This window comes from Centruroides vittatus, unplaced genomic scaffold, assembly GCF_030686945.1.
Source record: "Centruroides vittatus isolate TY-2023 unplaced genomic scaffold, ASM3068694v2 contig_425, whole genome shotgun sequence".
Taxonomy (NCBI): Eukaryota; Metazoa; Arthropoda; class Arachnida; order Scorpiones; family Buthidae; genus Centruroides; species Centruroides vittatus.
In genome coordinates, this window is record NW_027122231.1 from 1307560 (window position 1) to 1370404 (window position 62845).

The 62845-nt window shown below is 29.0% G+C and overlaps 3 protein-coding genes and 1 long non-coding RNA gene across 6 annotated transcripts; 2 read left to right on the plus strand and 2 right to left on the minus strand.

Moving 5' to 3' along the window:
• Nucleotides 1–629: 629 nt before the first annotated feature.
• On the plus strand, nucleotides 630–26059 carry LOC136976814 (probable ATP-dependent RNA helicase DDX10). The gene is made up of 19 exons (XM_067272197.1): nucleotides 630–783; nucleotides 4658–4718; nucleotides 5340–5470; nucleotides 5546–5704; nucleotides 6400–6520; nucleotides 14448–14562; nucleotides 14647–14743; nucleotides 15425–15529; nucleotides 15599–15761; nucleotides 15838–15922; nucleotides 16014–16112; nucleotides 17604–17691; nucleotides 17763–17851; nucleotides 17936–18221; nucleotides 19230–19343; nucleotides 19420–19578; nucleotides 19658–19720; nucleotides 22722–22882; nucleotides 25693–26059. The coding sequence occupies exons 1-19, from the start codon at nucleotides 706–708 to the stop codon at nucleotides 25880–25882; spliced, it is 2364 nt and encodes a 787-aa protein (XP_067128298.1). The 5' UTR covers nucleotides 630–705; the 3' UTR covers nucleotides 25883–26059.
• Nucleotides 26060–29067: 3008 nt separating this feature from the next.
• Nucleotides 29068–39482, plus strand: Bin1 (histone deacetylase complex subunit SAP18). The gene is made up of 3 exons (XM_067272225.1): nucleotides 29068–29177; nucleotides 37114–37220; nucleotides 39113–39482. The coding sequence occupies exons 1-3, from the start codon at nucleotides 29100–29102 to the stop codon at nucleotides 39393–39395; spliced, it is 468 nt and encodes a 155-aa protein (XP_067128326.1). The 5' UTR covers nucleotides 29068–29099; the 3' UTR covers nucleotides 39396–39482.
• A 2094-nt stretch (nucleotides 39483–41576) lies between these two features.
• Nucleotides 41577–54074, minus strand: LOC136976811 (sine oculis-binding protein homolog A-like). 3 transcript variants are annotated; one of them, XM_067272191.1, is made up of 5 exons: nucleotides 53805–54074; nucleotides 45220–45359; nucleotides 44772–45030; nucleotides 44204–44284; nucleotides 41577–42963 (listed from the first exon to the last, which is right to left on the minus strand). In XM_067272191.1, the coding sequence occupies exons 3-5, from the start codon at nucleotides 45010–45012 to the stop codon at nucleotides 41810–41812; spliced, it is 1476 nt and encodes a 491-aa protein (XP_067128292.1). In that variant the 5' UTR covers nucleotides 45013–45030; nucleotides 45220–45359; nucleotides 53805–54074; the 3' UTR covers nucleotides 41577–41809. The 3 variants fall into 3 exon arrangements, with proteins under 3 accessions (XP_067128292.1, XP_067128293.1, XP_067128291.1); XM_067272192.1 differs by lacking the exon at nucleotides 53805–54074 and adding an exon at nucleotides 49693–53141; XM_067272190.1 differs by lacking the exon at nucleotides 45220–45359 and having other exon boundaries at nucleotides 53805–54073.
• Nucleotides 54075–57129: 3055 nt separating this feature from the next.
• On the minus strand, nucleotides 57130–58566 carry LOC136976837 (uncharacterized). The gene is made up of 4 exons (XR_010880990.1): nucleotides 58510–58566; nucleotides 58030–58175; nucleotides 57532–57709; nucleotides 57130–57458 (listed from the first exon to the last, which is right to left on the minus strand). It is a non-coding gene; the product is annotated as an uncharacterized lncRNA (long non-coding RNA).
• Nucleotides 58567–62845: the final 4279 nt, after the last annotated feature.

Genomic DNA, 62845 nt, shown 5'->3' on the forward strand with positions numbered 1-62845 from the left:
CCATAGCTTTGATAAGGATTATATAATTGATGCACTGAACCTTTGCCATAGTAGAGATTTTTTTAAATTGATAAATTTAAATTTGAAGTTCAAGTTGTTGCGCCTCGTTTATTTTGGTTATTTCATTAAAATTTTGGCAAAACATCGTACGGTTCTTTTTAGTTTTTTGGAATTATGAAATAAAAGCAGTGAAATTCAAACATTTCACTGTCACAGTAATTTACTGGAGATGACCGATGGCCGAAGCAGGAGATTCCGGATTCGAGTCCAAGGCGGCTTAGAAAATTTTAGGATAGGTTGACCCGGGAGGTTGAGCTATACTTACTATCTGATTGTTTCCATTGTGGACCTGGTCAAACCCACAATGGGCTTGATGAAAAGGCCCTATTAGGTCCCAAAGGACGGAAAGAGTAAAAATAAAAAAGCCATATGGCGATCGATAGAAACAAAGATATTTAATAGATAAATATAATGATAAGAAAATGAAATATTATTGGCTTAAAAATTTTAATTATTAATCTATATAAATTAATTTAATAAAAGTAATAAATCTCTTGTGAAGTTTATTAAATTATAAATAATTAGAATAATATTTTATTTATTCACAGATGGCAGTTTAGTTGTTTAATGGCGGACGTGTGTTGACGACGGTTCAGATAATTTCCATGTGAAATAGGAAGAATTTAAGAAGGAAAGAAAAGTAAAATGTTTCAGAATCGCAGACCAAAGAAAAAGCAAATAGAAACAAAAGAGATTGAGAAACTTATCCAAGCTTACGACGAGGTGAGATTGTTACCACGTGTTTTGAAAGTGATTTATCCTTATGATGTTATGGTAAGATGTGAATTCTGAATGAGAGATTTGCCACCCCCCATAGTTACAGACTCCCTCTATAAGGTCCCATCCGTCTCATTCAGAGGGATGTAATTGTACCCAAAGGGTCAGGTACTTCAAGAAGAATTACATATAAACATGTCTAAAAATAAACCGAACTTTTGCTCTACGAAGAAAAAACTACAAGAAATATTTTTATAAGATCCCTCCGCAGCAGTACAATGTTCAGAACGAGTAATTAGCATTTCAAAGGACTTTTTCAGCTCCTGTTTTGGTACTTGGTTAGGTATTGTGGTTGCAGCATCCTCAGTCTCGGGAATGTCCTTGTTACAAGTCCTTTTTGTTGAGATTTTAAGTTTTGGGAACAGAAAATAGTCACAGGGAGACAGATTGGGAAAATAAGGTGGATGGTCTAGAGTTACAATACCATTTTGAGCCAAAAATTGATGATTGGCGGTGCTCTTGTGCAAGGGTGTGTTGTTGTGCAGCAGTGTCCGGCTTTCTTGAACACGATACTATGGCCGTATGCATAAAATTCTGTTCCAGAGACATTCCAAAATACCCAAATAATATTCTTTGGTAACATTCTGGCCATTTGGGACAAATTCTTTGTGCACAATTCCTTTGGAGACAAAAACAGATGGACATGGTCTTGACCTGCAATTTTTGGAAACAAAGTTTTTTTTGATATGTGTTTGTGTGATGACTTCCACATGGAACTTTGACATCTCATCAGTGACAATATTTTTGAGAAAATTTGGATTTTGGCGAGTCATTTTGATGATGGCCTGAGCATGATGAATGCATGCCTGTTTTTGTTCCTCAGTGAGTGAGTGTGGAATTAAGCAGGAGCAGACTTTACATTTGTTCAAATGATTATATAAAATTATGTGGACAGAGTCTTTTGATACTCCCAACTCCTCTGACAATGTTCTACAGGTCACATTCGGATCCTCTCCTAATATTTGTCGCACTTTATCAATGTTACTGTCCATAGTTGACGTCTTCGGATGACCACTTTTTAGATCATGTTCAACTGACTCCCAGCCATTTTTGAATTGATTAAACCAGTCATAACTTGTGTTTGGCTTAGGCAATCATTCCCATATACTTGTTTCAGTAAAAGTTTTTTTAGTTTTATGCAGAACTTAACGTTGGCACGTTGCTCCATTGCAATTTTTTGATGAGGGTCACAAAATAACCCTTATATTTTACTTCATATAAAGGATTGTTATGAACTGATTCAAATCTAATTGCACATGATTGAAAATACAACATGCAAAATTTTGAATTAGATCGTCTCACCATCTAGTTATATTTATAGAGCAAAAGTTTGGTTTTCTTTTTAGATGACCTGTGTAGATGTATTTATATACAAATTATCTAAAATTAACTTCTACCAATGGTTCTTTTACATAAGATGTGTTCTGTGTCTCTCCATTAAGTTGGCAACAGACATAATATTTGGTTGTAATATAACACTGTGCATTTGTAGCATGGACAAACTGAACATCATCATTCTCGAAATGCTTCACTCTGTTGTTGATTTGTGGTGAATCCCTTTCATAGTTACATTACTATAGTGTAGACAGACTTCTGAGCCATGGAACTCGTGACTAGCAAGTTTGCCATTTTCCTTGTGAATGAAAGTAATTAGAATATGGAGTGCTCGTTTTGAATACCCAGTTTCCTTATGTTGAGATGAAAAGCAAACAGCTGTAATATAACTTTTGTGTGAGCGATTCCTTACAACCAAATGTACAAGTCTGTTGCTGGCTTTAGAGACTGTATTGACTACAAATTCAGTGGATGGTGGATTGGGCATAGGCTAGATCTGACATACATTCCTCAAAATTTAATTTACTAGCATTTGATGATTTGCTTCGGACATTCAAAAGAGAAAATTTCTGAATTTTGTTTTGTTATAATAAAGCAAAGTTGAGACATTTAAAGATGTATAAACAACTACTGGGGATTGATTTTATAACTTCCAAGTGTTCCAATCAACAATTTGGTGATGGCTGGATAGCTGAGCAATCAAGGTGGCAGCCTACTGCTCTGGGGAACCCAGAATCAAATTCAGACGAGTCAAAAAATCTCCAGTAAATTTTTTGGGGGTCCAATCAGATATGTCACACTCAGCCACCCTGGCCAAACCATAATGAACTTGCTAAAAAAGACCCTCTTAGAGCCCACAGGGCAATAAGAGTTAAAAAAAAAAAATGGACAACATGGTACAACATATCCATAAATAGAAAGAATTTAATATTTGTGCAGAGAATGGGAATAGTGCATAAATTTAGATGACTTCAAATCTAACACATGATGTACTGATTGACTACAAAAACTGTAGTCGATCTGTATCCATAATCTTGGGGAAAGAGATAATTATTTCGATATACAAAATTTTATTTTATTTTTTAATGTGCAGCTTGGGTTTATTAATGTTCCCTCTTTGTCTTAAAACAAAAGTTTTCCATTGGTAATATTAAATGTGATCCCTACAAACAAAAAATTAAAAAAAAAAATCTTTTCAGTTTTCTACACTCAGGATCTATATTAAAGGTTTTATATTTTATATACCTGCAATTATACAATTATACAAGTTCTCTAGAAGCAACTTTTTATTTTGCATAGTTACATCTCTATCAATATATTAATTTAAAAAACGATTAAAACTTAATATAATCCAAAAAACTAATTATTAAGACTTGCGAATTCTTTCAAGCCTGTGCTTATCTTCAGACAAGTTAATTTGAATGTTAAGAACAATGATTGCAAGTTTTTAATGGAATATTTTTTCTGTTGAAGAATTTTGCAATTAATACTTTTATGGATTTCAATTTTAAATTATTTTATAATTAATAATTGATGAAATTCAATATAATTTTTTAAATTTGTATTAGGGAATTTTAATATTAAACTCAATATCAAACAAATGTTAAGTAAAAATAATAATATAATTGAGAATAAAATACATAAAAAGTACAATTAAGTGTTCAGTAATAGTTTAAAGCTTAATCACTAGTTTTTATGAACACACAAGAGCAATTCTTTTGCTATAAAAGTATAAGGATAAAATTAGAACAAATTTTATATTGTAACATTGACATTGTTTTATAAGAGAAATATTGAAATTTGTAATCGACCTGCTTCAAGTTAGAATTTTTGAAGAAATGGAATGCCACAGGCTTAGATGTTTAAAATTGTAAGACGCAGAAGAACTCATGAGAAAATCCTAAATTAAAACCAAAGATTAACCAATAGGATCCTAGCATAGATGATGTAAAGTGATTTTATAATGATGCATAAAATAGGGTCTGCCATGCTTGTGAAAGCCTCTTCTCTTCCTTAAAGTGCTGATACACTGCCCCTGCAAGTCTGCATTAAAAATCTCAAGCATATCCAGTACACTGAGTTGGTTCGTGTTTGCCACTGTTCTAATCAATGTAGCTTGTAAATTAGGTCTAATTTTATCATCATTCGCTTATATTGAGATGGTGGTAGTTTGCCTCTATCTATATCAGATTTGTGCTCCATTATATGCTCTCTTGGTAGAATCTATATACGAGTAGATTAATTCTCTCTGGAACTATTCATCTCTTAGAGGTATCTTATAAACACCTGATTCTTTGCTGGAGTCAGTTGGATTCTTCTGATTTCTAAGAATACAAATAATAATATTGATACATCCTTCAATTATTTATATGTATAAATAAATAGAGGAATGTATCAATAGTAAGTTTACCAATATGTTAAGCAGCTTCACTTATAAAAGTCTATTAAATTTCTTATCATTAAAGAAATTATTTTGATTTTTCAGATTGGAAAGAAAACAATTCAGAGTTTCAGAGATTTTCCTCTATCTCAAAAAACACAAAAAGGTAATTTTATAATTTATTAAAATGTTAAATTCATTTCAAATATAAAATAAAAATTTTTCATACATCCTAAGATAAGAATGGTGAACCTTTTTGAGTCCATATGCCATATAGTTATAATATTTATCTTTAAAAATGTTTATGCATGCCAAAATTTTAATTCGAATAATTTTGATATTTATAGAAATGAAATGAATATGCTTTAATTAAAATAAATATAGAGAGGTGATTGAAATAAAAGGTGCTTGGGTGACAAACCAAAACGATAATTGAAAACCACAGGTGATATGCCGAAAACATATCCACGTTACATGCCAGATGATTTCTTCTGATGTGCCATTTTGGGCACGCCATCCCTGTCCTAGGGTAAAATAAAAAATATAATGTGCACATTTAAAATATTAGTGACACACATCCATCAACATGCAACATTGATAATAAAAGCAAAGATGTTAATACTTGTAGCTTTAGAAATAATCACAATTTCTAAAGTTGTTGTGTTCTCTTAACAATTATCAGTTTATCATTCATAGTAGATTGTCAATTGTTCGGACACTTTTATTATATTATAAATGTCTAATTATTATACTGTACATAAATTTGAATTTATTATTTATTAAACAGGGTTGAGAGATGCCAAGTATGAAAAACCAACTGACATTCAAAGAGAATGTATTGGATTAGCTTTGAAGGGAAGAGATATATTAGGAGCCGCAAAAACCGGTTCAGGAAAAACATTGGCATTTTTAATACCGGTAAGTCATTTAAAATGTAGTAGTAAAGGTGGAATTCTACTTTAAAATTCTAACTGAAAATTAATTAAATTTTAGATTTTAGAGTGTCTTTACTTGGAAAGATGGACCACTTACGATGGCTTAGGTGCATTGGTAATCACACCTACGAGGGAATTGGCATATCAGATTTTTGAAGTTTTGCGTAAAATAGGAGCTTACCATGACTTTTCAGCTGGTCTGATTATTGGTGGAAAAGTAAGTTTTACAGTTTATAAAATGTAATTCTTTATCTGTAGTTGATGCTTTTTAATATTGTCATACTAGATTTATTAGTAGGAGTGAATCTAAATAATTTTCAAGAAAGCTATTAAAAAATTGAAAATTTATTATTCAAACAATTAAAAGTTTTTATACTGGCTTTAAAAAATAGGGGAAAAATTACATTTTAGTAGAAACTAAAATGTAAAACTAAAATTAAATTCTAATTCAGTAAATTCTAAAGAAAGAAATTAATCTTCTAAGTTATGATCATACTGAAAGCTTCTTGGATGCATGTTTAATTCTGACATTAATATTTATATTGATTATTTTTATTATGAAAATCATTATATACAGCAAAACAATTTAAACAGTTCTTAACATTTTTCTGTTAATTGTAAATGGTTAAGTATTTAGACTATCATTTAGGGCTATTTGAGAATGTGCAAAAATGTACATGGTAAGTGCTGATATACAATACAATCCTTGCATAAAACAAGACCATACTGTATATACATCTCATCATTGCATAATTTTAATTTTAGATAAATGTTTATTAATCTAAAATGTGTTACATATGTTTGTTATAAAATTTTTATTACTACTTTTCTATAGACATAACAACAGTAATTAAAAACTTGTATAAAAATAAATTCAGGAATATCTTAAATAATAATTTATATATTCACAAGGATTTGAAATTTGAACGGAAACGTATGGACAAATGTAATATAATTATCTGCACACCTGGAAGATTGCTTCAGCATATGGATGAGAATCCTCTATTTGACTGTACACATTTAAAAATGTTAGGTAAGTTAATGTTATTTCATTAATTTCATTTAATTTCTTTTGTTTAAATCTATTTATATATGTTTATTTAAATAGTTACATCTAATTTTACATATTTATTAAAGATAATAAATTTCAAAATACTTTTTAATAATTAAATGCAAAAACAAGTTTACATCTTTAAATTTCCAATAAAAAAATATGATTCAGTTGCATTATATTTCATGAAAGTACCCAGATTAATTTCATCTTAACATTTTTTTTTTTTCAATCAATCAAGTTTATTAGCATAGTAGGCATTAGCCTGTTACAAGGGGGGTTAAATATACATTTTTTAGGATAACATAATCTACAATTTTAGGTATCCTTTAACATTGTATACCTTTTCAATTTATTAATTAGCCATAAGGTCTTAATTAACTATTAACACATTGCCTTAATAACCTATTGACAATATTATACAGCCCATAAATGTCATTACTATTGACTTTATCTAGTTTTCTACACATATCAATTTCCGTCTTTTGGTTTAACTTTGATCCTTGATAATATTTAAATCTTGTTCTTCCTTCTCGTTACATCCGTAGATTAAGTGTAGTTTTGATAATTTTTTTCCACACTTGGAGCAGGTACATTGATTATATTCTATGTATTTATTTATAATAACTAGACCTTTTTGATTAAGTCTTAACTGAATGAAAAACTTTTTAACATTAAATGGGAGATTTGAAAGCATATAGTTGTTGATATAAGGGTAGTTAAGGATTATATTATAGTGTGAGTTATTTCTTCTTTTTCTTATATCTTCATTATCCTTGGCTTATTGAATGTTCCATGGCTTTATATAGTAATTGACTGATTTGTTGGTCATTATTTTTGAGATACTCAAATACTAGTTCTATCGAAAATCCGTAAGCATTGAAAATCTTCGATAATTGAGTTATCCAATTCCATTGAATGTTTATATTTCTAGATCTATTGTATAATAAGTACATTAGTTTAGATGACAAATCTTCTGCATTAATTATTTTTTGAAGCCAATTAATATATCTTTTTACCAGAATAGTATTAAGTTTGAATCTCTTAAATTTCAAGCGCAGTGCACTACCTGGTGTATTGTATTCTAATTGAAACGTTTTTCTAATGAATATTTGGATTTTTTCAAAATCATAGAAATTGTTTAGACTCCAGATTGGAGCGGCATAGCACAATGCGTTTATTACTATTGCATCGAAGAGCTGAAAATGAGTTTTGATATATCCTATTTTTGCCTTACAGCATAGAGCTATTAAATTACTCATTAGATTTCTGGACTTTGCAGTAATATATTTGTAATGCCTACTAAATGATAAGTTAAATGTAAAGAATATACCCAGAAATTTTTTCTCATTAACAATTTTAATTTTTTTATTCTTGATATAAAAGGATTTAGCTCTTTTCGTAAGATTATTTCCATTTCTGAAAACCATGATTTCTGATTTATCAGGATTTATTTTGACTTTTAAAGTATCTAAATATTCAACTAGCTGGAGAATCTTCCTTTTTAGTGCCACAGCGGTAGGAGCCAGTACTATGATATCGTCTGCATATGACACTGAGTGTATACATGTATTGTCAATATATATCCCATCTTCTTTCCTTGAGAAACAGTTATTTAAATCAAATAGATAGAAATTAAACAGAATTGGAGATAAGGGATCACCTTGCAATAAGCCTGTACTAGTCGTAAACAGATTCCAGCATATATTATTTTGCTTGACAATGACATTATAATTGCCATATAGTTGACCAATTATCTTAGTTAAGTAATTGCTTACATTATAGTTATTTAATTTGTCCTGTAGCAACTTTATACTAACAGAATCATAAGGTTTTGATAAATCCAAAAAAATTGCAAAAATCTTCTCTCTCTTCTTTAATAGTTGTATTTGGATTATTGCTAGCAAAACAAATAGAACTTTCTGAGTGCCACCATTTTCTGTATAAGCATATTGTGTCGGATTCTTGTAATTGTTCACCTCTATCCATTGTTTAAATTTCTCTGCCAGTATTGCTGTAAATATTTTCCTGAAACTGGATAATAATGCAATCGGTCTATAATTTGCTGGATCATCTTTGCTGCCATGTTTGAAAATCATAGTAAAAATTACTTCCTTCCAGTTACTTGGAATTATACCACTTAAATATATATTATTAAATATTCTAGTTAAATATTGAATCAGTTTGGGAGGTAACAATTTAATAAAGGAATCCGGAATACCATCTGAACCTGGAGCCGATTTGATTTTCAATGCCTTAACTTGTTTCTGCACTTCATCTACACTTATTATTTCGTCCTGATTAATTTGGTAAGCTATTTTATCTTCCTTGTGAATATTCTTTTGATTATGTAAGTATTCCTGAGAAAATTTTTGGAAATATTTTATCCATTCAATATAATCAATCTTTTTTTGATTGAAAGAGCCAGATTTAGTATTACGAAAGTTGTTAATAACTTTCCAAAAGGTTCTCGTGTCTCTTGATTCTATTAGCTTTTTGTTAATATTGGTCAAGTAAAGTTTCTTTTTTGCCTTAATTAAGTTTGTATATATTTTTTTGCTTTTCACATAGTTTGATAATGCTTCAGGAGTATTATATTTCCTAAAAATTTTAAGATCTTTTTGCTTTTTAAGTTTGTGGTGAATTCAAGAGTTGTCAAACCATTGATTTTTAGATTTTAATTTGGAGGCATGATTACATCGCATGACACAACATTCTACTATTTTAGAAACTAATCTTTGGTAATTGACAATTGGTTTATTTTTTCCTCCAGCCTTAGTAATTCAGCTGTTATAAAATCAACTCTTTTTTAACCATTTTTGCTTATCAATCCTGGATTCACATTTTTTGTTGAATTCTGATGTATAATCTTTTTTAATAATGTTACTTCTTATATCCTTTTTAGTTAATAATGTGAGTTTTACTGGAAAATGATCTGATGTGTCTTCATCAAGAACTGTTAAAGTCTGACAATGTTCGATTAACTTCTCGGAACATATAATGAAATCTACGATTGACTTTCTATTTTGTGATATGGTATGTGTATTCTGCTGGAACATCACCTCTCATTCTACCAATAAGTATAATAAGCTGGTTTTCGTAAACAAATTCTACTAGAGTTTTACCTTCACTGTTTAAGATTTTATCTTTAGACTGTCTGTTGTTGTTTGTATTTTCATAATTTAAATATAACTTTGTGTCCAACATCTCTCCAATTCGAGAATTGAAGTCTCCTCCAAGCAACCAGAATTGTATCAAAAAAGCCCATCTATCAATACAGTGTTGTATTTTCATGAATATCAATTTCTTATTAACTGATGGAGGGAGATATATTTCAATAACTCCTAAGTAAGATTCGTTCCACACGGATTTGAGTTGATTATTTATTCTAATTATAGCTAGTATATAGTACATTGTTATATTTTGATATATGATTTCACCAATTTCTTTTCATGATGAGAAGTATACCTCCCGAAGGTCGACCAAATTTACTGACCAATGAGCGTCACTGGAAATCAAGATATTCTCTTGTTCTACATAGTTTTTATCAATTAAATTTAAGTTTTCTGTCCACGTTTCTGTCAAACCAATAATTGTATTAGAATTTATGAAATTTTTTGTTGATAGCTTATGAATTTTTCCTTTAAGGCCCTGACAGTTCCAAAAACTAATCTGAAGATAGTTTGATTCCATATTAATCTTAATATTATTATTTTGAATATAACTATATTTATCCGAGGATCGTTCCTTTTCGATTTTTTTACAATTATTATTCTTAGTTAAATTGTTTTCCTGAATATTAGGCAGCACAGTTGTTGTTGTTGTTGTTACTTTCTTTGTGAATATTTGGTAGCTTGACCTAAAAAAGAATTAATTACTATAAATTCATTTGTGTTCATATCCAACGTGTATACAAGATCAACTTTTATAAAATAGTCATCTCTGATTCTCACTTTGGTATTAGTTGAGAATTCTAATTTAATTTTATTGAGTAATAGTTTTCTCCTAACTCTTGATCTAGAGCATAGATCTGTTCTAATGATAGTTTTTCTTATTTCTTGTCTTATATTTGGTCTCATAGTCCAGAACCTTTTAAGTATTGAGTTTCTAACTTTAACCGATTCTGTTATTAATTTTATCATTTGATAATCCGAACTACTCTTTCCTAATTGAATTAAGCCTTTTATTTCTATGTCCTTTAGGTCAAGATCTACCTTAATAAATTTTTTAATTTCTTGCAGCTTATCATCAGTATTAAATGGGAAATTAGTAATAACCAGATTTCTATTAGTATTTTCATTGTTTAGTTTATCCAACTCAAACTCAAACATACCTTTTAGGTTTGCGCAGAGCTTTGTTTTATCTTCACATTGCTGAATTTTTTGTACAATCGTATTCATTTCTTCTTTAATTTTCATATTATCTCATTGTATACAACTAATATCATGTCTAATTGAATGAATTTCTTGATTTATTAATTCAAACTTCTCCTGAATTAGATTATAGATGGATTTTAACAAGTATCTCAAATCACTGTCACTTATCTGGTCAAGGTGCTCCGATGTTGTAAAATAATCCTCGATTCTAGATTTACCCATAATGCCTCTGTTATTTTCAATTTCTTCTTCTGGAGTATATTCTTCGCTAATAAGATCCACTAGCTGGCTTGTTTCTTCAGAACTCTGTGCGTGTTCCTTCCTCGGTCTTCCACGCCCTCTTTTTTGCATATCAGTTTGACTTGTGTTAACTGGCGAATGCTGAATCGGGCCAGGATTAGTTTCGACTCCAGTCATTATTAACAGCAATAATATTAGTTTTAATGATAACATAGTTAATATTATACCTTTAAAAACTTTTAAAATTATTGTATAATCAACGTTTCACAAAAATACGTTATCTGAAGCAGGTAAATGAAAAAGTCGCCAACACTGATGATGGCTAGAAGCGCCCCCTCATCTTAACATTTGAAGAAATTAATATTGAAACATAAAATATATGAACATAAATTTTATATTTTATTATCAAGGATTCAAGCAAATTTTTGCAGGATCTATGGATTTGAAATATCATTTATCTTGTGATACAGTATGCTTGTTCCTAAAAATGACAGCATTATGGAATTTTTAACAATAAAAATAACAAGATGATGCTTAAAACTTATACATCCTTTCAAGATTTTCCTCAATACTTTTCTTTTGCTTACTACTAGGATTCTTATCCATGTTTGGAATATTGTGTTTAGTACTTTTATTAAGAAAAGAATACAAACTTAGGAAAACTGCATGATAAATATCATAAGGCAATGCATTTGAGTAAAATAGGACAAGAGATGACAATCTTTGTGATTTGTGTATTCTATCACTTATATTCATCTGAACAGAGTTTTCCATATTCATTTGGTATTACTTTGTAGAAAAATCTCATACCAATTAATATGATTTTGTTTTTTTCTCCTCCTCTATCCTCTCTTATTAATTTTATTTAATTAATTCTTTACCATTTTTGAACAATTTTGAGCAGTAGACATGAATTTAGTTAAATTGTTTTCCTGAAGAGACTGTACATAGAATACAGAACTAATTTAATTATTTGATTTTATTATATTAGATTTAAAAAGGAAGTTAAGATTTATAATCTAAAAACTTTTTGTAATAATTACTTTTTAACATTATTATTAAAACAAATATTATTTATATTTTCATAAAAATCTGAAATCTATCAGGGTTTTAATCTGCATTGAAGCAGATTATTGTACCAAGTATTTTTTAATTGTAACAAAGAAAATTAGTATGATGATGATATAACATTTATTTGTCACTCACTGTAAACATTTTATTCATTGTAATTCAACAAATTTGATATAGAGTAATTTTCATGTTCAGCAAATCTACAAAATAACAAAAATCTCCCTTGCATGTGTTGAATTGTTGGTATAGCAACATGAGTGAGTTTAGGATGTCTCATATTACAAACTTTTCTATTTATTATAATTGTGAACATTTGTTGAACAATTCAAGATCAGAGAGGAAACGTTCTATATACTCAACATTTGTTGCTGATATAATATAATTTTGTAAAAATAAAAATTGTGAAAAAGTGGAAAGTAATTTGAAATATTTTATTACATAGAAAATAAATATTATAATTACAAAACACTGATTTTTCTTTGTTACAAATATAAAAATATACATTGTAGTGATAATCTGTTTCAACACATACAGAAAAACTGTGAAATAAGTAAGATTGAAATCTACAACATACAGGACAAAAGTCAAACCCTTATTCACTTGGGTATGCAGCTGTAACTCATTTTTCTTGCAAATGCTTGAGAGCTGCATTAAGTGACATTACCATGAATTATTGGGAGGGCAGTACTACAACATACATTATATATATATTGAGCTTGGCCCAATCAAAGGAGGGTTGTAATTAGTAATCACCTTGTTATTAGTTAAATAAAAAATTATATAAGCATATTATAATGTTAAAGGTAAGAAGACAAATCTATTTATTTAATATGTTGCACACTTTTTTAAAGTTTTAATAATTGGCAGTCACTGAATCGTAAAATAAAGTAAAAAATCTATTTTTGAATAAAGAAATAAATTGTAGCCTTTATGTTTTGTCATGAATTTTTGTTACTTTAATTTGATTGTTAATTATAGTTTTATTTCAATAATTAATTAAAGTAATTAGCATGTAATGAGTATTTAACTTAATAATAAATTCTTAATTACAGTTTTTGACTTAATAATTGTTTTATATGAAATAAAATTCAAGATTAGAAATTTTCATTTATAAATTTTCTCAGTAAATAATTATAATTTTTTAATGATCAGTTGCATTGTATGCAACTGGACCATAATTATAATTATATCTACTATTAATTTTTAACTATTCAATAATTTCACCAGTTTTTTTTAAAAATTTGTCAAAACTAGACTTTACATTGATCAGATTTATGTAAAATTATCAAAGAAATGTCAAAACATTATCAAAAATTATCAAGAAGAAACCATTCAAGAGCCATACAAATTATTTAAAAATTGATGATAAGAGAATGTTTATTCAAAAACAAATAGTTGCAGAAAATAAAACTTGTTATTGACTGTTAAAATATTAAATTATTCGAATGTTTAGTATAATAAGTAAACATTTTACTTTTTGTAAGAACTTCAATGATTACATAATTTAAATTTAATGACATCTGGAAAAACAATGCTTACTTTAATAATCAATATCTAACTAAATGCAATTTATCAATTATTAAAGTTTAGATTTCAATTCTTCCATTATAATCTCATCATCTAAATATTGATTTCTAAATTATATATTCTGTATTCATTTATATTATTTATTTACAACCACAAAGCAATGCTATATAGCATGTGATGACTATTCCACAATGAAAGAAGTAGTTTATCTCATAAAACAATAGTAACAAAATACACCAAAACAAGAAAATACATATACATAATTAAAAATTTAAGAACATGATATAAAATTACAAAATTAAAATATACAAAAATTGATGAACTGTACATAAACACGACAGCCAAACTGCAGCTTGCGAGCCGCATGTGGTTCTTTTAGATCCTTACTACAGCTCCTGTATATTTAATTAATAACATAATAATAATATATTTAATTATATTAATAATTAAATATACAGGAATAGAGAATTCAGATTTCAAATTTCTGATGGGCAATATATGGCCAGCCCTGGCATAAAATATAAAAATCATAAAAACTAATTCTATTGTATTTATCTTATAATTTTTATGTAGAAATAATAAAAGAATTACATTAATTGTAAAGTATTTTTTTTTATGCCTAGATTTAAAAATTTTTAAATCAATAATTAAAAATGGCTTTGTATTTGTATATTTACATATTTTAAAATGTTTAGTTTTAGATGAAGCGGATAGAATCCTTGATTTAGGTTTCCAAACGACTATTAATGCAATTATTGAGAATCTTCCTATAGTGAGGCAGACACTTTTATTTTCAGCAACTCAAACAAAGTATGAATTGATTTAAACAAATTTATTATGAAATTATAATATACTTTTAAATTTTTCTTAAATTTCTTTTCTTATACATTAAAGATCAGTAAAAGATCTGGCTAGATTAAGTCTTCAGCATCCACTTTATGTATCAGTTCATGAACATTCTGCTTATAAGACTCCAGAAATGCTTCAACAGGTAATATTTTGTATAAATAAATATTAAATTTAATGTAATTATTCATTAATAATTTTACTTAATATTATGTATACTTATGCCATTTTTAAAGTTTAGAGTAGAAAAATTTCACAAAATCTAAATATAGTTTAATTCAGCAAGACTGTAAAATGATTATTTTAGCAAACATAAAAATAGTCAAAATAATTAGTACTGCAATAAACAAATCTCCATAAAGTTTCTTACAATTTTGGAATTTTCAGCTGTATAAATGTAATTGCTATTAAGATAATTGTTATGAAACTCCATAAATATGTGAAGATTTTATTTAGAAACTAGTTTTCTCAAAAATATATACTCACTCTAAGTAAATACATACAAAAATTGTTGTATATACTTATTAATTAAGACAAAGATAGACTTGACCTTTAATTAGAAACTCTTTCATCCTGATAAAAATTGTCTATATTGTGATCCTCATTAGACTACTTTATAAACTCCCAAGATGTGCAAGGGGACAAATGTGAAGACAATTTACTCTAGTGTAATGTTTTTTCAGTGTTTTAAATTATAATTATTGATAAGGCATTTTTATTAATATAGTATATACTGATTATAAATAATATAAACACCATATTTAAATAAATATGCCGCCTTCTTTTTAAAATTTAATAACTCATTAACGATGATTTTATATTTCAGAATTACATCATTTGTGATCTGCATGATAAATTAAACTTATTATGGTCATTTATCAAAACTCATTTGAAACAAAAGATTTTAGTCTTTATGGCAACTTGCAAACAGGTAAATTGTTAAAATAAATTGTTTGATTTCTACATTAGCTTAATAATTATATGCAAATGTTTTAATTAGGTAAAATATACGTACGAAACATTCTGCAGAATGAGGCCCGGAATGACGGTTATGGCATTATACGGAAGTTTACATCAACTTAGACGGATGTCCATCTACGACGAATTCTGTAGGAAACAGCATGCTGTCTTGTTTGCTACCGATATAGCTGCAAGAGGATTAGGTATATTAATTGGAATTTCCAAAATATTAGTCAGAACTTTGAATTATTTTGTTAATTGTCACATTACTATGTCTAGATTTCCCATCTGTTAATTGGGTAGTACAATTAGATTGTCCAGAAGATGTTAAAACTTACATTCATAGAGTTGGAAGGACTGCAAGGTTTGTTTAACATATAATTTACAATTTAAAACAAATTTTAAATGACATGCATGAATTTAAAAATAAAAATAAAAAAATATTATTATTAAAGGTATGAAGGAAATGGTGAAGCATTACTTGTGTTATTGCCCTCTGAAAAATCAATGGCACAACAACTGATTGAAAATAAAGTTCCTATTGAAGAAATAAGGTATGTATATGATAATTATTTTAAGATGAGAATTGAAACAATTTTCAGATGTGTGATTTTACTTATTACTCTGTGAGAATTCTCTGTTATGCAATGCCGTTTGAAGAGAAACAAAATTTTTCAAATGCGTTACATTTAGAAAAGGGAGCTATTAATGTAAAATTAGTATTCTGTTTGAAAAAAACAATGTATTTAAAAAAGAGGGAAATGGTCAATTTTTGTATAAGCAGTAGAGTTTCTCTGATTTTGAAATTTTTTTTCTGGAAGAACAGGTAATGTAACTTGGTTAATGAAGTATTTATTTTTAATTTTGATTTTTATGAAGTGTTTAAATCGTCTAAAATTTTTACTGTAAATTAAATTGGAAATTTATATTTAAAAACATTATCTAATGGTAGTAAAACCCAATACAAATAAACATTGCACAGTTTTAAAACAGACATTGTGATGGCCAAGCAGTTAAGGTCAGCCTATCACACGGAATGAATGCAGATGGGCCAAAAAACACCAGTAATTTTTTAGAATGATTCATTTATGATATGTTGGACCCTATCCTTTGCCACCTGCACCCACCATTGTGGGCCTGGTTGAACCCACTGTTGGCCTGTTAAAAGATTTTTCTTAGTGCCCACAGGACGGAGAGTTTAAAAAAATAATGTATACACTTTTGTTTTGCATTTTTCTATTTATCATTTAATTATATTTAAATTTTTGTATCTGAGGAAAAAGCTTTTTAAAGTTACTAAAGGATATCAAATTTACTATAATATGGTTTTTTAATTATAAACAATTCCAGAATTTTTCAATAAAATTTTTAAATACAGTCCTTCCAGTTAATGATTTGTTCCAGTTTCCGACTTTGTACGAAAAAATACATTAACCTGTCCGATGTTCAAATTTTTCTCCGTTGCGTATCGCTTCCTGTTGAATTTTTCTCCGTTGCGTGTCGCTTCGTGTTGAATTTTCGTCGATTTTAAGCCTAACGAAAATTTTTATAATAATCATCGAGGCTATCGTATCGTTAAAAATTATTTCTGCATTTTGTACAAACAAAATAAATATATTAAAGAATATAAATAACATGAAAATTATACTTTAGAAGTAAATTTAGTATCAAAAACATTCGATTCAGCACGACACAGTCCGACTGAAAATCGTTCCACTTTCCGGCCATTCCACTTACCGACGTTCCACTTATCGACGCTCTACTGTACTTCATTAAAATCTAAATCAAACTGCATGCTTTATTTATTTTATTATGTAGCAATTCAGGATAATTTGAATTTCTTTACTATGATTTTAAAAACAGATAAATGTTATTTTTCTGTTTTGTATTGTTTCTTTTTACTTATGAAAAAAAAATTGTATTGTGTAAGTTTTGTTTAGATTCTGATGATTTTTTAAGATCTTACAATCAAAATACTAATGAAGTTTTTAATTACATTAATGGTTTAAGCTTTTATACATTAATATATTAAATTTTTAATGCAGCATCAACAAAAAGAAATTCATGTCTGTTCAGAAGAAAATAGAAATTCTCTGTTCTCGTGATCATGTATTGAAAGAAGGTGCTCAAAGGGTGAGGAAATATTCATCTTATTATAAAACAAACTTGAAGCATTTAATGAATGTAATTGTCTTATTTTGTAGGCTTTTGTATCTTACCTGAAAAATGTTTTTCTAATGAAAGATAAAAGTGTTTTTAATATAAAACAGCTTGATACAGAAGCATATTCAAGGTAAATAATTTTTCTAAAGTAAATATTTAGTAAAAATTATTTAAACTTTATGATGAACATTTTCATAGAATACAAATAATTTAGGTCCTTAGGGCTTGCTGTTGCACCAAGAATTCGGTTTTTATCTAAACAGAAAAAATTAGCAAATTCTAAAAAAGACACAGAAAATGTCGATATGACTACTGATGAATTAAAAGATTTGATGCTTCACTCAGATAGCGAAGAGGAAAATGCACAGTATGAAGAAAATTTAAATAAACCTTTATCACAGACTGCATTTAATTTTCATGGGGAAGAATCAGATGATGATGTATTAATTCCAAAACAAAATAAAGAAGAATCTGATCATGAAATTGAAGCAATGGATGAGGTAAGTTGTGAAAATTTTAATATAATCAAACTCAGTTTAATGAACTGATAAAACAAGCAACTTTTACTGTTACTAATTGTTCATTAAATCCAAATAATGCAGGAAATGAAGGAATTATAGCTTATAAATATGTAAGAAAAATATATAATTGTATTATGCATTATGTGTAAAGTAAACATATTAAATCTTTCAACATTAAATGGTGGCATTCTTTTAATTTCCTAATTACAGTAGTAGAAATTACAGCATAATAATTATTGTAGTATTTGCTTATCATAATTAAATTACATGTGTATGTATATATATAGATGGCTGGGCGTTAAGAAGCATATGCAGAATGCAGTTTAAGAAAGAATACGAAGAGCTTCTCATGACATATAATGATGTATATGTTAATACAATACAGAAAATATTACAAAACGAAGAACACTAAACAAATCATCTTGATACTAATTATTAAACAGATATTAATCATCTTGAAGAGGACACATCATTTGTGCTATGTTGTTGCTTCTTTTTCTAACTCTAACTGTTTGTCTTTTCTCCTGCCTGCGCATGACATTGGACTCGACCAAGTCATAATCAGTGCGGGGGATGGGCACCACACCACATATACATATGAACATCTCAGTAACCTTATATCCAATCCAACAGGGTAACAACAAAACAGTTCAACAGTTCAAATCTACATCAAAGGTTTTCAGTGTGGGTTTGAACTGCTTTGTTGTTACCCTGCTGGATTATATATAAGATTACTTACACACTCTTAGTTATTGTTCAGTTTGAGTGTGAAGAATTTAGTATTAGATGTATATATGTTGTAAATATTTAATTATAAATAAAATCTTTTTTTTTTTTATCTCACATAACCTGCACTTAAAGTACTTCAAAAGCCATTTTAAAGTTGTATAAAATTTAAAGTCATATAAATTTTATTTGAAATGTTGCTAATTTGTATATTTTGCACATGTGAATATCTTAATTTTAATTCTAAACATGTTTTTATAGTTAATATCAAAAAGTAAGGAACAGAAACCTTTAACAAAATCAGCTGTTGCAAAGAAATTATTGAAGAAAAAAGTTAAACCAAACAAGAAAATAACATATGATGATGAAGGCCAAGTAAGAAGGTTTTTTTAAAATATTTCTTAATTTGTTGTTTCATTTGTAACTATGAAATTTTTGTATGGATTTTTAGCCTGTTAACACATTTCCAAGTGAACAAAAATCTGAATTTGCTCAAGAACTTAAAAAAGAAAGTACATCTTTTGATTTGGAACTTGCTAGAAAAATTATGGAAGAAGAAGATAAAATTGACAAACAGATATTTAAAGAAAGAGTTAGAGCACTTCACAAGGTTAGTTATTAAACTTTGAATAATTGATATAAATGTAAAATATTGATAAATTTATCTTCTGTTTTAACTTTTAAATCAGGAGAAAAAGATGAAATTGAAAGAGGAGAGAAGGGCATTGAAAGAGAAAGATATTAGTAGTAAGGTAAGCTAAATACATTATATAGATTATACATTATTTGTTAATGCTATAAAGAAAATTGTGTTTGATTAATAGTAATTTTTTCTAATTATTGATCTGTATAAGACATTATAATGATATTAAATAAATACGAGCCTTTTTACAGGAAGAGAGACATCTCCTTTTTATAACTAAATACAAATGTCATTATATAGTTTTATGTTTTAACAACATATTTTGATTTTTCAGTACAAACAGAATTTTTTAATTTTACATACTCCTAGAAAACATTACAATATGTTTTAAATAAATTGAACTGAAAATTTTATGAAGAACTTGTTAATTACATTTGTTATTTATTTATCAATCAGTCATTCTTGTTGCATTGATTGATTTATAATATTTTAACTTATGAGTGTTTTTACTGACAAAAATTAGTCAATATAAATAAGTAACAGCAAAGCCGTATTTGGGACAAGACTATGTCTCGGAGACTCACTACTAAGTGGGATCACTTTGATGCTCAAGGTGGGTCTTGTTCTCAATCTCCAATCTTATTTGGTATCGTTGGTTTTGCGCATGATTGTTAAAATTTCACTGGCCACGGCCATGACCACAAGGTCATCCATGATGCATTTTCAGTGAAATTAACCTATCCAGTGTCGAAATTTCTTTCTGTTGCCTGTCGCCCTAGGTTGAATTTTTGTTGATTTGTAATGAAAAGTTCCCATTGTTGAAAAAGTAATGGTGGCTATTGTATCATCCAAAATTATTTTTTTATTTTGCACAAACGAAATATATATATTAATAAATTAAAAAGGAAAAAGAATTATATTTCGGAAGTTAGTTTTAATATAAAATTATAATGACTAGCGCCATCTACTTTCAAAAATGTTCTGATGATGAAACGCAATATCTCTGGTCAACCAGTCAAGGTCAGCACATGGTGACCAGAGATATGTGGGGAATAACACGGGACAGGTAAATGGGTTTTTTCAAACGTTTGTCAAAATTCGATTTCACAATGTTCTCATTTCCAACTTCCCAACAAGCAATGCATGCGCAAATCTCTCACTACTGCCTGTTTGTAGAGTGTGTTGCCATTGTGTATTTTATTTTGACTTAGTTCTCAGTCTCTTGAGTACCTACAAGTCTGGTGTTTTTTATGCATGCATGATTTGGGCACTTAATACTCTGTGCCAAATTGCAACTCCTGACATGTACTTCATACCTCTAAGCTGGTAACCCAGCCGACAGTATGATTTTATAAGCAAGATATAGTCTTGTCAATTAGATTAATTAATGATGTATTTAATATATTACATTAATGTTTGAGTCATTATTAGTGCACTTAATATAATCTAAACATATTTAATTTCAAATTTGTTAAGCATATCCATTTATTTGTTTATTTGAAAGTGTTAAAAATGTTTGTTAACTGTGTTCTATTCAGAATACCAAAATAAAAATCTTAAAATTAAAATGGTTATATTTTAAGAAAAGAAAATTTATACAACTTACAAAATAAAAACATTAAAACATAGATGTTGACTTGAGTGTTTCTTCATATCTATTTGTTTTTAGTTATAAACACAGAATTGAAAATTCTGTAGATGTTTCTTGTTGAAAAAATATATTTAGGCTAGCAAAAGTTTGTAAAACATAACCATGCCAGGAATTCCACATTAATAAAACAAAATAGTAAAATTAATAATACAAAAATATTTTGAAGTCTTTTGCATGTCTGTCTTTTCTGTCATGTCTGTCATATCTTTTGCATCTCCAACACTAGTGAACACTGTAGAATTGACCTTTCTTTATAGATTCTTCTCTGCTTACATAAATGCATATTGTCTAAAAGTCCCTCTGATATTAGATGCATATAAAAAAGTTTTGCTTAATTAAAATAGCCTGTATACATCATTGAGATTTTATAATATAACACACAATTTATCAAATATTGTCATTAATCTTTATTTCTAGCATCTTTGGAAGTACAAAGATGCTAGAAATAAAGTACAAATCACTTGGAAGTATAAAGAACAAAAAAGTTATTTCAATATAAAACTAGAATTTTAGAAATAATACACATTAACTAATAGTTAAAATACAAAGCATAAGAATAATATATGAAGAAAATCTGTTGATCTCTAAAAATAGGAACTTTAAATAGTTCCTATAAAATAATGCATTATAAGCCAGTTTAGAAAAGAGATAGATGATGATCCATAATGCATTGGAAGGATCAGCAGATCCTGAATAGACTATGAACATGTCAAATGTCCTAAGGGTAGTTATTGATGATAACGATGAAAATGTTAGGCTAAAAGTTTATTTACTGTCTTTTGCAGTTCTAATGATTACTCTAAAAAAATGCCTATTTATCAGTTTAAGATATTAATAATGTTTAAATTAATTTAATAAAAAAAAGAACTTTATACAAAATTCTAATATTTTAAAAATCTATTTTCAAAGTAAATGTAGATAAATGAACATTAAGTTAACAAAATGATTTAAAGTTATTGAACATTTCTGAATATGTCTAGATTAATTAAGCATTTAGATTGTTATATTATGTGAGTTTTATTTTCTTCTCATCTCATATTCAAAAGTAAAATAATTAAAATATTCTTATATACAGTAGAGTGTAGATTATGAATGAGAAAAATGTTATTGTGGTTAATAAAAATTCCAGTTAATTCTGTACCTTTTAAATTATTTACCTAGTAAACAGAATAATTAAAAATTCAAAGAAGAAACAATGCATGTAACTACCTTGCATTCAAAAAAGTGTATCATTACCCTTCTCCTCTTGACCTGCTAAGCAGATAAGTCATAAAGCATTTTGTGATATTTAATGATTCTTCATAGGCATTTATATCTCAAATAATCAAGAGTCTAATGTATTTAAAATCATACTATGACAATTATTTTTATACTACATGATAAATATATAATAGTAATATAAATGTTTTTGTTATTTATAGAAAGAAAAGTGAAAAAATAATTATCTTTGTTATTTTAGAAGGACAACAATAATGAATTCAAAGAAAATGATGATTATGAAGATGACGTTTTGGAAAATTATATTGATGATCTTCCCGATCCCGATAAAGTTAATGGCAATAATGAAGATGACAAAGACGATTATGACGATGAAGATGAAGAAACTGTGATAAACATGAAGTATGTTACTTATTTATTATGTACACATCAAACTAAATAATAATTCTATTGAAATTTTTCATACCAGAAAATTAAGATGAAAACATTAGAAAAGGATAGAATAATTTTATTTCTAAAAGAGGATAAATACAGTCAAACCTTAATTTAATGCCACCATTAGTTTGCCTCTGAAATTAGTGCTGAATTGATTGTGGTCCTAAATCAAAGTTTCTTAGACAATAAGAATAATATATATTAAATGAGGTCTACATACAGGTTTGAGTTTAGGAGTATGAAAGTCACAAGATATGAAGATAACAATTTGTTCCTAATACAGACTTAAGCTTTACTGTTAAATGGTTCTCTGCCTAATATTTATGGGGTAGATTTGTTTACAAATATGCTATTCACGAGTGCACTATATTAAGGTTTGAACATGTCTAATGTATTAAATTAAATCACTCGAACCTCACTGATGTGAAATGTTTGAATAGAAACAGAATTTTGACTGTACAGAAACATTTTTCTGCAACAAGAAACATTTGTTGCATAAAAATGAAACTGTACAGTCAAAAAGGAATGTTGTCTATAAAAAATCCAAAATCTCAAAAAAGTGGAGTCATTTATTCACTGAAAGGAATCAAAGCTTAATCTTCAATGCACAGACAACAAAATGGCATCCAAATGATTGATTTTCAAATATCTTTTGTTTATTTTTATTTATTATTAATTAACTCCTTGATATTTAAACTGTCGTGCTTTCTTTTTAATATTATTTATTCTTTATTAAAAGTTTAAATATATAAAGCTAATATTGTTTATAAAATGTTTTAAAATAAAAAGAAGTAATGTTATAAGATGATAAAACTCAAAGGTTGGACCATTGAATGCAGTCGGGCAGAACTCCGACCAGTAATGGATATATAGATATTGCAAAAATTCACTTTCTGAAGTTTATTTACATTTTAATATTTAATAATTATAATTAATTTTTTTGTTTCAAAAGTTTGTATCGATTAAAAGCTAAGAATCATTAAAATAATTTATTATTTTTTATTTTAAAAAATAATTTTTAAATGTGATGTAGACAAGAGGTAAGTTAATGTTATTTGTGACCAGGCATCAATCTCCTATTCTGAAGGATTTAAGTCTAAATTTGGGATAAATTCTCAGAAATGTAGGACTTCCTTTACTAATTGGACACCATATTATGATTCTATCAAAATCCATGATATGTATAGGCTTTGGCCAAGCCCAAAATGAAGCGTGAATACAGACCCTCTTAGTGCCCACAAAACAGAAAGAATTTAAACAAACATCACACAGTAATGAATTTTCAATAAATTAAATTGACATAAAATTTACACATTTATAAATTACAGACATTAAATAAAGTCTGTAATAATTAGATCCAATCTTATTTATAAGATCAACTCTCATCAAAGGGAAAAAATGATTCAAAATTTGGTCAAACCTCAATAGTGCCACTGTTTGTTCACCATTAAAAATGGCACAAGGCCAAAATATCTCAATGAGAATTATGCATAGAAATATCGTCTGTGCTCAAATTTGAGTGTTCAAGTTTGAAAGTCAAGCATTATGATTATAACAATTTAAAGTACAAGACCATAAATTTAATAATTCACAGATACTGAAATGTTTGTAATATTTTCAAGGAAAGTCTAATCACAAGTATTTGTGGATTCTTACAAGGATGGCCTTATATAGGCCATTATATTGAAGTTTGGATGTATAAAAGTAGATATCTTACTATATTAATGAAATCGTGTAGAATATCTGATATTCTTAGGAATTATATCTTACTACTATTAAGACATCAAAAATCTTTATTCAGCTAACTACATTTTGAAAATTTAATAAGTAAAAATCCTAAATACAAATATTTTCATATTACTATTAATATAAGAGTGCTTATAAATAACATTTCTAGATATTAAAATATTAGAGTGATGTGAATATATTTTTGTTTTACATATATTAGAATTAAGGATAAACCTTATTATCTAATATGTAAAGTGGAAAGAATTTTTTACTCATCTCTTTGGGTTTGTGTTAATTAAAATGTCATAACTCAAGACAATTTTTGTGCAGGTAATTTTAAAAAATTTCTATGAAACATCTAAAATTTTAAATGTAAATAAATAAATATAAAGTTTTTAAATTTTCTGGGTAAAGGGTCTTAAAATTGTCAATTGAATTAGTTTAGTTTAAACCAACTAAATTCAATTTTTTTTTAGTTTTGTTTGATTTTTATCATGATCATTTTAATTTTCTATTGTAAAATTCCGAATTAATTCACTTGCAAATATAAAATAACCAATTATGTGCTATATTATGTTTAAAAAATAACGTTTTTTTTATGTAACCTTTTCCTAGAAAAACAACAAAAACTTCACAATTTAAGAAAAAATACGTGCATTATATCAGCAAATTCTTTTTTGATATATTTTTTCAGATATCGGATTTCTTTTCTCATTAATATTAATTTTTAATTATTAATTTTAATTCTGTTCTATCAAATTGCATCACTCTCTGTTCTCCTATTGATTATATTGTATATAATTTCAGAATGTTTTTATCATTTCTGACTTTTTATTTTAGAATTTTTTTTACTCAGATAAAATTCATTTTTTGATGTAATTTGGTACTTAATAAGTTTTTAATTAATTTTGTTAATTTAATAAATTATTATTTTCGCAATCCATTTGCATTAAATGCATTTATTTTTCCTGTTTAATTTCTTATTACAAAATTATAAATATAATATTAATTTCGTAGATGTTTTATGCCAGACGGTTTTTCTTTAATAGTTCTCAGAAATTAAGTCCAAAAGAAAAGAGAAACACAAAGAGGAGTGGCCGCCGGGGAGATTCCGACGATGGAGACGGAAGACCCGGGAGGAAGAAGAAAAAGACGGAGAAGAGGTCTTCAGAACCTGCAGACACCGGACTGTCACTAGGGGAAGACGAGGAACTAGCTTTACATCTGTTGTCTCATTAAACGTACCAAAGAAAATGTTTTTATCAATGTTTTTGTACAGTCATCTTTTGTATTTTAAAACAATATAAAATATATTGTTTAATCTTGTTTCCATACTAAATTGATCAATTGAATTACATAAATCAAATTTCATTAAACAGTTAATTTTTCATATTTGAAATTTTTATTCTAAACATATTTTTGTTTTTTCTGTTATAATTAATAGAATACGATATGATTTTCAAGGATGTGGGCTATTTTTAGAATTAATCATTACTTATAGGTAATATTTCTTTACTTTTTTAATTGTCTCATGTTATGTAAACCAATATTTTCCAGTCATACGAACTAGGTATAGAAAGAAAAATATATTTCTTTTTTTTTTAATATTTTATGGCTGTTCATATCACATTTTACTAAATGATATTTGAATGCGCAGCAAAAATTTTATTAAAAATATACAATAATTATTACTTTATTAAGATGAATGTGCATTTAGTAAAGTGAAAAATGATAATTTGGTTCTCAGAAACCGGGACTCTCAGAGGGTGAGACCCAGAACACTTACCTTTCTAATGCTTCAACATATTAAAACACAAATAAGAAGGCATTCTGAGAGAAAATAAATGTTTTGGAGGCCTCTAATTCTTAGGCTTGAGTCAAATGGCCTTGCTACTAACATGATAGGGCCTCTCAGAAATAATACTTAACTTTCAATACCTTTCAAATATATTAAATTCCAGAAATTTAATTTTTGTAAAACCTTGTCCATAAATAAGACAAGTGGCTAATAGTGAAGAGCTGTTATTTTGGTTAGAGAATAAAATTATTTAAGAATAATTTGTTATACTGCAAACATTCTAGCTTAATTAAGCCAAATTTCTATATTAAAGTAAAAGAAACGTCCTTAAGATCTGTGCCAGAAAGATCTTTAAAAGACCATCTGTCTTCAATCGTTTTAATTAACATTGAATTCTTAAGGACATTTGAGTAAAATTATATTCTAATTTTTAATTCAACATATTAGAGAATAAAAGCGCCATTATTATTATACTGTATATATAGAAAAAAAATTGTGCCAAAGCGTGTTTGAGAATTCGACGGATGTCTTACTTCTCTCTCAAATGATCTGCAACTAAATTTGCAGACGAGTAAAATTTCCGAAGAAAATACGCTCGAACATCTAAAAATGGCCACCGTCTAGAGGTGGCCATTTTAAAAAAATAAGGAAATGGTCATTACGTCACACAATACGAGACACGCTGCTGTGTGACACCTAAATTATATCGGGCTTATCGTCACTTGTAGCGTTTAAATAAAAATTCGAGTAGTCGTCATCAGAATATTAAAGAAAAATAGTGCTACTTCATCCGTGTAACCTATTTGCAATGTAATTTATCAACGAATTTTAAGACCATAAAGAATTACATTTTGTGACGTTGCCAAAATTTATTACGGTTTTAAATTCTTTCACGAAGAATCCTAACCATATGCACAAGATTAATCATTTATATTTTTATGTATTTCTAAAAATGCGATGAAATAATAATTCGTAGATTCTTTTTCTTCTTTTTTTATACATTGTGCGCTTATAACGTCACGTTAATGCTTCACTGCATTTCGATACATTATATACTTTATTATGAAATCTTGTATGTGGAATATTTAATAGGCTATGTTATATACATTATGTATTATATTTTGCTTTTTCTTTGTATTTTCACTAGTTCTCCCTGGTAGAGGACAGTAAATATAAAAGCGTCAAAGTGTTGCCAGATAAACAATTATAATTTGCATGAAATAATAATAATCGTTATTCGTTAGAGCGAAATTCCGTACTTTTAAGTAATTTTACGAGCAGATGTGTAATTTAATTAAGAAGTAATCTGTTTGTAGGGGATAAAACATTTCCGTGTAAATATTTTTAGAGTATAAACGATCACGTTATCTAAACTTTAAAAATTCTCGGAATAAACCAATGAAAATGTAGATAACAAAACTAGAAGGAAGACAAATTCAAAAAAATATACGTTGTTTAAATTTGATAATTAACGATAAAGAAATGTTGAATCGTTTAATAAATTAAGTCAAAAATGGCAGTAATTTAAGCAATTTTTCTCTCTTGATTATGCTTTAGAAATTTTAGTTATTATTTCAGTCTGTTTCACACAAAAGTATACATTTTTTTTTTTTTTTTTTTAAGATTAAGTTTTAATAAATTCAATTTTACACTGATTTTCTATCGGAGAAATTATTCAATCGATATTTTATAAAAGTTATCTCAAAGCGTCGTCAACTGTACGATTTGATCCATTCAAACGCCGTCAATTCGCCATATTTAGTCCACGATGACATTCATTAAATATCATCCATTATTATATTTTATATGTATAAACACCTGCTCGGGAAATTTTCGGAAAAAATATATAATTTAAAAATATATAAACTAAATATTACAAAGGAATTTAAACTCCACCAGTGGTCGAGTGGATAACATCGCTGGTAGGTCGTGGGTTTGCGCCTCACCTATGGGTGCGACCACGTGGCGTTTTCAGATTTTTCTTCACATTAGTAACAACACCTAAATAGGGACAAAAGACCTCCCGCGAGACATTCCCCGCTCGGCTACGTGTCGCGACGCCATACATAAAATAAAATACAAAGGAATTTATTAAATAAATAAGACGGCGCCCTGATCGAATGCATTTTTCAATTTACTGTATCTTTGGATTTCCGTTTCGCTGTCTCTAATTTATCTTTCTATCCGCTAAATAGAATTTTTTGTTTTCTTTTGATGTTTGGTCTAGCGGGAAGAAATTGTGTTTTCTATTTAGTAGGAATTTTCTTCCTTTAATGCAAACGCGACAATTGTTAGGAACGTCAAAATAATCAATTCTTTTTTCGTTTCTTTATTTGGAAAGTTACATTAAAAGCATTTTTAATAATTGGACTGGCTGCTGTAGTGGTCATAAAAAGGCACGGAAGACGTTGCGGTACGTGTCTTTAAAATCTGTAGTGTGTTCTAGCTGCTTACAGGAGTGAAAAATGAAGTATTAAACGCATTCGAACGCAAAGAACTTTCTGTGTCATCAACAATAAATTCCCTTTTTTTCCCTATAAACTGAAAAATTTTTTGAAGATGGGATAAATCCGTAAATCACGTGGTGCTGTTAAAAAAAAAAAATTGAGTATATATACAGAACTGGCAACACTTACCGCAAACTTAAACACAGCGGCAATGGCGGGTGGAAATATGCCCATTGAATCTGTTATCGAGGAGAAAACCGACGTGGAGAAGCCCATAGATCGAGAAAAGGTACATTTTTTTATGTTTCTTTTTTAATTATCAGCAATGGAATTTCGGGTTGTGTTTATAAACAAGAAACTTTGTATACTTTACTTTGTGTTCTTGTTAGGAACTGACGGCGTGGTTTGTTTAATCGAACAAATAAAAATAAATGAAGAATCTTGAAACTGTTTTGTAACTCTAACTTTAAATGGTTTATAATAATTACATTTATAGAACGTGATTTAAATCACTGTATGAGTTACGTTCGTTTATCACAGATCTTTCTAATATTTAAATGTAAAATTAATGTTTTAATATGAATCTTTAAATTTTGTAAGTGTACAGATTCCCTGTATCATCTTCATTCGGTTTAAATAAGATTCATAAAAATAGTAACTTAAATGCTTTTTGAAACGAATAAATTATTATAGTGAAATATATATATTGTCCTTTACTTCACAACCGGGGGTAGATGCCGGGCATCTTTAACATCACTGTTCGTTCCTGAATATCTTTACCCGAAATGCATATTGGCATATAAGATATTCCTGAATAAAGAGTGACGTTAAAGATGCTTGGTGTCTACGTATGCATCCGGTTGTGAAGTAAGGGACAATTAAAAGACACGGTTTCGGAATAAGCCAGCGTGTATTGTTGTTTATGAGTACTCGATATATTGAACCGAACTTAGGAAATGGCTTTATACTATTTGAAATTATAGGTTAACTCGCATAACTATTTACTTTTCTGGAAAAACTATATAGTGTAAATTTAATAGTCCTGGGCCATTTTATGGAGAATTGATAAACTTATTTAACTTTATTGTGCATTTTGCTTGATAATTTATCATCTAACCAGATATAAATATAAGTATGGTTAATGAATTTTTTTTTCTACATTTTAAATTAAGCATATAAATTATTTCCTTACTATTGAATGTAGCAGCAGTGCTAAATGTTTGATACCTGGGGCTTGTTTAAAAGATTATGTATTATCACAATAGTAGGAACTTTGTCTCAAGTCCTTTTGAGATGTTGGTAACACACTCCTCTGTGTTGTGTTTTATAATAATTTTTTATATAAACACTATTAGATGTAAAACTAATATTAACTAAAAAATTTTTAAAATTAGCCATGGAATTTTAAGTTTTGAGAATGATCTACAACTGTCGGTAAAAGAAGTGTATGCATTAATTGTTGGAGTGTAAAAATAAAAAAAAATTATATAGTATGATAATGATTTATTGATGATCTTGTTTTGAGTAATTTTAAAGTAATATGATCTTTCAATATCAAAGAACAATAAGTCTTTATGTCAATGAAAAATGTCAGTGAGTGGCACTTGTATGTTATTTATATTTTTGTTATAAAAGTAACTTTCAGTCTATGTTTTAAAGAAATTTTTTTCCAAATTCTACATATAAGTATGTTACAAATTTTATTTAGCATTGTCATACTTGACATAATCAAAAAAAAAAAAATATTTAAGTTGGTTATTATGTATTTGACAACTATGGAAAATTTTTAATATATTTCTATGTAGTGTAAATTCTTGATTTTGTGCACCATCCCAAAATTAATTTCTTGGAAATCATGCCCATGTATTAAATCAACATTTCACAAATTTTCATGTACTATAATAGTTAAAATATTCCCATCGTTGATTCATTCAATTTAAAGAAAAATAAAGAAAAGAAAATCTATTGTTTAAATTGGAAGAGAAAACCATAAATTAAATTAAATTACATTTTTGAAAAGTCAAATAAAAAAAAGTGCATGTCTTTAGGTAAGGAGTGGAATGCTTAGAGGGCATGCATTACTCTAGTGTTTCTCAAGGTATATATATTTTAAAATTTTTATTTAATTAAAAGTATTTCATATTTTTTAATTTAAACTTTAGTGGCTGTTTTAATAAAGGTAAATATTATGAGAACCATTTCTTATTCCTCAGAACTCTTCAAGAAGTAGGATTTGCAGACCCCAGGTTGAAAAACATTACAACATTGTTACCCAAATTTTCTTTGTTAGCAGATAAGAAGAATACAAATATCCAAGTACAAAAATTTCTAGTATATTCAGCACTAGGTAGCAGCCAGTTGATTATTTCAAGCTGTTAATTGCTGGGAAACTATTCCAAGATTTGATTATTTTACAAATGAATTTTTAAAATCAAAATTTAAATACTGTATTTTATTTTTGAATAATTCTGGCTAATGACACAGGAGTTATACAATTTCAATATAAACATCATATAATTAATCTAAAATGTTGGACAATTATTAATTATCAATTATTAACTTTTTGGATTGAGTTATATTATTATTCTGTAGAGATCGGTAATTTGAATCTATCACTTGACAGTTGTTCTTTATAGTCATTTAAAAGTCTTTGAAATCTTTGAAAAATCTTTGAAATTAATATTGAGCATTGAACACAAGATCGTGTTCAATCAAACACCTGGCTTTTTCCACCTTTATTAGTTGACTAATAAAGGTGGAAAAAACCAGGTGTTTGATAAATAACACAGTCTTGTGTTCAATGCTCAATATACAGTAAAAACACGGTTTCAAGAACATTTAAAATATGTAATTAATAGTTAAAGAAAACATATATTTAATTATAAAATAAAGAAGGAATAGTAGTGAGTCAAAAGTAATTTCACAAAAGTAGTAGTTTGAAATGAAGTAATTTTGTTAAAAGTATTGAGATATAACTAATTTTAAAATTCTTATATTGGAAAACAATATTAAATAGTTTTAATATTGAAGTTTTTTATTAACAGTCTCTGTATGTTTCATAAAAATATTCTGCAAATATGCTATAAATGTTTCCTGATAAATTTTTCAAATACTAACTACATCAAAGCCAACTTTAATACAATCTTCTGCATTTAAAATTGTAAAACACTTGTTTTGCACTTGTTAATGATCATTATCCTTCATCATATGAAATATATTAGGGGCAGTCAAATGAAAACAAGACAGATGGGGAAAAAAGTAAGTAAACTTTATTATTTCAAAAGTAATTGCCATAACTGTTAATACATTTATCCCACTGTGAGAAAAGATGGTCAATGCCTTCATGGAATAATGTTTGCGGTTGCCTACGGAACCATGATTGTACCCAGGCATGCATCTCTTAGTCCGAAGCAAATCAACGGACAGCCACGAATGTCTTTCTTCAGGGCTCTAAAAATATGGAAATTGATGGGGAGAGATCGGGACTGTATGGAGGATGTATAAGGGCTTCCCAGCAAAACTTCTGCAGCATAGTCTAAACAACTTTGGCAACATGTGGGCAGGCATTACCTGCAACAGAATGATGCCGTCCATCAACATTCCTGGGCGTTTGGACTTGATGGCGCTTCAAGTTTCACCAGGAAGCCTTTACACATCTTCCATACAGTCCCGATCTCTCACCGTACAATTTCCATATTTTTGGAGCCCTGAAGAAAGACATTCATGGCCCTCGATTTGCTTCGAATGAAGGGGTACAATCATGGTTCTGTAGGCAACCACAAACATTATTCCATGAAGGCACTGACCATCTTTTCTCACAGTGGGTTAAATGTATTAACAGTTATGGTAATTACTTTTGAAATAATAAACAGTTTACTTACTTTTTTCCCCATCTGTCTCATTTTCATTTGACTGCCTCTAATATATAACATGAATCAGTGTGCATTGTATATACTAGGCTATAATACATTAATTCTATATATCATAGTAGGCAATATATAAATATTTTTAAAAAATTGCTCATAACTGTTCCTCTTACTTTATTGGTTTGCATTTTTTGTTATCAAATAAGTCATTTCACCTTTTATTTAAGGTAATTTTAAAAATTTGTATTTCATATTTCTAGTTCACTATCTTCAAATTCAAATGTATTAAGTTAAGGTGCACTTAATTCTATATGATACTTTAGATAATCATGGTAAAAGAAGTTGATATTTTAAAATTATATCATTATTTTATATATATATATATATATATATATTGTATATATAATAACAGCTAAATCGATTAGATTTTCTTTTTCTGTAGAAGTTGGTATATTATTTCAAAATTGTTTTTTTATAATCATTTCCGAATTGATTATTACTTTACGTAATCAAAATATATTATGGAGTGAGATAAATATTACAAAATATAAATCATTTGATATAGCTATTATCGTGCATGAATGATTGGTTAGAAAAAGAATAAATCATGTATGTGTGGAATAAATAAGAATAATTTTTATAGTAAAATTTAAAGTTACCTTCAGATATATATGCTGGAATGTAGGTCTATATGTAGGATGTTGTAAGATTATTTAACCAAATGTTTTCTCACATAGCATTGGGTCTCATAGCCTTGATTCATTTATCATTCAAAAGATATAGATTTATAATGTCATGACAAAAGTAAATGAAAAGTAACCTGTTTATTATGTTAAAAATTTCTAACTTAAATTTGCATGATCAAACTTATCTTTATTAAAAATTACTTACTAAATGTACAATACTTAATGCAAAATATTATTTTCATTAAAAATTGCATCATTATTTATGTATTCGAGTAAATACAGTATATTAAAAGTTTTAAATTTTGTGTACCAAGTCATCATGCATTGCAACAAGTCTCCAATATTTAATTCATTTAAATTTCCAACTCCATGATTAAAAAAACTGTTAAATACTATCTGAAGATGGTCAATCTGAAAACCTTTAGAATATTTTTTCCCCTGTTTAAGCACCAAGGTAGTATGGCATTGTAACATAATTCTTAATTGTATTGCTATATAGTTACAGGTAAAATTTTAAATAATTGTCTAATAATTCATCAAGACTTTCAGTCAGTATTAATTTCAATTTATTCTTAGAATGTTTAGAATTAGATCTATTTTACTCAGAATAATCCAATGGGAGTTTCATGTTTCATCATGTACTATTTTTTTATTTTTATAAATCAAAGAATTATATAAAAAAGAAAAGAAAATATTATATTTTATTTTTCATTAAATTAAACTATCAAAATTTCTTGAGAAATGTCTTACTCAAATTTATTTATAATTTTTCTATTTGTCTACACTATTCCTGATAACTTAAATTTTTAACAAATATTTACAAATTATCTTAATATTTAAAGTGACAGATGATATCCAACAGAAATGAATTATTTTCTCTTAGGGAGGAAAGTTTTTTCACAAAGATTGTATTGTTCTTACTTTAAAAGAAGAAAAAAAAATGCCAATCCAAAAAAAGATTCAATCATACATAAACAAATTTAGGCTAATTTTAACTACTACAGATTTTACCGAAATCTCTTCCAGCTATCTTTTCTGAAGTGAAAAATTAAGAAGTTTTTTTTAATGTGAAAGTTTTCCAAAATAGCTGGCATTGATTTAACAGTCAGAGTACATGTTATATTTTATCCTCCTTCCAGACCATTGCTATCAAAGTGGTTCAAATGGTGACATTTTTAGGGCAGTCATAATTTTCATTTAGGTAGCAATTAGTATTGTTACCGAGGAAAATTAATATTTTATCCTTTCCAGATTATTTAAATTGAATTATATAACCAGATATTATTTTTAATGAAATTTTATTTTTTAAAGTTAAGATATTTAAAAAAAAAATAATATCTTATACTTTTAATTTGTTATAAGCATTTCTTTCATTATTTCGATAAAATATAAATATCGTATTAAAAACACGGAAATATTAATCTGTTTTTAGTTTAGCGAGTCATATTTTAATACGGTATGTTTTTTTATAAAATGTCGATTTTATTAATTTTAAAAAATGAAATTTCTTTAATTGATAAAAATTCATCAAAATCTTGTTATATTTCTGTTAGTAAATAGTGAATTATATATTTAAAAATTACAATTAATTACATTGCATATACTTAGTGCTTGTACTATGCATTTTGACAATAGGTGAGAAGATTTTCCATAAAATGGTTACTAAACTTTGATTATATATAAACACATATTTTATGATTTCAATTTAAACAAATCTTGCATTATAAATGTTTTATAAAGCTTTATAGAGTTGCTGTAGAATTAATTTTGAATTGTGATTTCATTTTATTTAAGTGATTGGATACAGGATTACATACTTGAAATGGAAACTAATGACTGTGCTTTAAATTAATACAATGGACTATAATTTAATATTCATGTGGTAGATTTCATCAATATTTTTAGGACTTCATTCTATGCTTTTTTTTTTAATACTATGCTAGTAGTGTATCTTAAATTTGCAGAAGCTTTCTAGTTATGATTTAACACAAATCTGTCAATTTTTGTATGTCTTGACAATAAATTATTCAGATGTTTAATGATGACCTATATATTTTAATAGAGTACTGTTAAATAGCTGGGTTTTATCTATTGAAATGCATTATGATTTTCATTATTTGTCAAGAGGAGGCATTTGAAAACAATTAAAGAATTTAAATTTTTGAAATTCTCTTTTCAGATCAATAGAAGAGATGAAAGTATCTATAATCTTCTCTTAAATCCATTCTTGATTTCAAATTGCAAATTCTGATTTTGTTTGCACAATGGTTCTGCTTATTTATCTTATCTTAGAGCTATTATTCATGTATGAATGAACAGCGATTCTATCATTTTATTAAATACAGTTGAAACCCAAAAAGTTATCCATTTGAAAATTTCCTGGAATGCCATTAACTGTAATCATTAAAATTAATGTAGGTCATTAATATTAAATATATATATATATATTTTTTTTGTTCTGTATCTATCATACTTGATGTTAGTGAATTCATTTTTACTTCCCATTTAAAAGTTTCTTCTGTTCAAAAAAATGAAAAGCATGATATATAAAATGGCTGCTTTTAGCCTCTTTGTATCAGTTGGCAGATATTTCTATAAATTATGACTTTTAATATTAGCATTTTAAAGTCATTAAAAGCCTGAAACAACTCCCCAATTGAAGTCCTAAATTAGATGGTGGAGGAACATTTTCTAGATTTTTCTAAGTTTTACATCCTATACAGTTTTTATTTAGTCAATAAATTTGATCATTTTAATTTTTTCAGGATCTGAAGCTAAAAGTAATCTTGAAAACATTAACTTTTTTATCTCATTTAGCCTCTTTCAACAGAGATTGTTTTGGACTTAAAATTAACAAGGGGTTAATGGAAGATGACCCAGTTTTAATTAAAGGAATGAAAACGACTATGTAACATACTTCAAAATTTCATATTCAGTTTTTATTTTCTCGTTTTTTTTTTTTTTTTTTTGGTAAAAGCTTTTTAAGAATTGGCAGCTAATATAGAGTTCAATATTGTTATCATCATCTGTATTATTTTCAGACTAATAAATATGTGGAATTCCTACATTTAAAAATTATTTTTCAGTTCTTTCAATTTTTATTGGGATTTTCTGTATAAATATAATAAAATAAGACTAAACAAAACTTCTATATGCCTTAAAACCAACATTATAGAAGTTTTGTTATAATTTTAGTACCAGTTTACACTGTTATAAATATTAGTAAGTATTTTCATTGTCATTTTGAATAACATTTTGTGAGAAACTTTGAGATAGTTGTCTCCTTTCCTCTATATTTAAATTATCAGCTATTATTATTGATTTTTATGAACTTTGATTGATTTACTGATGTTAAAAAAACTGATCAAAAAAGAAAAATTTCTTATTCAAAAATATATAAATAAAGGTTATCTTTCTAATATTTAAACTGTTGGATGAATTAGAACATTACAAAAATAATCGAGAATTATTCTCTAAAGAACTGAAGCATGAAAATTCGTATTTTTTATGTATCCAGATAAAAGGGGAAAAAATTGCTAAACAATGTGTGAGCCAAATTATTCTTAATATTATGATAGTTATTTTTCACTTTGCTTGTATTATAAAAACAAGCATATAATTATGATTGCATCAATTTTCATCCAACATTTTTATCTATTTTTTATTTTTCTAGACTTGTCCATTATTGTTGAGAGTTTTTATCAACACTGGAAGACATCATTCCTTGAGTGAGTTCTCAAGAGGAAATGTTCCATCTAATGAATTACAAATTTATACTTGGTAAGTTCTGCAATTTAATAATTTTGTATGAAAATATCTGAAAAAAAAAATTGTTATATTAATGTACAATAAATTCAATACATTTTTACAGTATTTTAAATATCAAACAATTTTGATCTATGTAAATCTTCAATTTAATAGACAAACATTTTCTGACCATTAGGAAAAATTTAAAACCTTTTCATTTGTAAATAGAGCATGCTAAAAGGTTGGATTAGAGTCTATGAGTATAATACATATTACTTTATTCATATTTATACATCATAACAATATTTTAAAACATCTTGGCATTTTGTTGTTAATATACATGTTTTTAAAACACATTCAGTTTAATGGACTTTAGGCAATAGAAGTCACCCCTTCCCCCAATTAGTCTGTTAAATTGAGAGTTTAATGTATTTTGGTTATTTTAATGTATCTTACAATATGATTTGGTATGAATTCTAAAATTTCTATTCTAATACAAATAGACTTTTCTATGTAGAGAATTCTATATTCTATGCAGTGGCATAGCCAATCTCGACGTGAGAAAGAGCAAAGGATTGAAATAGGTACTTGTAGTGAGTTACATTTATTTGATTTTTATAGACATTTTTAGCATTACATCCAAAAGTTGGAGAACCATTGTATACTTATATTCTGTATTCCTAAGTATAGAATTTTCAGCATTTATACTAATACAAAGTGATATACTACATAATTTAACACTTTATCCATTGCTAATTGGCTAGTTCAGGTTTTGTTGAAGCTCGAGCTCAATTTATATAAAATTTATTGATCTTAAAAAATTGCAAAATGTCTATCAAACTGTTTTAAAATAGATTTTATTAAAATGTCATAGATAAAAACTAATCAGAACTATTTTTTTAATTAATTGGTTTTTTTTGTTGTTGTTTTTCTTTCTTTCAATTATTTATTTTAGAGTAAAACTTAAGAATTAAGTTATTTTTGTAAAAGATCAATGTCAAATCATTCATTTCTAGTTGAACTACAGTATTGTATTGTATTATTGTACAGTACTGTATAAATTTTCTTTCTCTTATGCTATTAGTCAATTGTTAAATTAAGATATGTTTAGTCATTCTCTAAAAAATACTATTGTAATAAATGAAATAGTTCCAAATTTGAAAATATAGCTATTAAACTTGACTTTCATCAAAATAAATTCATTCTAATCTGTAAATCATTCCTTTTATTTACATACTGAATTTTTGTTAACATTTTAAATTTATTCCTGTTGCAAGTTTTGTTTCAGATTTCATTTCTATACTTTAGTTTTCAATAAATATTAGTGATTATAAATAATTTTGCTTTGGGGAATAAACTTGACAAGTAAATTTCATCCAATTTATTATTTCCCTGTTAATATTTTAAAAAATTCGTCCATTTGCAAATTTGAAATAAATTATTTTTAAATCCAATACCTGAAAAAAGTTAACAGGCATCTGTCCAATTTATGGTTGAAACCACATACCCTGCTTCTCAAGGCCATTGAATATCAGATAACAAGAAGATATTGGGTTACAATACTTTCTTGTAATACCATCTGTTGTCTCATATTTCATTTTAGAATAGGGTTACAGCTGTAAATTTTATTTTTAAAATATAGGGAACAGATGGCAGGAACTATCAAAAGAAAAATAGAATATACGTTTTTAGAAAATTTAAAATTCTATACCATCCTGGAAATATATTGTATCACTTGATAATATATAGTGGCAAACATAAAAAATTTTCAGTATATATATATAACAAACTTAATTGCTGAAGTAACTGGTGGAAAATTAAAATAAAAACTTAATAATGTAAACCTATTAGACACTATTTTTCCAGCTTTTATCTTTTATTGAAAAAATCCTAAGGAATTATTATTGTTAAAACTAATATTCCAGGATGGATGCTACTCTCAAAGAGTTGACGAGTCTGGTCAAAGAGGTTAATCCTGACGCTAGAAGAAAGGGAACCTACTTTGATTTTGCTCTGGTGTTTCCCGACATCCGAGGTCCAGGATATAGGATGCGAGACATAGGCACTACCTGTTCGGGACAGAGAGGAACCGACGATAACAAAACACTGTCCGTATCTAGATTTCAGATCGGAGATTATTTAGACATAGCTATATTTCCACCTCCTTCGAGAGGACCTCCCATTCGTAGGGGAGGGCGCCCGTACTAAAAAATTGTACACATTTTTGTAAATTTTCATATTCATTTGATGTATCTATAATTTTTTTTCCCATAAAATAAAGTTTTTTAAATTTTATGCATTTTTTTTTTTTTAATGTTAATTTAGAAAGTACACAAATCTTTCAGTAATGAAATCATGAAATTAGACTAAAATCCATTGCTCTAATGCTATATATTAAATTGCATTTAGTATATTTTTATATCAAAATAATCACATTTTTAATCAAATTGTTAAAATCCATTAAACAATTCATATATTTAAAATTTTTATATTAAAGAAATGACTCCTAGTAATTTGTAAAATCTAAGATTTTGGAATACAGAAATGAAAAAACAAAATTAATTTATTGCTTTTATTAGGATGAAATTACATCAAATAGTCATGATTGCCTAGAGCCAGTTAAGATTGATGATTTATGCTAATTTTTCTATCAAATGTTAATAGGAAAAAATAATTCCATCTTTCAACTAAAATTGTATAGCCGAAATGACATTCAAAACCTTCAGTTAATAAATTTTTAACTTAGATAAAGAAAATTACTCCAAATCCTATTTCTATAAAATCGATCAAAATATGAATTTAAATAATTATCCTAAGTACTTAAATTTCCGAAATTCTATTAAAGCTAAATCATTTTTGACAACAGATGGCAGCAGTATGATCACACCATGTCGAATTTCTATTCCTGGTTTAGTGCTTTAAGGTCGTCAACAATAAAAACGACTTCATTATTTTAAAATATAATACAAATTCGTGTATTAAAAAAAAAACTTAATTTATCAAGCATTTTTAATGGAGTAAATACATAATTGTTTTTCTGGTTTAATATTTAAAAATCTTCTTGCAGTCTTTTTTTTTAAATTTATTTTTTTATCTCCTTAACATTAATTTATCAAGATCAAATTTACTTGAAAATTTAATCATTAAGAATATAAATTTTCTAAATTATCCATCAAATATATGGTAATTTTGATATAACAACCTTGTTTTAGTTAATGAAATAATCAAAAGTTTATATAGATAGATATATTCAACTTTTAAGCTAATAAAATATACATTTTTTGCTTATTTTAAGTTTATTTACTTTGAATTCAACGTTTTTATTATTTTATTCGTATACATTTATATGTAAAAAGTAAATTAAAAACTTTTTAATATATTCCGTAAAAAGTTTTGACGTTAGAATTTGAAAAATAATATACATATTTTGGAAATATTGTGAAAGAAAGTAGCATATGCCAAACGAAGTTGTTATTTAGAAACGAGTACCTGTAGGCTACTCTCGAGTTTGAATTGGAAATCATAAAAAAAGTTGCTAGATTTTTCTCAATAAAATTTCTTTTCTGTAAATAATTCAAGCATTATATCTACAATGTGTGAGCGCTCTCTAATTTATGTGAAAGAAACCTCTAGATGCAACAGTCTACTGCGTTGTTGTGACATCTTTATACAGGAAAATAACTCAAAAAGGAAGCAATTATTTTTAAAAGATTTGCAATTCGAATGGCAACACGAGCTTTCTTCTTATTTATATCGGTTTACAAAGTGTCGGTTTGATTTGCAACTTTCTAGGCTATCGGTACCCGATAACAATACAAAATTACCTGGCGATTGAGCCAGTTGATTAGTAGTCACAGCGCAACAGTAGCAGACACCTTTTCAACTCTGACGGGGAGGAGAAAGAAAAAAGAAAAAAAGCAGAGAGGAAAAAAATCAAAGCAGAGTCCTTTCATTAGTCTATAGAGACGGTCGCCGAACAGAATAACCTTTCATTTGGCTTCACACTCGGTGGCGACTCTGTGACGCTATCCGATGTCTGCACTCCTCCTCTCGCCAGAGTACCACCCCTTCTAGGAGTCCGCCCTCAACTCATTTTCCCCTTAATCACGGTGCTGGCTTGTGTCGATGCTGACCGACCGTGACCTCACACGACATGTTCCCACGCTTTGTCCGCTGTCCAGCTTCACAATGGTTAGCGGCACCTCCTCTGTCCTCACCTGTAATCTCGCACCGATGGTTAGGGGCGGGCCCTACCGAGAGTTTTTCTGATGGAAGAATGGCGATAAATGATCCCAGGTGTGTCTGTGTGTAAGATTTACGGTCGCCAAAACTTCCGGAATTGTGAGGGAGTTTTTCCGATGCGACCGGTTAAAGAAATGACGTTTCGTATTTACAACATGAACATTTTAATGAAACTTGCTACAAATAAATGATCACAACCTGCAGACATCAATAACAATTAGTATATACATGTATACAGTAAAGACTGTACAAATACGTATATATATATTTATAAATTGTATATAACCTTGAAAAACTAGATCTCGAACAACATATAAGCTAAGCTTTTTAAAACTAAGTAGTTGATAATCTCTTTGATAACTCTTCAGCGTTATTTACAATCATATCGAATTTAGTTTTCTTCTCGTACATTTCCGTTTCAACTCGCGATACTTTCCTTCTTGCAAGGGCCGTTTCTCCTTTCTAGTTGTTTTGGTAAACTCACTGTCGTCTTCTGTGGTGTCATCCTCCACCTGACTACTGTCACTGCTGTCGTCACCCACTTTAGAGTTCGTTTTCTTGATATCCGATGCCTTTCTCGCTTCCTGTTTCTTCTCTTCTTGTAGCTTTTCCGACAGTCCTAATAATAATGGGATTATAATGGGAACGGGGATAGGTAAAGGGATGAGGATTGGATAAGGAACGGCTACCGTTACCGGAGGCAAAAGTGATGCGGGTGGAGTAGGATATGATGGATGATGAAGAGGAGGATGAGGGCTTGTTCCGGGAGGAAAGGGGGGTAAAGGACCGTGTGGCAGTGGGATTGGTGGTCCTCCAAACCTGGAATGCTGCAATCGAAGATAAGCATCTAACTGTTGTTGCGCAAGAAAACTGGGATATGGTGGAAGAAATGACGGTCTCTGATAGTCACTAGGTGCACACGGAGACTGTCTTCTATGAGGCGATATCCCTAAAGCGGGAGTAGCTGGAGTCTGTCGATTTTCCACACTCCCGTCTTTACTTTGTCGACTTCCGGCTTGTCGATTAACTCGTTTACCCTTTTCTCTTTCCTTCCTGGTATTCTGCTTCGTATTAACGACATCTACTTCATCCTGAGCGGATGTTTCCTCAACATCGTCTTCGTTGGTCTTGGCACCATTCTTACAGTCTTTCAGCCAAAGTTCTGGCGTTATGAGATTCATAGAACCACTCGGTGTCACTTTACAGGCCGCGTCTTGAAGATGAGGATGTAACTGAAGATGTGCCTGGGTTTCTTTACAGAAAATATTCATCTTATACTGGTTGAGGCACTTATCGCTGCAGAACTGCAACTGTTGTTCACCATCCTGAAAATCTACATAATTGACAGTATGACGAACGTGTTTGCACCAGTCGCAAACTTTATTCTTCTTAAACGACGCTCTTCTGCATTGGGTGAAGCACAGTTCACTACAGAAGGCCTTACTTCCATTCGTTGTTTTTAAAGTAAATAGTTTCATTCCAACTTTTTGGCACCAGGCACAAACGACACAACCGGGGGGAAGATTCGGAGATTCTGTAAAGAAAGCCCAAAAGTGAATTCAAGCTGTCGAGATTCTAATAACTGTTATAATCTTACGGACAGCCCGAAACCATTCGTACCCTTTTAAAATAATTATTGTATGTAATTGGCCGTAGCTGAATAAATAGGACCGTTTCTGCGATGACAATTTAACCTGTCGTTTAAAAGTTAGTCCCTACAATTTTCCACTATCCACGATCCGAAGCACCGTTTCAAGTCACGACCAAACATCCCCACCGACTAATCACTATAAATTACAGGACGAACTATGGGCGGGACAGTCCGAGTTAATATATAGCTTGGAATCAACCCATGTTTGGGATATACAGCAGACAGTTCATTACAACTGGTGTTTTCAGCCAATTGTCATTGCATCCACTCTCTTATTTTCTGTGATTTATCTATTTAGTTCGAGTGTCATTGAAGCAGACGGCAGTTACGATTGGCGCATGGTGGGGAATGCGTAAACACTTCTCTAATGATTGATCTTGGCCTCCAACCACCTGTGGATGAACCTCCGTGCGAATTTGTTGCAACTTTGGACTCCACGACAAAGCTTTTTTGTTTCATACGAATTAATGTTTTATTCATAAAACAGAGTAAAAATATTCGAAAAAAATTAAGATTTCCAAAATAAATAATTCATAATTATTTTGAAAAAATCGGTTAATTATTTATATTTTTTAAAAAATTCACACATTTTAATTTATAAATCCGCATAATGCAAACTTGGCAATAATTTCAGTTTAAATTACAAAATGCTCAAATTAAATAAAATAAAATACATTTTATAATTTTAATGCTTCATTCTGTGTAAGATTGTATTTATTTGTTTAATAATGTGGAGTTTTTAAGATTTATGTTACGTTGCAAAATATGGGTTGGTTGTTCGTTCATTCATTTTTCGAAAGTGCCACGCATAAAATCGATTCAAAAAGAGATGGGAGGGAAGATAGTGCGGATAATGTTAAATTTTTAATAATATAAATTCATTAACATCGCTAAAATGGGGGAATGAGTTTGAAAAGAAAGAAACTTCCTCGCGAGATACGAATGATGAGTTGACAGTGGGCTAAATCTTTTAAGGGTTCAAGGTAAGGAAGGACGTACCCTGTAGGGCCGTGCCCAAAGGGGAGGTTAGTTTTCAGAAACTCTGATTTATTTGTCGATTTTCGTAACCGTCAAACGCCCAGACATGAAGTCACGCTAAAAAAAGATGATGAAAATGATTCACCTGGAGGTTTTGGAAGATTTGCCAAAGCGGACACCAGTTTCTGATGTTGAATAACAACCGGATCATTAGCCAAAGACGATCCTGTAATAATGAAAAGAATACGAATTAGAAAATGATATTCTGCACGTAATACTCAACAAACGGACAATTGGATTCGAACATTAAAAGATCGGGAGTCAAAGAAAAGGTCAAACAGAATCGGAATATTAAAGATACATCCGATCGAATGCAGCAAAAGAAAAAAAAGGGTTAGTGTATAATTGCTGCGTAGAAGATGGTGTGGAATCTGAATAAGGAGGAGGAGGGTGAAGGAGGCGTGTCGGCATGAGGTTTGGAACATCACGATTTTCGGTCTGACCGGGACAGCTATAAATCGTGGCAGACGTCAGCCGCGGGCAACACCACCACCGCCAACCAGATCCACTACTTTATAATTACATTAATTTTAGAGTTCGTCTTTGGATAAGGCAATACTGACAAAAAATCCTCTAATCATCCGATCGGTCTTTGCCCGAGTGTGACAAATTCAATTCCGACACTACGATAGATACACAATAATCCAACTTACTTTCTGATCTCCCTTGTCCACTTTCGGATTTCGGGCTGTCGACGCTAACGGGGCCGTTGGAAGACGACTTTCCAGTCGAAGGATGGAGAGTGTCGCGACTAGTATCTTCGGAACCACTTCCATCGGGTGTAGAAACAGACGTGACGGGTGACGTCACCGTAGCGAAGTGTTGTAAATTCAAACCTTGAGTATCCTTGCTATCCACTTTTCCATATCCGTACCATCCGAGTAACTCGTTCATAGTGGTCTCGGCGTAATCCTGAAAAGTATTTTATTGATTAATTCTACCACGACAATAAATGATTGATTAACTCAAAACTCTTAAGCTACGGTAGCACACCTGCTCCGGATGAGTAAGGGAGAACAGACGAATGGGACGTTCTACACTTGATTTATACCAACCCGGCAGTGCTTATCAATGGGAGAAGAGATAATACTGGAGTCTTACCCCATCAAGATCTTCATAAATTCTCACCGTGGGAGGAGTGGACTTAACTCTTTCCGAACACGACGTTTGCACTTATCCATCAAGTTAGCAATGATTCGTAATAGACTAGATTAACGTTGGCCATCTGCTTCTCTTTGATTCTATTATCGTCAATAATTAAAAAGATAACAAGTTTAAATCATAACTTGCGTATCTGTCAGAACAAAAATGATTAAGTCGGCACCTCTCGGGCCAACTGTATTTATTTTAACAAACTATCCTCTTCAGTTAAAAAAAAAAGAAAGAAAAACTTTCAATTAGTACGGTCGAACGTGAAACCCGACAGATTCACGGACATTTAAGCGATAAAAATCGACTATTTCGGTTTATCGGATTTTGAAGTGTCGAATAGACGACCCGTCCAGATTCAACACATTGTAGAAGTCGTAAAAAAGAACACAAACTCACAGAAAATAGTTGTTATATATGATTTTTATAGGCCGATTCGCAAATAAAACTGTTTTACTTCAGGGTAGTTGACCGTGTTATATCGGTAATTTCGGCTTTAAACAATCAATAAAATATTGATATCTCGAATAAAAGCATTTTACTTATTTGCCAAATAATCATTTTTAAATGTAAAACCAATACAAAATCGATATTTAACATTTTCCAGCAGAAAAAAACAATTTCTTGAATGCTGGAGGATATTAATTTCCAGAACGATCAATTAAGAATTAACTAAATTAATTAGAGAACTATTCAATCTGTCACGTCAAGAATTTTATATTTAACACGCTAAACTAAAACATCGGAAAATTTTTCTTTTTTTTTTTTATAATAAACACTTGGAAATCAATTCCGTACAACTTCCTCCGCACTGACCGAAACAGTCGATTTAAATGGAATTGCTTTCCACTCTGATAATCAAATTCCCAATAAAATCAATTAAACGGAATTGTCTTCATTAGACACGAGCGTTTGGTGTGTAACATGGCAGAAAATTGACTCTTTAATGCCGTTTTCTCATAACTAGTTTTAAAATTTACAAATTCGATGGATTTTCTAGCGGAATTCGCAAGTGCCGCGACTGAATCGCAATCGTTAAATAGACAAATCAATGGTTTGCTGGAAGCAGAGGTAAATTTGAATTAGCATTAAGAGAAGGCCAATAAAAAAAGTCCGACAAAGTAGGCCATCGGACGAATCGATAGTAAACGACAAGTCTTCTTCGTATCATCGATTAGTTATGTAAAATCGAAGGAAACACGTGTTTCCGACATCGTGATCTGAACACGGTCTTACAATTCAGACAATTTCGTGCAATATACTAAAGCTTACACCGTAAAATATAGCGCGGAAGCTTTATGGTAATAGCCGCAAAAACTTATTTTCCTTTCAAAAATTTTTTTTTAAAATTCGAATTTCAGGTTTCTTCTTTTGGGGTGGCTGTATATTTACGAACACCTGCTCGAAGTATACAATAATTATACAGAAGGGATTCTCGCAGCTGAATAGAAGTCTGCTTTGGAGAATGGCCAATAATCTGAAAGAAATGCAAAAACTGAGCGATCTATTGTACTGTAGCTAAATGAGTATTAGGGAACCGATTTGACTAGACCGAAACACTAAAAATTAAGAGTTTAAGACAGATTTGGAATTTATAATTAGAAGCTGGGCAAAAATTAGCCGTTTCGTCTTTACCAGAGTAGAATTAACTCCCGAAATTTTAAACAGGATATTGCAGCCATCCTTAGAGACTGCTAAAAAATATTTACACTTTTGAATTAATTAAAAACTGATTACTCAACTCTTAGGCCTATAGAATAGAACAACTTAGAGCTGACTTAAAGTTCGTTTAATACGGTGACGTGCGCGAATACGATGAAAGATTTAAGTGAAAATAAGATAGGATATCAACAGTAATGTAAAATAATAGAAGCATCTTAAAATATTTACCGCAAATAGAATTTCTTCTCTTCCAAAATCATTAGCGAATGAACAACCATACATTAACCACAGAAATAATTGATTTTCGTCAAAACTCTCATTGTCACGTTGATGAAAGTAATATCTGACGTGGAGAAACGAACCGCTCAATTTAATGTCACTCAATCACATATCAGTTTCCCAAATTAAAAAAAGTGGAACGGCATTTAGGGGAGGAAAAAAATGAAGGAAAACGTCGGCGAAAACTGGCATCATCGACTCATCCTTCATAATAAATACCAAGAAGACAGACGAATTAGTGAATTCAATAGCAAGAATTCAAGAATAAAAAAAAGTATCAAAATTAGATTTAAAAATGATTATTGTACTAAAAAAATTGTAAGTTTTATAAATTTCGCGTTATACGTAGAACTTTATAAAAATTTGTTTATAGAAATTATTTAAATATACCAATCGTATTTCTTGTTAGCCTAATCAAAGAATTTTAAAAATTTATATTATTGGATATAATGAATAACAATATATTCTTGATTTTATAAACAAAAATGCGTTTCGAGATGATGATAATAGGGAATTTATATTACAATAATTGACGTAAAATTATTAACCGAATTTATAAAAATATATCATATTGTCTCTTCCTTATTATTTTTTAGGTTTTTTTATTTTATAATACAAACATGACGAGGGCGAGAGAATTTGCAAAATATATAAACTGCCACGTTGTAAAATGGAATTTCAATATTGGATTAATTTATTAAAATGTAAATACGTTTTAATTATGATATTAGAAGGTTTATGACGCTAAAGCGAACAATACGATCGCCCAATAGGTCCGCTAATTTACACAAATTGAAACAATTCCTTATCACAAATTGGAATATCGAAGGAACAAAAAAAAACCAAGGTGATACTATAAAATATCTTTTACAGTTGGCTCTTTCAAACGTGAAATCAATATTTGAATCTTTAAAATTCGATGTTTGAGAATCGGCTAGAGTGAATCAATAGAGTTGTTTCTTTCGCTCAATATTTGAACAGAGTTCTGTTACTGTGCTCTATTATTAAATCAGACATCGACAATTATTGACTTATATTTTATTTAAGCACTCATTTAGATAAATTTAACAAAAAAGAAAAACAAACTGGATATGTTTCTAATAGAGAAATATATGATAAATGCACCCTAAGTGAAAAAGCATAGCAAACAGTCTAATTTAATCTTGAGAACTACTTTGTTTACAATATCAAACCGTCTGAAACAATTTGAACAAATAATTTAAGGAGTGTTTATATTGTTTCGCATTGAATGTCATAAATAAGTCCTCTACTTTAATAAATATGCAACAGGCAGATGTAAATACTCCAGGAAAACATTTTTAAAACTCTCCCATAATTTTTCTTAAATGCCATATTTACAAGGAAAACAGACAGTTTACAGTCTACAAAACACGATTCTGAGTTTAAAATGTATAGAAAGAATAATTTTTCAGCATGAATAGATGAATTAGCCTACAACGAATCATTTAACAACGAAAAATTTAATTAGCCAAACAATATCTGAAATGAATAGAAATGTAAGTAGTAAAGCTTAAAATACACCTTTTAGACTTCCTAATCAAATTCGTCTTCTTTAATTACAATTAAAATCGAAACAATCCTCATTTAAAAACCTAATGTTCCCTCAATTTAACATTAAACAGATTATTTTCTTCTATTAGCAAATTAAACTGTAGTGGTGGAGATGACAATGACTAAAATCTACAGTTAATTTATTTAGCGCCGGTTACAGTTAACAGGTGGAATTTAATAATATAAAACAAGAGATATTTGATTTACTTTCGATTCTATTTAAGCATTTTCGATTGGAAAGATTACAGATGAAGATGCTTTTCTAATTATAATGCTTTTGTAATTTGCTTTTATTCCACCATTCTGTATTTATCTCAAACTTAACTTTGGAGAACAAACGATATATCGATTTACTTTTCATAAATTACTGTAATAATTAAAATACATCATGTGATCCAGATTTTAAAGCATATCTATATCCTAGAATCTTAACAATAATCTTCTAAATACTAATAACACTAAATATCTAATTTAAAAAAAATATATTACTACTAATGATCCAATTAAAATAACTTATTTAATATCGAAGAAATGTTTTCTTGGACTATAATTTTAAGCAACTTAGTTATTTTTGTCAGAAATAAAACACCAGTACTCCTGTTTAAATTTAAACTAATCTAAGAAATTCTATCTACCAGCTGTATCAGATAATAACTGAACTATATTAGGCTTCATTTTCTAGATCTACCGAGTTTATATAACACTTCTGAAGCAAATTTATTCCAAAATGTCTAAACAAGTTATATAATTAAATAATTAAAGGTACCTTTTTAGGTTCGGTATCAGTCGCAGTTCTTAGGTCTGACTACAAAAAACACGACGTCAAAATAGCAGCGGTTTAATTCCTACTGTTTACAGATCAGTAAAAGTAAAATATAGGCTACTAAATTGAAATCGTTCCTGGGTACTCACGTGTTTTAGGCAATCAATTAAGAGGAAACTTATCTTCAACCGAGAGCAGTTTATCGTCTAAACTCCCAAGTAGAATGTTTCTTCTGAACGGTATTTAATTGTGCTGTAGACTCGAAACGAAATTACTATCAGGAGATCAATTAGCAGACTCACCAGTGGTATTTTCAGTTCGACATATTCCTTTGCTCACTATTACTTCCATATCTCTTCTTAAAGTAATCATTTTGAAAAAATAAAGTAACAGAAAAAAGGAAGCGTTTGATCAGTTTGTCATGCAGCCGGCTTCTACGCTTTTCAATGAATTCGGAAATTAAACTTAGTTGAGGAAATTCGGCAATTTCACAACGTATGGAAGGCAGATGTGAAAAATTTGTGTTTATTATATTCTCAAACATTCGAACATTGCACAAACTCATTTCCGCTCGACCTCGCAGCGATTTGTTTATATATCTTCGTCTTTCGACACTTAGACCAGCGTAACATCTACTATCGGGCTTCTACACCTAATTCTCTCGCTATTCGACGTGATGTTGTTCTTATCAATAATTCTTGCAAAAGTTATTTAAGAAATTAACACGAGAAAGAAATCGGAGAAATGGGAAATGTGATTTTTGTATCCATTATCTCGATCCATAATGAAACAGGAAGAAACGGATATTTATTCGACAAAGTTTTACATTTTCTTTTTTTTCCGTCCAGTGATGTTTCAACAACGAACTGAGAGATTAGATGACGATGAAAGAGAATGCAGGCATACCATCTAATGTCAGCCAACTCGAAAGAAAGAGAGGCTCACCTTACATCCATCTACTATTTCAGTGCCTTTTCAGCACTACTACCTTTTCCCATTTCTTCAAACGGAGCCACGAGCCAAATGAGAACCCTACTATTGGTCCTAGATGGTATAGGATTTCAAATTATGGTACAAATACAAAAGTCTTCCAAATGACCTGAAACTTTTCGGAGAATAACAAATTGCAGCACCGTCGAGTCTCACATTTTATCTAGAGACTTCAACTATAATTGCAGAAATAAAGTGGAAATGTATATGTGGAGAAAATTAATGAGGGGTGTCGAGTTCGGACGAAGGATCGGGTAACGTCTCCCCGGCAAGCGGTCGCTAGGGAAGGATAAAGTGACGACTAACCGGTCTACGATTCCATTACACCTTAATGGAGAGTGTGTACATGTACCTTACAGTCCCCAACTTCTGTTTACCTTCTAGTCCCTCAAAAACTTGTATGTCATTTACATATCTGCTCATTTACAATGTAAATCTCTACTACCTTTTTATATATATATATTATTCCCTAGCTGTTTTGATGGACATACCTTTATTATTACGTTGCTGTCGGCGAAGCGTCGATAAATCTTTTATTACTTTATTTTCGATTTTAAATAAATTAAAAACGGGTAAAATATGCACTTTATCAAAGAATGCATATTATAAAAGCATTCTCGCCATTAGCGAGTGTGGAGTTAGTCTTCTACTTCAAGGAAGAAAACTTAACAGGACATCTAAAAATAGTTTTGATACTTTACACCGACGGTTGTAAGATATCGGCGCGTCGAAGCAGTTTCTAATTCTGCCCACAGTTTATCTAAGTATACACCTAAATAAGTACATATATGCCGTCAAACCTGTGATTTTGGGGTTTCAGACTACGCTTTAGTGTGGGACGAAAGGGAAGGTGGCGGGGGATTGGATAGAGAGAGACTACCATGTGCATTCAATAGCGTGTTAGTTTGGTAACAAGATCCGAGAGCTATCGGTTTCAAACTGGGGATATCTACTGTATATGTATATATATATAGGAAGAAAAAAAGACAGACTATCACCCTGTTATCTACATGGAGTTCTGGGAAAGAACAGGAAAAACCCTTGACGATGCCAGATGTGAAAAAGGAGAATTTTCGTAGCGATCTGTTTGTTGTCTTCCGATGTGGACACTCCGGATGACGTCTTATTTTTTGAAAAAGCAATTAGGTCGAATACAGTAAAACGGCTGCACTTGATGCGATGTGTAACGAATGGCACCTTTAAATCGTTTAATGCTCACCAATGTCACCTCTTATGCTAATCGAAGGTCGACTATTTGCTCGCTTAAGTCGCATTTTGCATAATGGGCGAATTTACGGTCGGGGAATGGAAATGATTTCGAGACAGTTGTCTTTGATAGTGGCGAGATATACTCGGTCCATTAATATTTATGACCATAAATATGAATACGGACTGGACGGAACACACCGCTTTCGGTTATTGATAGGCTAATCGATTTATGGAGTAATTCGGAAGTAATATACTGACTAATTGAATTCAAAGGTGGGAGAAAAATTACACTGTTGAGAAAAGTTGTTTATCGAATTTCCTAAACGACTCCGCGACGGTGATGATGGATGAAACTTCATTGGGAGATGATGATGTATGAGAGACGATTAAATTTCTGGATAGTAATTGTTTGAAATGTCGCGAAGAGCTACATTTCATAATGGAAAACAACCTGATCAGCTAAAAATTCTGCCAAAGGTAGGAATAAATGAAAAAAGAGAGAGAGAGAGAGAATCTCATTCCCTTTCCCGTCCATAGTTTAGTCTTACACCGGAAATACAGAAACTTCTCAAGTTACATCAGAGACTGGACATTGATCGCCCGCCTTAACGTAGTACAGGAGCAACCTTCATGCATTGGAAAAGTAACATTTCTTCCCAATCACCTGCGTATACGTAGCTTAAGTTCAGTTATATAATTCCGCCAAACTAAAAACCACTTGTTTAATATTTCAAATAAAAATTTTCTACACGTATGCCACAAGTGGTACCGTACTTTCGTTTAGAATGCAAATTACCATTAAAAAACTACGAAAACGCCAAATTTTACTCCTTTCTTTAGAGTATTTTCGAGATGTCAGTATTAAAAATATTTAGAAAACTTTGATCTCGGGGATGAGGAGAAAAAAAAAAAGCAATTTAATCTTAAATGAAAATCGCAATCAAAGCAAAAGCGATAATTTTTAAAAGCTACAAACTGCACTTAAAAATCGAGTGACGAGGAAAAAACTTTTCAAATCTGTAGGAGATTGGTGCTGGCACTCGCAAACTTTTTATTGTATCTTCTGAGATGTTTCCAACGTGGTAAATAAAGACGAAGTAATTAAGAAAGTGGGTGGATGGGTAAATTATTATTCATTACTGTTTTCTGGCAAGAATTCTGATGAGAAGAGGGTGGGGAATATGCACGCGTTCATTCTCTGCCTGTCCGCAGGTGAATGAATATGTTAAATATACTGCCGGTCTTGACCTTTATACAGTTATTCAAGCCGTGTTTGAATTTTGGAGGATGTTGACGACCGCTTCATTATATTTCAGTTTGATAAAATAATCATCTTCATTAATCAAGCCGCATCCGACCCGATAGAAAAATTAATTTCTTTTATCACTCGGAAAGCCATTTTAAAATTTATAAAATCGGAATTATAAACTAATCAAAATTGAATTTTTCACATAGGAAAATAAAACAAAAGATTTTTAATTTTGATCGAATCATGTTTAAATAGCATTTTGCAAAGTTTATTAAAAATTTTTCAATTAATTTTAGACGTAACTGAGCTATAATTAAAATTAATTTAATTTAATCTAATTTAATTAACAAAAATTATAATTTAAAAATAAATTTTCTTTAATTTAATTCTATATTTTAATTTAGCAATAACATTGTAATTTTCTTTACTTAAAATTAATTTATAATTTCACTTCTATTCATCTACACAAATCTATTCGCTTGATAATTGATACGAGCAACACAAATTCGATACAATTATTTTAACAGAATTCTGGCACCGGGTCAACGAGGCATTCAAACATAAAGAACAAACCAGGAATAAAAAGGAAAAAAAATTCAACTCGTGTGATAAAAACAAATCTTTTTTTTTTTTGTCCCACACTCTCTACCACGTGGAGAGTGTGACGTCATAGCACGACATCACGCGTCACGTGCGCCAGGAGGAAAACAGAGGAAAATAGAAGAAAAAGTATTGTTGACAAGTAGAGAATAGGTAAATGTTTCACAACGCTATTATAAGTGGAAATTAAGGCGATTAATTAATGCGACTTACTTTAATATCATCTTCCGGTTCTTGTTTGACTCGAACACTTTCGAAATCATTAACAGGATCGGAACATCGACGTCTGCTCGGCGGCGTTTCGCCTCCGCTCATGGCAAAGACTTCAACCCGGTCGTTTCAATCGTCATCGAACGTTATATTTGTAACGAGCCAACTTCCATTCGTCTGTTTTGTTTCGTATAACGATCGTTTAACTTCACTCGCATCGTCCTTCATCTTCGCCAGTCGACACCATGCACAAGCAGACGACTACTACAAGTCGATCAACTGGAAGGAAGAAGTGCGCCATCGAGATTAAGCTCTCCTATTGGTCCGTCTAGCGCCGTCACGTGATCGATATTTTAATTAAATTTTTGAAATATTTTAAAAATTTTTATTTTATTTCAAAAATTATTTTAAATAAATTTATTATTATTATTTTATTATTAATAAATTTATTTAATTTTTTATTATTATTTTTGTCTTGTTCTATATATCTGGTTGACCTTGTTTTATTTGGGTGTGTGGAATTTTTATTTGTATATTTAATTTTATGATGATAAGGTTTGTATTATTATTATTATTATTATTATTATTATTATTCTGTAATTAGGTTTATATTTTATATTTATATTTATGATAATTCAAATTTACAAAAGAATTTTTAATATAATTTTAAGTTTGAATGGATTTAAAATGAATTTTTTGCATTTATATATATATTAAATTTATCCATAAAATAAATAATAATATTGTTACCAGTTATTTTCTGTATAGTTACAATGTTAATAAATAATCTGGTAAAGTTATTTTTCGTAAAGAAATTGTTGCATTTATATTTATTTTCTTTAATTTCAGAAGTTTTAAGCGCAAGATTTTCAGGTTTTTCTAACGCCTAACCTCAAATTTTAATTTATTATTCCTTTAATTCCTAGGTAATTAACCTCAAATTTTGGTCACAGCTCCTTCAATTACTGTTGTTTAACCTCAAACTTTGATCGCAGCTTCGGATTCTTCAATATCAACTTTTTGATAATATCTTCTTCAATTTCTGTAAACACTTTGCTAACTTTGATTATATATTTCATTAAATTTCTATTATTCTAATTTAACTTTCGTGTGACAGTGCATATTAATACAATTACCCTAATATTTTTAAAGGAAAAATAAAAATTTAACCTTAAAAAAAATCACACATCTAACAGAAATATTGGATAAAAATAATTGAATTTTGTTAGAAAAGTAGTACAAATCTGTTACTGTTATTTAATATCATGTAATATTTATACATTGATAAAAATCTTTATATCATTTAACACTTTCTTCAATATATAAAAAATATTTTGTAACTATTTTCAAGTTAACTGATACAGATATCAGGTTATAAATAATTCTTTTTTCCTGTAAAGTAATATAGATATTTTTAAAAGTTATTTATAATAAAATAAAGTGGAAAATTTAATATAGAATTATATCATGAAGCTTAGAGAATTCATTAATATAATATGATTACTTGGCAGTTATCATAACTTGATTACATTACTCGATATATTGATGATATGCCTAATTATCTTGAACTTCGAATATAGTTAATTATGCTAAGTGTACATACTTTAATTATATTATTATTAAAAAATTTTTGTTTATAATTTTTATATATTTATCACAGTTTTTTAATGTATGATAAAGATTTTTTGTTTGTTTTTTATTTAAAAAATTGAATGTTTTAAATTTTAGACAGAATAATTTCTTATTTACGTTAAGAAAAATTAATTAGAAATTAGGGGGCATTAAATTCCCTGTTATATAAAGTAAAATAAGTACTGAATTAAATTTCCTTTCAAATAAATTTTTAGTTACAATCTAAAATAAAAGTGAAGTAATTATTGAGTTTCTATCATATCGAATTTTGTCATCCGAGATAAAAATTGCGACCATCGTTACGAATCACTTACAAACGCATCTTCGATGAAAAGCCGAGTATTGTTTTCCTTTACCTCATCTTTACAATATTAAATTTCTGTAGAAAGGCTCCTTGTACAGTTGGCTTGAAGCCAACCCGTCTGGAAGGCGGATACTCAGCCTTCTTTTCGGTACACACTTAATTAGGATAGGTAATCGGGCATCTTCTCCCTCGTGCTGTTTTTCTCTCCTGCTGTATATAATTACGTGATGCATGCCGTCTCGTGCTCCTCCTTCTTATCCCAAATCCCGCCCATTGACGAAACTCAACCGAGTCTTCAGGGGCAAACAGGGAGGATTGTGTATCGTCCAAATCCGACACAACAGGGGGTCCTAGTCTTTTACCTGCTATTTATTGTCCCTGTTGTATAATCTTTTGTCGTCTGGACGTTTAAGGAACACGGCCCGCTTGGACCATCTTCATTCTTGTCACCCAACTTGTCAACATTAATCTGGCTCGGATGGAGGAGATGGATTATGTGGGAGTATAACTCGCCATCATCGATTTTTCTCGTGCATAACAGTCGATATATACATTTTTCTTTAATTATAAAATAATTATTACTCTTTTGTTGTAGCATTAAAAATTTATTTCTGTCTGTAAACTTATAAAATAATCGAAATTCTTTCATTTATTTCTTTGTACGCGGGTTTATAAATCTGGGATTCTTTAAAAGACTTACTTTTAATTAATTAATAAGCAATTAATTAAATTTGTTTCTAAATAAAAGATTTATTTAATTCTGTAAAGAAAAATTCCTTTGCTTCTACCAATTCAAATTAAAAATAAAATATTTAATTTTTACAAAATTAATGAAAACTTCATTTTAAAATTATAATTATAACCAAATAAATCATTTAAAATAATATATTATATGTTATTTTAAATATTTTATTTGATTATAATTCATTTTAAAATTAACTCTTCATTAATTATTTATCTATTTTGTATTTAATTAAAAAAATAATTACATGTATAATTAAGCTGTAGTTTTTTAAACTTATAAAAAATTTTAAAAATTAATACTTTAATTTTTTAAATACATTTCAAGCTCTAAAATACTAAAAATAAGTATTAAATTTTCGTTGTGGCAAGAGAATTTCGTAGCGAATTTCATAATGGTGAATTTTCGGTGCTGTCCTCTGTTGATCCATAAAATCATTAAATGATTTTATTTATATTTTAATATATTATAAATACAAATTACCAACAGCTTTATAAAATCATTCGTACCATTGATTTTTACGTGTTTTTTTTTCCTATAAATTTTTATTAATTACATGATTATTTTTAATTCGAATTTAAATAATGGATAAAGCGCTTCTGTTGATTATAATTTGATTTAACATTTTAAAGGCGTTTTTTCTTACGGAAATTTCGAAAATATTTTCGGTTATTTTTAAAATAAAGGTGAGAAGTCGTGCATTTTGAACTTTTGAACAGAGATCAGTTAACTTATATAATCGTGTAATGTTGCTGTGCAGCTTTATAAACAATTTTTATTAATAGTAATACATAGAATAACTCGAAAAATATTTCTTTTGGACAATTTTTGGACAATTTTCCAAGTAAAATTTTTAATATTTTAATCACTAAAATTAATTAACAAATCCCAGTTTCTTCGCAACTTTTCAAAATTTTCGATATTTCCATTAAGATGTCAGACTTTTCTTCTTTACACGAATGAATAACAATTAAAACCGCTGTAAATATAAGAAACTAGCTGTTTAATAACCCGTTTAATTATAAACACGTATGTACTTTGAGTTTTCTTACAGTCAGATTCTTGACATTTCTTGATAATGCACCCCAAGTCACGCTTCTTTCCATACAAAACATTATCCACTTTTGTCAGAAAAATAAATCTGCTGCCTGCTAACGATATACCAGTTGTGTATAAACTATTTATTGATTCAAATCCATGTTTAATGATATTAATTTCTGCCGGAGTCACCTTTAAAAAAAAAAGTTTTATTGTATAAACCAGTTATTCTTAAACGATAACAGATGGCGCTCGCAAATTAATTTTATTTTTATTATTATTTTTTAATTATAATTAATTATTTACTTTAAAATATAATTAAATACGTAATTAATTTAACTTTTAAAGAACGATTTGGATACAAATTACAAAAATAATAGTAATTAGATGGTAAAAAAGATATTAGAAAGTATGTGGCGCCATCTGTTAGACGTAATTTTATCAATATCGCTACTAGCTTAAAAGATCGTTTTAATTTGAAAAATCACGTTTTAATGATGTATGACACTTACTGACGTATTTAATAGAGGATTTTGTGCGAGGCATTTACCGTTATTCAAACTATGTATAGCAACGAAATTGCAGTGACCCTGTCCTTTGGGTAAATTGGTCAAACGAGTCACACATTGCCTTGGAGACGTCATATTCACTTACAAACCTATAAACATTGCGTAAGACATTTTATTAAATATTTATTTACGGTTATTTAATAATATTTTGTCACATAAACGTCAGATGGCAGCACGTCTGTAATGGAGATTAATGATGTCACGTGGTATGATCAAACTCCATCATTAATTTTTAATTCTTTTGTCCAAGTTTAAATTTTATAAAACGAATATTTTTACATTAAATTCGCTTAAAATCGAGGAAATCATTTTATAAAAATGTTATATATATTTTATTATTATTATTATTATTATTATTATTATTATTATGTAATTACTTATAATTTAAAACGCACAAATTTATAAAAATTAAACTAGACTTACCACACAAATTTTTATTAACAATTAGCAATTATTATTATTATTTCATTAATTGTTTTATTAAAACAGAGCTACAATAAAATTGTTTATTAAGAAGAATTATAATAATTACCGTCACTAGATGGCAGCACAAAATGTATCTTTATGAAACATTTAAAATACATTAAATAATAATAATAATAATAATAAATGCAATAAATTAATTTTTAAAACATAATGATTTAAAAAATTATTTAGAAAATAATAAAATTAACTTAAAACTTTAATTATTTTGTTTCATTTTTAAAAATATTTTAAATTAAATTCCTTTATATATAACCACACCGGCAAAGTGTAATTCAAATTATCGCTTAATACTTCGCAAGGAAGAGTGATTCGGTTTTGTCAATTAAATTAAATATTTTAAAGAGGAAATATATATATATATATTTATTTATTTATTTAAAATCGAAAATTGACGTTAATTAATTTTACGTAGGAAATTTTCAGAAATGTCGAAGACGTTTAAACGCTTTAAAATAATTCTCTAAGTTTCAATTTATGCACTAATACCACAAAATGGGAATGAATAAATTACTTCGAATGTCTTGAGAGGTTAACGAACTATCATTAAGTTTCTCTATCAATAAATCTTACTTTTTATATATGTTAAGAAGTAGTTTTCTTGCTTTTCCTCCCCTCTTTATTATCATACTAAGATTCTACTAAGTCATTTTTTTCTTCCTTTAAATTTCTTCTCTCCCTCTTCCCAGTCCCCTTTTAAGATTTCTCCATTAAACAACCTTTCAAAGAAGACCTTAAAATATGTATCCTTGTCGAATTTAACGACTGATTAATGATAAAAATTAAATAAAAATCAACAATAAATTGGCCGTAATTTATAGAAAAAAGATTAAAAATTACGTATTTTTAACAATTTCGTTATTTATTAGTTTTTTTTTATATTTTTTCCTCTTATAATAGTTTACATTATTTACAAAAATGTTGATTAATTACAAAATTAATCGCTGAGATATTAAATTAGGAAATTCTAAGTAACATTTCCCATTTTCTTATTCATATAACGTAATGTTAGAAGATATCACGATATATAATATAAGGAGTATATAGGATGATGTAGGTTTTTATTAAAAGGTCAACTGGCTTTTGGGTGGGTGATATAATTTATAATTTTTAATGGTAAGTTTTAACGAAATGTGTATAGAGAGCGGTGTAAAAGTCAGTTATAGTTAGTAATAATTAGAAACAGGGTAGTCGAGGGCGGTAGCTGGGGAGTTTTCCCCGGGCTTGGAGAAAAGATGAGGGTCTGTAGTGGTTCCTAAACCTATTATCTTTACTAAGAAAAAGATGAAATATTCTATGTATTTCAATTGTTCTAGAAAAATGGAAAAAAGGCCCCTTATAAGCTCGCTGTAGCCATGCCTATAACATAAAGTAATTTTTGTATATTAAAATGTGGATAAATTAATATATTTACTAAGTTTAATTAGTTAAAATTCTTAATTTTTTATTTTTAAATGAGTACATGATCATCCGCAATTTGTGAGTTGTTGCTCAATGTTTATTGATGTTACAACTTAAGATGAACTGTTGAAAGGGCCGTCCTCTCAGATTTTATCGTTAAAATTTCTTGACATTTCGACGTATGACATAAGCGAATGAAACCGTTTTATCAATAACATAAACAAAACTCTTTCATAAAAGTGTAGGCTATTCATGTTGATTTATAAACTGACGAATTTCCTGTACAAAAACTTTGTTTCTATGTTCATGTAATCGATAGTCTTCTACGCTATTTTTTAAAATATATTAACAATTATAAATGTTCCATTTTCGTTTTTAAATTGATTTCCTTAATATATAAATTAATATCTTTTGAGTTTTTTTATATTGTAATTATGCCAGTGATACTTAATTTCTTCCGTGACATATTGCTTATATGACTCATGTTATTGCTTAATGTAAGAGGATGATCGGCTGAATTTCTATCAATAATATTTTAATTTTATAAATTAATGGTTTTCACTCTCTTCGAGCTAGTGGCATACATAATTTTTAGTGACACATCCATCAAAGATCTGCTTACAAGAGGATCTTTGATGCAACACTGGATGGAAGTGCCAGATTGAAGATATGCAGTTTTTTTATATTAAAAAATGTACAAATAATATTAAAAATAAGACAAAAATTTGGCCTCTTTTTAAATTTTGTGGCACCCCCCACGAAAAGTTGCGGTGTGGTTTAAGCGTGCTCGGTTGAGAACCACTGTTGTAAAGTAATAGATTTGCATAATAACAGTTAATTAACATAATTATACGTAAATTATGTTTAATATGAGACAAATGGATGAATATTTACTTTAATTTTTACCCGCCGTGAAGCCGAATTTTAATTTATTTCTAGGTTGTATGTGAATTCACCGATATTCAGGATTGCATCCTCGTTGTATTTTTTTCTGTTTCTTCCCCCTAATTAAGTAAAATTTTAATTATTTATGAGTTAATTAAGCGATTATTAAAATATTATCGCGTGAGCTTTTTGTTTTAATTCGTTGTTGTCTAAACATACAAGAGTAAGAAAAGGAGGGGGAAGAGAAAAGGAGGAAAAAAATGTGCAGAAACTTAAAATGATTCGTGCCGAAAATGACAGCAATTTTAGGCAAAGAAACTAGAAAAGGTATCAGTTTCCCATTACCAAACTTGAGTGAAAAATACTTCTGCAGAGAAAAGTCGGATTTGGTTTCGACACAAGTCATTTAGACAGCTGAAGAGGCATTTGTGATTCTGCATTTTAATGTACTTCAGGACATCCAAAGACGAAAGGGCAATCAGTAATGAGTTTACAACACCTCTACCGTTTTTCTAAATATAATTAAATTTTTATCTTTTGGCTCTAGTAATGAGATTTTCGCTCAGAGTGCGGTATACGTCATATTGGATGGCTAGGATATCATCGCCATTAATGTACTTTTGATGACCACCGAACTCCGTGATAGGGAAGACCGTTTTTCACCCGGACGCTCCTATATCTGATGAAAAGGGGGAAAAATGGATTATGTTGTCACCAAGTTGTGGCCCCGAAGTGTTGAAGCACTTCTTGACTCATTACTCTTTTTGTAATCTTTAGACATTTCAGCCAATACGAAACATTTGTCTTCGTTGGTGGGTGTCAACTAATTAAAAGTTTTGCTGCAAATACCATGGCAACAGGCTCTTTCTCATTTTAATGAAATTGGGGGGCGGAATTCTTGACGTCAAACTATGCTCGTTCCTTAATTATACCGATCGCCTGTGTTTTATGCAAATTGATATTCCGAATTTTTCTCCTTTCTTATCCTTTCTTACATTGGCAAAAACCCCATTTTGGTTCGTTTACAAACTAAAATTAATTCTTAACTTTTTTTTTTATTTAAAATGTATATTCTTATAAATTTTAATGATGCTCTAACACGAGAAAATCACATTATTTCATCCAAAAAAGTCCATTTATTCTTATCAATTTAATCGCATTTCCAGTTTATGAAAAAGGAAAAAAAAATGTCTATATTATAATCATTCCCGATCTCATTATGCATTTATTAAAAATAAATTTTAGAATTAATTAACAAGGAATTTTTATTTTTACTTCATTAGATAAGCTCAATAATGATATATCTATGCATTTTTCCTGTTGGCCTATCCCATAAACTGATTAAATTGTGTATTACAAAGGAAATAATATCATTTTAACGTTTAGTAACGTCATCATAACGCGAAAATTTTGAAAAATATCGCAATTTCTACCAGGAAGATGATTGCGGTTTAATTATGATACATAAAATATAATATTAAGCATCAAAATCCATTTATAGTAACCCATTTTTCTGCTTACTGTATGCTACGCCCTTTTTATATAAGATTATAGGGCTATATATTAATTATACACAGCCCTATAACCGTATACAACTGTATATAATACTGGCTTTCGGTTAGGGCTTGAAGAGGTAAGCTCTATATCTACAGAGCCTTATATATATTCGGGCATATACGTGGCTCTAATCCCTCTTCAAAAGCCATGGAGAATATATAAAATCAATAAAATACAGAAAATTTTTAAATCATTTATCAAACGATATTTTAATTTATACCCATTTTTACATCGTTTTTTACGTATAAGACTAAATTTTGAGGCCATTCCAAAAGATAACGGTGTGCACTGGAGCAATATATATATATTTGGGCCCTACATAAATTAAATTATTGTATTGAAGGAAGTAAACGATAAAAAAACGTTGTAAATGAGCGCCCTTAATTCTTCGGATCCAGGACAATTTGGTCCTTTCGGGACTCTCTCTATGCTT

Coding starts and splice junctions, on each gene's coding strand:
- LOC136976811 (XM_067272190.1), bottom strand. CDS start 53,906: ATGAGCGGAGGCGAAACGCCGCCGAGCAGACGTCGATGTTCCGATCCT. Junction 45,031..53,804: donor AACCGGAAGATGATATTAAA/GTAAGTCGCATT, acceptor AATACTTTTCAG/GATTACGCCGAGACCACTAT. Junction 42,964..44,203: donor AAATCTTCCAAAACCTCCAG/GTGAATCATTTT, acceptor CTTTCTTTACAG/AATCTCCGAATCTTCCCCCC.
- Bin1 (XM_067272225.1), top strand. CDS start 29,100: ATGGCGGGTGGAAATATGCCCATTGAATCTGTTATCGAGGAGAAAACC. Junction 29,178..37,113: donor AGCCCATAGATCGAGAAAAG/GTACATTTTTTT, acceptor TTATTTTTCTAG/ACTTGTCCATTATTGTTGAG. Junction 37,221..39,112: donor GAATTACAAATTTATACTTG/GTAAGTTCTGCA, acceptor CTAATATTCCAG/GATGGATGCTACTCTCAAAG.
- LOC136976814 (XM_067272197.1), top strand. CDS start 706: ATGTTTCAGAATCGCAGACCAAAGAAAAAGCAAATAGAAACAAAAGAG. Junction 15,762..15,837: donor TATAGCTGCAAGAGGATTAG/GTATATTAATTG, acceptor TACTATGTCTAG/ATTTCCCATCTGTTAATTGG. Junction 19,721..22,721: donor AGAAAGATATTAGTAGTAAG/GTAAGCTAAATA, acceptor TTGTTATTTTAG/AAGGACAACAATAATGAATT.